The following is a 72,089-nucleotide window of genomic DNA, read 5'->3' on the forward strand; positions in this document are numbered from 1 at the left end:
ATCCAGTCCTACCAATCTAGATTGATGAGCAGTCGAAGGCTAGCTCTAGGACAGAGGGAATGCTGGTGGACCCCATCCTGGAGTCCCTGGGTGCTCATCAGCACGCAGTGGAGCCAATTACCACCGTTGGTGGACTTGGTGGCGGCGAACAGCTACTGTCGATGATGAATGAGTCCGCGACTATACCCTCGACGATGGGAGGCACCGCCGTGTCCTCTAGAGTAGAAACTATAGCTACTAGCATCATGCTAGAACCTAGAGCAGAGAATCTTGCAGTGTTGAAGGATCAGACGGTGCTCCCCGGGTCATTGGAGGGCATAGTCAAACCTGCTATCTGGCCACCGAGCCCCTAGGTGGTGCCGCTGGCTGCAGCGGAGGAGGACGAGGTGGAGGAGATCGAGCGTGAGGAACCTCGACCCCAAGCTGTCCGAATCCTCCAAAAGCGCAGCGATGACATAGTCATTGTCGAAGAGGAGGATACCACCAGGGAGTTTAGGAGACTAGAAACTACCCTTGCCGAGGTGACGAAGCAAATCAAGGTTAGTACTACGTCTGAAATGCTCATCTTTGACTTTTGTAACCGGATTTCGACATTGTCATTATGCATTTGCAGGAGATAACACGGACTGCCGAGCAACGCCGCTAGCTGATAAAGAGGATGGAGCCCCTCACCGAGGAGAACGAAAAACTCAAAGAGGTAGTGAACATCTCAGAGAGAAACATCCAGAGGGCCTAGCGTGAATAAGACCTTGCAGAGTCCAACGTGTGGGACTTAGAATACCAGAAGGAGGTCCTATCCGAGCGGCTGGCGGCTGTGTCTGAGCAGCTGCAGAGCTAATCCGAGCAGTCGACTACTGTCTCTGGACAACTAAGGAGTGTCTTTGAGTAGCTGGAATAGAAATCCGAAGAGCACAGGAGTGTATCTGAGCAGAAAGCAGGTAGAGTATATCGGCGAATGCACTTGGTATTGCTGAACAGCCATATTTTTTGTGCTAACTATTTGCGCTTGTAGAGCAAGATGCGAAGCTCGGCCAACTACGCCAGGCCGTCGAACAACTTCGTCAGAAGAAGGCGAAGGAGTCTGAGCGAGCAGACAAACTGGCTGAGGAGCTGAAAGGTGAATACCTCCTGGTCAAAATTACTATCGAAGTAGTTTCCTTGTATGATGGAACATTGTAACGCTTGCAGGCTACCATCATAAAGCCAAGGCATAGTTTGATGTGCTGGTGCAGGAGGCCAGGACCCAAAGGGACAACTTCGACGTTGTAGTCACCGCAGTTAAACCGGTGCTTGACTGCGTCGACCCAGAACTGGGTATTTAGCTCGACGGCAGGCGGCAATGTTCGGACACCATCATCTAGAGGTGCAAAGCAGCGTGGGAGAACTTCAAGAGCTTCAACCACGATGCTGTTGTGTCCATCGCTACTTATGCCCTTGCAGTGGTTTAGTCCCATTACCCAACCATCGACCTTCAGGCGATAGGGGGTGGGTTCGCCGAAGGACTTAGCGATGTGGAGACCCAGCAGTTGGAGGATTAGGTGGAGGACGCAGCGAAAAAGCTGGCCGGTGATATAGACCTATTCAGTGAGATGGATGGTGATGGTGGAGCTCGGTGATCTATTCAGACATTAGCATCTGTAATATCTTGACAATGTAGTTAGAACACGCGAAAGCGCAAAAAATAATTATGTATGTGAGGAATGTTACAAGGTGCATGCGTATGTAGTTTGCTTGTAGTTTCAGCGAAAGAAAATCCTCATAGTGTTGACCATGATGTATTTATATGGAGTAAAAGTAGAGTCCAAGCAGTTAGTTCAATACTGACTCCTATGGCCTCAGCTAGCCCATAGTCCATAACGTCGAGCGTGGAGCTCGTGCACGTGTAGGAGGAACAAGCGTGACCAAGGAACCATAGCCGACCACCCATAACGCAAAGCGCGAAGCCCGTAGCATGTGTAGGGAGAGATAAAAGACTGGGTCTTCTCCATAGAGAACAGAGCGAAACATGTGCTGCTCGGTGATTGTTGAAATAACTTGGAGATATGGGTAGTATAAGCGGCATCCAAGCAATTAGTTCTATGCTGAACTCTCGGCCTTGGCTAGCCCAAAGTCCATAACATCGAGCGCGAAGCCCGTGGATGTGTAGGATGAACAGACATGACCAAGCAACCACAGCCGACCACCCATAACGTAGAGCGTAGAGCCCATGGCACGTGTAGGGAGAGATCAGAGACTGGGCTTCTCTAAAGAGAACAGAAAAGAATGTTTACTACTCGCTATTCGGCGAAATATCATGGAGATTTGGAGCAAAGTGTTCGGTGATTTGGAGAAGACTTATTTGGTGATTTTTGGCAAAAATGTGTTGGAGTTTTGGAGAAATCATTCGGCGACATTGGAGAGAACCGTTCGGCGATATTGGAGAGAACCGTTCGACGATATTGGAGAGAACCGTTCGGCGATAACATTGGAGATTTGGAGAAACGTGATCGGTGCAATTATGTCTATTTCGTATTGGAGATCGTTATGGAGTAGCATAGAGCTCGGCGCCCATCAGTGGGGGTTAAACCACAAAGCAGAAAAAGTGGAGACAGGTTATGGAGACCAAAACTTTATTCAGCATAAAGTGGAGAGTACATATCTGGAGCGTTTCAAGGATAGAAACATATAAGGTGCTTGATGTGCCATGAATTGGGAACATCAATTCCATCTACGTTACATAGGCGATAAGACCTTGGTCGGGTGACCTCTTTGACGATGTAAGGCCCTTCCCAAGGGGAAGAGAGCTTGTGCATCTCTTCGGTTTTTTGTTTTCTACGGAGAACGAGGTTGCCAATAGCAAATGAACAACGACCTTTGATGTTGCGGTTGTTGTACCTCTGCAAGCCTTCTAGATATTTGGCTATACAGACGTAGGTGATTAGGCATTCCTCCTCGGCCCTATCGACGTCCTCTGTCCGAACAGCTGCAGCCTGCTCTTCGTCAAAGTTTTCCACCCTAGGTGCTCGAAAGGCAATGTTTGTTGGTAGAATGGCTTCTGAGTCGTAGACCAAGAAGTATGGAGACACATCGGTGCTGTGACTAGCTTGAGTATGCAGTCCCAGACTATAGCTGGTAGCTCCTTGAGCCAACTGCCCGGGCGGTTTTCTTCTTTCTTATATAGTCTCTTTTTGAGGGCATCAAGGATCATGTTGTTCGCCCGTTTGACCTGTCCGTTGGCTATAGGATGAGCAGCGGATACGTATTTGATGAAGATGCAATGGTCTTTGTAGAAGTCCCAAAAGTGATGGTCAGTAAATGTAGTTCCGAGGTCGGTGATGATGCTGTTCGGGAGACCAAATCTATGGATGATGTCTTCGAAGAGCTCGACTGCTTTCTTTGCAGTAGCCAAGACGAGCGGTTTATACTCAATCCACTTGGAGAACTTATCAATGGCGACATATACGTACCGAAAGCCACCTGGCGCTGGCTTGAAAGGCCCAATCATATCCAGTCTCCAGCATGCAAAGGGCTAGGAAGCTGGGATGGTTTGCAGCTCTTGTGCCAGCACGTGTATTTGCTTGGTAAAAAATTGACATCCTTCACAATGTCGTACAAGGTCTTCTGCATCAGAGATGGCTATGGGCCAGTAGAAACTCGCTTGGAAAGCCTTGCCGACCAGTGTTCTCAAGGCAGCGTGATTGCCACAGGAACCAGAGTGAATTTCAAGAAGTAGCTTCACTCCCTCTTCTTAGGTGATGCATTTCTACAGGATCCCTTCCTTGGCACTTTTCCTCATCAAGTTGTCGTCTACCAGCACGTAATGCTTGATTCATCGAATTAGGCATTCGGTTTCAGTCTTGTTGGTGGGTACTTCAGTGCTGGTGAGGTACTTCCTGGCAATGATTCCACACCGATGCCATTACAACACCGGTACACTTCCTTTCAGGTCCAACCTCTTTCTCCCTTTTAGATCTAGTGACGACATAGTCAAGAAGATCAATGTCGACAAAATATCGTCGGCAGTCCTCCGAGGGGTATCCCACGAAGGTAGATTGATCGGCAGAGGAGCGTGAGATCAAGAACAAGAAGGCAACAGAGACACACGAGTTAGACAAGTTTAGGCCATCAGTGTGACATAATACCCTACTCCTATGGTCTATTGGTTTGTATTAGCTATCGTCTGATATTATGTGTGTTTGGAGAGGGTCCCTGCCCGCCTTATATAGTCTAGGGAGTAGGCTTACAAGTCGGTTAGATCTGAGAGATAACCAGAAAGTAATAACTGATTACAGGAATCTTGGGATCATACATATCCTAACAGATCTCATAGTATCTTTGGGATATCTTCTAGATGTCTTGCGGAAGGCGCTGACTAGAGTCGTGCCCCACAAGGCTTCGTCTTGTGGGCTGGGCCGCCCCTGAGGGCGCAGCCCATGTGGTCTGCTGTGGGTATCTAGGGTCATACCCCCCACAGCTAGTCCCCAAGCACCTTGTACTCGTTGTGCAATGCCGTCTTGAGCTTGTCTGAGCAGGTGCGAACAAAGTCGAGCAATCGAACTCATGGTCCGACCACTGTGATGAGTTGCTGGCAGTTGCCAAGCAGTGTGTACTATTTCCGAGCAGCACGAACCATAGCTGAGCAGCATGAACCATAGCCGAGCAGCATAATCCAAGCATGGCTTGCCATAAGGGTGTAAGAAGCTCAAGTTCAGAATCGAAAATTTCTTTGTAGTGGATGAAGTGTGCCCACATAGAGTATGTCCACGAGAAAAGGAGATAATCTTCCTCATCTTCGAGAAGCATGGAGTCTTCTAGAATAAAGCAAGCTCATTTGCCGCAAGGTGAAGTGTTCCCACTTAGTCCCCGAGCCTGATAGTAGATGACGTAGTCATATGGTGCCAGGGTCCAAAGTAGAAGAATAGCAAAAGATAGGCCGAGCAAGCATCCAATCCTCGAGCGCAGCCCTAAAATGAGAGAGAGCACATTCACCGCAAGGTGAAGTGTGCCCACTTAGTCCCCGAGCCTGACAGTAGATGACACAGTCACGTGGTGCCAGGGTTAGAAATAGAAAAAGACTGACCGAGCAGGCAGTCAGTCCCTGAGTCATGTACGGAGATATCTAAAATACTCTACCATGGAGAAAAAACTGGAGTAATGGTTGTACAGTAACTGGTACTGAGCCTTAATAAAGGGCAGAGAAGGCGGCGATTATTCGGCAAGCAATAACCAACAGCGGCGATAAATGAACTACATGGGCTGCAGTTACGCGAAAGCCCTGGCTGCGGCCCATTAATCCGCGTCAAAGAAATCGGAGGGGCACAAATTGTGGGCATGGTTTCATAAAAACCCTCAAATGCAAGACGGTGGGGAAAGTGCTTTATAACTGTGCCGCCGCATCCCACATTCACAGCTTTACCACTCTGCCATTCTGTCTTCATCCTCAATCCTCGCATTTCTAGATTCGCTTCCACATTTGCTTCTTCCGCCAAACCCCAATACTTCGTAGAGATGGCGCCGAAGAAAGGAGCTGCCAAATCGAAGAAAACAAGCCCCAAGAAGGCAAGCGCCGGCACCCGGTGGGATGAAGAGTGGGTGTCGTCGTGAACGGGAGAGGCGGAGCTTAACAGATTGGTGGAGGCTAGCGTTCTTCCTGACCGTGCTACCGTCGGATGGCGGCCAGCCCTCGATGAGTCCTTCCCAACACCTCATACCGATGAAGTGGTGGTATTCAAGGATTATTTCTGGCGTGGGTTGGGATTTCCTATTCATCCATTCCTGAGGGATCTGTTGAAGCTTTGGGTAGTTAGTCTGTGCAACCTCCATCCCAATACCATTCTTCACATCTCAATCTTCATCCATTTCTATGAGGCATATCTCAGAATCCTCCCCCATTTCAATCTCTTCCGTTACCTGTTCTGGCTGAAAAAGAGAGGCGGCGGTGGTTCCAAAGTGGTCGGTGGGGTGTACCTTCAGCTACGCGATGGAATGGCAGGCGAGTACCTTACTGTGCCACTAAACACATCATTGAAGGGGTGGAACGTCATGTGGTTCTACATAAAATAGAGCCATCCAACCATCCACTGCGACGCCGACCACATCCCGGAGAGTCGGAGGAGCTGGTCGGATACGCCGAACAGCGCTGACATGGAGCAAGTGAAGGCGCTTCTTGCCTTAATAAGGGGCGTGAGAACTAACTGTGGATTGGTAGTGGCAACCTTTATAGTACGCCGCGTGCAGCCCTATAAAGAGAGGGCGCATCCAGCCTTTGAGTTCAAGTGGGAGACCGACAGTACCCGGGAGAGGCCGAAGATGCTGTCGAGGAACGTTTGTGAAGAGTGGGCTGCAGAGCTATTTGCTCCGTTTTCCTCTTTCAACATGTCAGGGTATACGAGGCCCTTCAACTACAAAATCTACCTCCTTAGGTAAATATCTCACTTGTGTATTCCTAATGCTTTGTATCCTTCTTCATTGCTGAGCAGTAGACTGATTTACATATGCGAAGATCCATTCACAGGATAGGGCGATGTACTTTTCAAGTGTGCCAAAGGGCAATTGGCCACCAGTTGTGGATGCACGACCACCAACTCAACCTGAAGGAAGTGCCATCGGCGTCTCGTCAGACTCTGGAGGCACGAATGTTGGTCAGACGGAAAGTTCTCCCCTGGTGTCGGAGAAAGCCTAGGGGAAGAGGGCAGCGGCAGATGAGCCGGCCCAGAAGAGGAGGAAGACAGCAAGTTCTGCTTCCATCAAACCAGGTGGCATATCGCTTAGTGATGATCAGACCAGTCGAACATGATGGACCGCTGTGTTCGACTAGTCGGATGATGACAAAGTTCTGAAGGATCCTCCACAGAGCACGAAAGAGCCTCCATGCAGCACTCCCATGGGGAATCAATCAAGGAGAGGCGAAGAAGTCCCTGAGCCATAGACGAGGGAAGCCCCCGAGCAACGAGCGAGGGAAGTTCCCGCATAGCAGACGACGGGAGTCCCTACGGGGCAAACGATGGGAGTCCCCGAGCAACAAGCGGAGGGAAAACCGGAGCAGCAGGCGGAGAGGGCCCCAGAGCATCAGGCAGAATAGAGATCGACTATGGTGGAGCCAAGACCTCCTCCGTAGAGTATGGGAGTCAACCCCACAGCCATGCCTGGGGGCTCGGGTAGGCACCGTCGATTCAAGAAATTGAACCAGCAGACCAAACCGTAAGTATCCTTGCCTTGGAGTTAATTTGCTGTAGGTTCTTAACTTTTGTGATGACTGATGAGCTAACTTGATGCAGAGCAAGGCGTACGACGGATCCAGTCCTACCAATCTAGATTGATGAGCAGTCGAAGGCTAGCTCTAGGACAGAGGGAATGCTGGTGGACCCCATCCTGGAGTCCCTGGGTGCTCATCAGCACGCAGTGGAGCCAATTACCACCGTTGGTGGACTTGGTGGCGGCGAACAGCTACTGTCGATGATGAATGAGTCCGCGACTATACCCTCGACGATGGGAGGCACCGCCGTGTCCTCTAGAGTAGAAACTATAGCTACTAGCATCATGCTAGAACCTAGAGCAGAGAATCTTGCAGTGTTGAAGGATCAGACGGTGCTCCCCGGGTCATTGGAGGGCATAGTCAAACCTGCTATCTGGCCACCGAGCCCCTAGGTGGTGCCGCTGGCTGCAGCGGAGGAGGACGAGGTGGAGGAGATCGAGCGTGAGGAACCTCGACCCCAAGCTGTCCGAATCCTCCAAAAGCGCAGCGATGACATAGTCATTGTCGAAGAGGAGGATACCACCAGGGAGTTTAGGAGACTAGAAACTACCCTTGCCGAGGTGACGAAGCAAATCAAGGTTAGTACTACGTCTGAAATGCTCATCTTTGACTTTTGTAACCGGATTTCGACATTGTCATTATGCATTTGCAGGAGATAACACGGACTGCCGAGCAACGCCGCTAGCTGATAAAGAGGATGGAGCCCCTCACCGAGGAGAACGAAAAACTCAAAGAGGTAGTGAACATCTCAGAGAGAAACATCCAGAGGGCCTAGCGTGAATAAGACCTTGCAGAGTCCAACGTGTGGGACTTAGAATACCAGAAGGAGGTCCTATCCGAGCGGCTGGCGGCTGTGTCTGAGCAGCTGCAGAGCTAATCCGAGCAGTCGACTACTGTCTCTGGACAACTAAGGAGTGTCTTTGAGTAGCTGGAATAGAAATCCGAAGAGCACAGGAGTGTATCTGAGCAGAAAGCAGGTAGAGTATATCGGCGAATGCACTTGGTATTGCTGAACAGCCATATTTTTTGTGCTAACTATTTGCGCTTGTAGAGCAAGATGCGAAGCTCGGCCAACTACGCCAGGCCGTCGAACAACTTCGTCAGAAGAAGGCGAAGGAGTCTGAGCGAGCAGACAAACTGGCTGAGGAGCTGAAAGGTGAATACCTCCTGGTCAAAATTACTATCGAAGTAGTTTCCTTGTATGATGGAACATTGTAACGCTTGCAGGCTACCATCATAAAGCCAAGGCATAGTTTGATGTGCTGGTGCAGGAGGCCAGGACCCAAAGGGACAACTTCGACGTTGTAGTCACCGCAGTTAAACCGGTGCTTGACTGCGTCGACCCAGAACTGGGTATTTAGCTCGACGGCAGGCGGCAATGTTCGGACACCATCATCTAGAGGTGCAAAGCAGCGTGGGAGAACTTCAAGAGCTTCAACCACGATGCTGTTGTGTCCATCGCTACTTATGCCCTTGCAGTGGTTTAGTCCCATTACCCAACCATCGACCTTCAGGCGATAGGGGGTGGGTTCGCCGAAGGACTTAGCGATGTGGAGACCCAGCAGTTGGAGGATTAGGTGGAGGACGCAGCGAAAAAGCTGGCCGGTGATATAGACCTATTCAGTGAGATGGATGGTGATGGTGGAGCTCGGTGATCTATTCAGACATTAGCATCTGTAATATCTTGACAATGTAGTTAGAACACGCGAAAGCGCAAAAAATAATTATGTATGTGAGGAATGTTACAAGGTGCATGCGTATGTAGTTTGCTTGTAGTTTCAGCGAAAGAAAATCCTCATAGTGTTGACCATGATGTATTTATATGGAGTAAAAGTAGAGTCCAAGCAGTTAGTTCAATACTGACTCCTATGGCCTCAGCTAGCCCATAGTCCATAACGTCGAGCGTGGAGCTCGTGCACGTGTAGGAGGAACAAGCGTGACCAAGGAACCATAGCCGACCACCCATAACGCAAAGCGCGAAGCCCGTAGCATGTGTAGGGAGAGATAAAAGACTGGGTCTTCTCCATAGAGAACAGAGCGAAACATGTGCTGCTCGGTGATTGTTGAAATAACTTGGAGATATGGGTAGTATAAGCGGCATCCAAGCAATTAGTTCTATGCTGAACTCTCGGCCTTGGCTAGCCCAAAGTCCATAACATCGAGCGCGAAGCCCGTGGATGTGTAGGATGAACAGACATGACCAAGCAACCACAGCCGACCACCCATAACGTAGAGCGTAGAGCCCATGGCACGTGTAGGGAGAGATCAGAGACTGGGCTTCTCTAAAGAGAACAGAAAAGAATGTTTACTACTCGCTATTCGGCGAAATATCATGGAGATTTGGAGCAAAGTGTTCGGTGATTTGGAGAAGACTTATTTGGTGATTTTTGGCAAAAATGTGTTGGAGTTTTGGAGAAATCATTCGGCGACATTGGAGAGAACCGTTCGGCGATATTGGAGAGAACCGTTCGACGATATTGGAGAGAACCGTTCGGCGATAACATTGGAGATTTGGAGAAACGTGATCGGTGCAATTATGTCTATTTCGTATTGGAGATCGTTATGGAGTAGCATAGAGCTCGGCGCCCATCAGTGGGGGTTAAACCACAAAGCAGAAAAAGTGGAGACAGGTTATGGAGACCAAAACTTTATTCAGCATAAAGTGGAGAGTACATATCTGGAGCGTTTCAAGGATAGAAACATATAAGGTGCTTGATGTGCCATGAATTGGGAACATCAATTCCATCTACGTTACATAGGCGATAAGACCTTGGTCGGGTGACCTCTTTGACGATGTAAGGCCCTTCCCAAGGGGAAGAGAGCTTGTGCATCTCTTCGGTTTTTTGTTTTCTACGGAGAACGAGGTTGCCAATAGCAAATGAACAACGACCTTTGATGTTGCGGTTGTTGTACCTCTGCAAGCCTTCTAGATATTTGGCTATACAGACGTAGGTGATTAGGCATTCCTCCTCGGCCCTATCGACGTCCTCTGTCCGAACAGCTGCAGCCTGCTCTTCGTCAAAGTTTTCCACCCTAGGTGCTCGAAAGGCAATGTTTGTTGGTAGAATGGCTTCTGAGTCGTAGACCAAGAAGTATGGAGACACATCGGTGCTGTGACTAGCTTGAGTATGCAGTCCCAGACTATAGCTGGTAGCTCCTTGAGCCAACTGCCCGGGCGGTTTTCTTCTTTCTTATATAGTCTCTTTTTGAGGGCATCAAGGATCATGTTGTTCGCCCGTTTGACCTGTCCGTTGGCTATAGGATGAGCAGCGGATACGTATTTGATGAAGATGCAATGGTCTTTGTAGAAGTCCCAAAAGTGATGGTCAGTAAATGTAGTTCCGAGGTCGGTGATGATGCTGTTCGGGAGACCAAATCTATGGATGATGTCTTCGAAGAGCTCGACTGCTTTCTTTGCAGTAGCCAAGACGAGCGGTTTATACTCAATCCACTTGGAGAACTTATCAATGGCGACATATACGTACCGAAAGCCACCTGGCGCTGGCTTGAAAGGCCCAATCATATCCAGTCTCCAGCATGCAAAGGGCTAGGAAGCTGGGATGGTTTGCAGCTCTTGTGCCAGCACGTGTATTTGCTTGGTAAAAAATTGACATCCTTCACAATGTCGTACAAGGTCTTCTGCATCAGAGATGGCTATGGGCCAGTAGAAACTCGCTTGGAAAGCCTTGCCGACCAGTGTTCTCAAGGCAGCGTGATTGCCACAGGAACCAGAGTGAATTTCAAGAAGTAGCTTCACTCCCTCTTCTTAGGTGATGCATTTCTACAGGATCCCTTCCTTGGCACTTTTCCTCATCAAGTTGTCGTCTACCAGCACGTAATGCTTGATTCATCGAATTAGGCATTCGGTTTCAGTCTTGTTGGTGGGTACTTCAGTGCTGGTGAGGTACTTGATGAATTGTTCCTTCTAATCGGTGGCCAGCAAAGGTACCGATAGTACCAGTTGCTCGGCGGGGGGAACTTCCTGTACTTCCTTATCTTCCTTAATGGATGGCGCCAGGAGATCTTGAATGAAGACCCCTAGTGGACTCGCGGCGTGAGAAGAGCCCAACTTGGATAAATGGTCGGCGAGCTGATTTTGGTCGCGTACCACGTGGTGGTATTCGATGCCATAGAATTTTCCTTCAAATATTCCTGACTTCGGCGCAATATGCATCCATCTTCTCGCTGGAGCAAGACCAGTCCTTGTTAAGCTGGTTGATGACCAGCGTGGAGTCCCCGTATACCATGAGGCGTTTGACGCCGAGCTCAATGGCTATACGGAGTCTGTGGAGACATGCTTCATATTCGGTGGCGTTGTTGGAGGCTGAAAAGTGTATCCGGAGAACGTATCGGAGCTTATCCTTTGTGGGCATAATGAATAGAATGCTTCATATTCGGTGGCGTTTGTCGAAGTACATCACCCCGTGCTTGGGGCAAGTGGCGGCGATGGGCTCTTGGATCTTGGTCCACTCAGAGATGAAATCAGCGAGCGCTTGAGACTTGATCGTAGGCCTGCTTCTGAATTCAATGGAGTAAGTGTCAAGCTCAACAACCCACTTGATGATATGGCCATTGGCCTCTTTGTTACGGAGGATGTCCCCTAGAGGGAACTCGGAGACCATGGTGACCTTGAAATATTCGAAGTAGTGATGGAGCTTACACGATGTAATCAAGATGGCGTATAGCAGCTTTTGGACCTGAGGATAATGAGCTTTGGGCTCATTAAGGACCTCGCTGATGAAGTATACCAGATGTTGCACCTTATAGGTGTGCCCGGCCTCCTCGCATTCGACCACGATGGCTGTGCTGACAATGCGGGAAGTAGCGGCGATGTAGATCAGGAGAGTTTTGTCTGGCCATGGCGCCGTCATGATCGGAGGCTTTGTTAGGAACACCTTGAGCTGCTCAAAAGCTATATCTACCTTGTTCGACCAGTAAAAGCGCTTGGAGGTCTTGAGGAGTTTGAAGAACGGAAGCCCTTTTTCGCCGAGGCGGGATATGAAGCGGCTTAAAGCAGCCATGCAGCCTGTAAGTTTCTATATATCCTTAACGCATGTTGGTCGTTTCATGTTGGTGATGGCGGAGACCTTGTTAGGGTTGGGTTCGATGCCACGAGCGCTAACAATGTAGCCCAGCAGTATACCGGATGGAACTCCAAAGATGCACTTTGAAGGGTTCAACTTCCATCGGTACGTTTTCAGATTAGCGAACGTTTCTTCGAGGTCGGCAATAAGATTGTCGGCGGTCCTAGACTTGATGACCACATCGCCGATGTAAGCCTCGATGTTGTGGCTGATCTATTGATCGAGGCACATCTGAATGGCCCTTTGATAGGTCGCCCCAGTGTTCTTAAGTTCAAAGGACATGGTGGTGTAGCAGTATGCACCAAAGGGCGTGATGAACGATGTCTTGATCTTGTCTTCTTCCTTGAGAGAGATCTGGTGATAGCCAGAGTAATAGTCAACGAAGGAGAGCAGTTCATAGCCGGTGGTGGAGTCAACAACCTCGTCTATTCGAGGCAAACCAAAGGGGTCTTTAGGGCAGTGTTTGTTAAGGTCAGTGTAATCAACGCACATTCTCCATTCCTTATTCTTTTTTTAAACGAGAACAGGGTTTGCTAACCACTTAGGATGATACACTTCTTTTATAAATCCGGCAGCTAAGAGCTGTTTATTTCTACCCTAATAGCCTCCTTCTTGTCTGGTGCGAATCGGCTGAGTTTCTGCTTGATCGGTTTGGCGGTCGGCGAGACATTTAAGGAGTGCTCGATCTTCTCCTATGGTACTCCCGGCATGTCTGTAGGTTTCCAAGCAAACACGTCGGTGTTCCTATTTGGGTCAAGGTGAGCCCCAATCTTCATGGTCTTGGAAGGGTCATCGAGGTCGAGGCCGACCTCCTTCATTTCCTTGGACTTGGCCGAGGCACGAGGAGGCTCTAGCTCTGGGATCTCCATGTCATCGGTGGGCAACATCTTGGCTTCAGTGACCACGCTGGCCATCTAGATGGAGAGGTCGGTGGCTTCGGCGAGAGTGAGACTCTCTGTCTCATAGGTGTAGGCGATGGAGAGGTTGGCCCGCAGGGCTAGAACTCCTACAGGCGAAGGCATCTTCAGCACCAGATAAGCGTAGTGCGGTACAACCATGAACTTGGCCAGAGCTGGCCGACCAAGTATGGCGTGGTAGGCGATGTTGAAGTCGGCGACGTAGAAGTTGATGTGTTCGACGCGGTAGTTGCTTGCCGTGCCGAAGTGTACTGGTAGGATGATCTCCCCAAGTGGTTTGGAGGGCCTGCCAGGTACCACGCCCCAAAACGAGGAGTCAGAAGGTGTGAGGTCTAATAACCCAAGGCCTAGCTCCTTTAGGGCTCCGGTGAAGAGGAGATTCAGGGCGCTCCCACCGTCCATGAGCACCTTTCTGAAAAGCACCTTCTAGACGGTTGCATCGAGGACTAGGGGGAAACACCTTGTGTAGGGGATGTCCGCCCACTGGTCGGCCCTGCTGAAGGTGATGGGTACCTCAGACCATGGGCGGTAATTGGGGTTGACGGTGTCGTCTTCCGTAGTGACGGAGAGCACCCGACATGCAGCGAGCTTCCATTCTCTTCTGCTTTCGGTAATGGCGAGGTCCCCAAAGATGGTGGCGACCACCTTGTCGTGGTCCTGGAAAGCATTGTTGTTACCCCTAGGTGGTCGGCGGGCTCCAGCTCCATCGTTAGCATCATCTTCTAGCTTTTTGTCCTAAAATTCCTTAGCCAAGCCGAGGCAGTTCTTCATCTTATGTTTGGCATTCTTGTGAAGAGGGCATGGGTCGTCGAGGATCTTTTGGTATTGCTTGTCATAGTTGCGCTTGGCGCGAGGATGATTGACGGCGGTGACAATGTGGTCTGGACGGTGGTGGTGATTTTGGCCAAGCTTGGATCCTTCTATTCGATCACGGCCGCTGTCACGATGGTAACTGCGGTCATCGAAGCGGCGGTTGTTGTGGCATCGGTCGTCAGGGCGGTCATCATGGCAGCGAGGTTGGCGATGGGTGCCCGCATCCTCATTGAAGCGTACCTCAGCCTCCTCGGCGTTGGCGTACTGGTTGGTGGTAGTGATCATCTCGCCAATGCCTGTGGGCGGCTTGCGGTTGAACTTGGAGCGAAGCTCACGATGGTGGAGTCCTCGGGTGAAGGCGGTGATGACCTCAGCTTCTGTGATGTTGGGAATAGAATTCCTCATCTCAGAAAAGCATCGAATGTAGCTGCGGAGGAGCTCGGATGGCTTCTGGTTGATGCGGTTTAGATCATGCTTGGTGCCTAGTCGAGTACACATAGCCATATAATTGTCGGTGAAGACTTTTTAGCTCTTCCCAGGATCCGATGGATTCCGAGGCAAGGCTAGTAAACTAGCTCATGGCAGGTGGCGTAAGCATGATGGGGAGATAATTTGCCATGACACTGGTATCTCCTCCGATGGCACGGACAACGGTGGCATAAGCCTGTAGCCACTGTGTTGGGTTCATCCTTCACTCATAGGGCTCGACCCCAGTGATTTTGAAACCATGGGGCCGTTGGAGTGTTCGAAGTGCCCTCGTAAACACTAGAGGCCCTTCGGGGTTTTGGTCAGTGTTGGCTACAGCATTGCCGGTGTTGATCTGCTTGAGAGCTGAGTTTGGGTTTCCGTACTCCTACTCGTACTCCTAGCGGTGGCACACTTCGTCTTCATGGCAACCGAAGCGACGTTGCTCAATATGTCATCGTGCATCCTAGAGGTTGCTGAGGTGCACTCGAGCGTCCTGTTCGACCTCCTGGTCGTGTTGGCGATGGTGTTCGGCGTGATGGCCCCCAGCTCCCCCTATAGAGGCAGTGATTGGTCGGCGAAACAGCTTTGACTAGGGCGGCGATTGGATCTCGGCACAGCTGATCGGTGAATCGTGCTTGTGGAGCATGAAGGTCTCTGATCCTCACGAATCTCATTAACCTAACAGTGTGCCACTTTAAGCATGGCGACGACCTTGGCGAGCTTGGGCGTCTGCGGGAGGCGGGCGAGCTCGTTGGCAGCCACTACCAGATTGGCGCTTGGAGTCTTGAAGAGGCCGTGGCCATCAATGTGGAGAAACTCTTTGTCGAGGTCACGGTGGAGCAGAAGTGGCCTTCCTTGTGAGTCGAGCAGATTATTTTGAGCAGCCTCGGCCCGCGCAATAGCTGCCTCGTTTTCTCGGCGCTGCACGCGGTTGATGTTCTGGTTCTCTTGAGCAATGTGTTCCTCCTCAGTTTTGCTATTCCAAGGAGGGATGTCGACACTGATGTTGAAGATCACGCCACCCCGAAAGGGTGGGAGAAGGAGCTGCCCAGTGAAGGTTTCAGCGACGGTCTCCGTAGAGCCCTGAGACTCAGAGCTTGGATTTTCCTCTAGGATGGTCTGGAGGGATGCTCCGGGGCACCGGCCTATGTGTAGCATGTTAACAGCTGACGGAGGCTGAATGACGAGCTGGTCGGCGAGTGGATGGGCATCTTTCACCTGGTCGGTGAATTTCCCCCTCATGGTGTCTTGGTAAGTAACAGCGACATTGGTGAGCCTGAAGGGCAGAGCCGCAACTCCTGGAGTTTTCTGAGTGGCCTCTAATAGATTTGGATCGGAGGGTGGTCGGTGCTGAACCAAGGAATCTAGGGCCAATTCGGCGACGGAGAGGCCATCGGCGAGCTTCAGACCGACCCGATCGATTGATTCGATCAGATCATCATTGTTTATCTATGTCCTCTAGTAGCGAGGAAGTGGGCGGTGGGTCATTGATGAAGGCGACCTTAGAAGTGGTTCCAAGATCGGATCTACAGTTGTAGGCGCGGGGGTGGTCAGCGCAAAAATGATCTGTACTGGCTCGAGGAGCTCTCCAACTCCGTCAGCGTTGATGACCCATGAGATGGATCCGACCATGAAGATCTGGCCGGGCTGCGGAAGGAACGAAGAGCCTGCGGAAAAAGCCATCTTGTTCGACAAGGAAATAGCACGCACAACCCCTACCTGGCGAGCCAACTATCGACAGAATATCGTCGGCAGTCCTCCGAGGGGTATCCCACGAAGGTAGATTGATCGGCAGAGGAGCATGAGATCAAGAACAAGAAGGCAATAGAGACACACAAGTTAGACAGGTTCAGGCCATCAGTGTGACGTAATACCCTACTCCTATGGTTTGTTGGTTTGTATTAGCTATCGTCTGATATTGTGTGTGTTTGGAGGGGGTCCCTGCCCGCCTTATATAGTCCAAGGAGCAGGGTTACAAGTCGGTTAGATCTGAGAGATAACCGGAAAGTAATAACTGATTACAGGAATCTTGGGATCATACATATCCTAACAGATCTCGTAGTATCTTTGGGATATCTTTCAGATGTCTTGCGGAAGGCACTGACCAGAGTCGTGCCCCACAAGGCTTTGTCTTGTGGGCTGGGCCACCCCTGAGGGCGCAGCCCATGTGGTCTACCGTGGGTATCCGGGGTCATACCCCCCAAAATCAAGTAGCACCAAATTTGGTGGTTGTGGCTGCAAACTACAAAAGATACCTAGGCAAGTCAACCTTCTTTCTTCCTCCCCTTCTTTATTTCTCTGTCACTCCTTGATTGGAGGCATGGTGGTTTGGGGTTTAAGAAGAAGTTAGATCTTGCGATGTAAAGTTGAAGAAGCGGCACAAGACTTAGGGCTCTTCGATCGGAGTTAAAGAAGAAATGAAGCCCTAAATTTAAGGTTGGAGGGTTTGGGGGTTTGAGATTGCAGTCTTAAGTTTTAGAAGGACATTGATCTTAAAGAGGATGGCTGGAGTCGGGGCGGGTAGCTAGGCTATGTGACGACAACGTCTTGTGACTTACAATGGAGAATGTTTGGTGCGGAAGGTCAACAATGGTAGTGAGCAATTGCCTCAGTCAGTAGAGAGGGAGGTCACAAAAAGTAAAAGGAAGTTCATGTGTATCAATCTATGGTACACACAAGTAGCTCTTCTATTCTTGTGAAGGCTAAATCCATACTAATTCTTGTGTACAACACGTATTAGTGCGGTAAGCACACAACTGTAAAGCAGTTAGCCTACTAAATAACAAGTAGTTATTATAATAAATTAGTGATGTATGACAACCAAGAGGTAAGCATGATGGCAAGTGGCACTTCCTGCTAGAAGTTGAGAATAAAAATCAAGGGAAAGTAAGGGGAACTACCATCACTCACCTAAAAGCTAGCATGGGAAGAGCCAGCGATGGGCCTTCTTTGCCTTGTCCTTCTGTGCCTTCTTGGCCTTCTTCGCCCTGTCCTTCTCTACCTTCTTGGCCATCGTTGTCTTAGCAGCGAGGAGGCCTTTCCCTTCCTCGTCTGCCATGCCATTCACTACAAGGAGAAGTCTAGACCTTGCACCCGCGTAAACATAATCAAAGATGATAGTGGACAGTCAATATTTGTGATTAAATGGATCATGATTTTAGTAGGTTGTGATGCAATTTGGCCACTCGAGAGTTTGAGAAACCAATATGAGTGGCATAGGCACAAACATTGCACATCCAATTGATCTTGGAGCTCCTAATTCCCATGGTAAAAAAGGCTTATGGAGTAATTTTCTTTTGTCTACAAAGATAGAGAATAGATCAAGTGTAGAAGTAAGGGGAAAGGAAGCGCAATAAATATGGAGAGCATAGTGAAGGTAACAATGTGTAAAAATGAAATAAAGGAGAATGGGAAATTAATGGTGAGCCAATCCCTTGGAACATATTCTATAGAAGTCATACATATGCAGCAATCGAGATCTCAAGCATGAAATTGGTATTTTAGGTAGGGCGCGCAAGCGGCCGATTGTACTTGGAATCAGACCAACAACCATAGCCCTCCCAAACCTTGAGGAAAGGCATCATCGTCAGAGATAGATAGATAGATAGATAGAGAGAGAGAGAGAGAGAGAGAGAGAGAGAGAGAGAGAGAGAGAGAGAGAGAGAGAGAGAGGCCATGAAAGCCAAAGGGAAGTTCACGTGTGTGGTACACACAAGTAGCCCTTTTTGTTCTCGGAAGGCTAAATCCATATTAATTATGAGTACACCATAGGCTTAAGTGTTCGTAGGCACACAAGTATAAAGGTAGCATACCTAATTAGTTGATCGGCCAAAAGAGGGTACAAAAGGATTACCTGACTATCAGCCCCATGGAATATCTTGTTTTCAAAGTTGGCAGCAGCCCTTCTGAGGTCCTCAGTAGAGAGACGTCCATGGTAAATATGGATTAAATTGAACACGTTCAATTAGGTTAAGAAAGGGATTGGACGTGAGACATCAAAGAAGCATGCTGAACAAAATATCTGTTTGGAATATTGAAGTATACTTAACGCCCCAGCTAGTCATACTGAGAAAACAAATCTACCTAGATAGCTTAGTTGCTAAAAGTGAAATATTGTATCGGGTCTACAAAGCAACAATTCTAGATGTGAAAAAAATATGAGCATATCAAACACAAACATTTTTTTTAGGCACAAGACACTAACAACAACAGAGTGAATCGATTGAGTGTATCTTCCAATCTGAAATCAGATCATAACGCAGATAAAATGATAAAGAAAAATCGGGGTACATGACACTAGAAGATCCTGATTTTAGGAAATCACCGCAATATGTTCCAAACAAAAGGCCTCATCAACACATCAGTACACTAACCTAGTATGCCTGATAAAGTAGTTAGCAGCCTGAATAAAACTGGGTCTGGGTGGACTGAGACGCATCAATTCGAGACACTAATCGATGGCTGCAACATATACAAGGAAACTTCTGTTTGGAATATATAGAAGGAAACATAACAGCTAAGCAATCCTCTTAACACTCCAGTTAGCCATACTGAGTAAACACTCCTAGCTAGTTAGCTTATTGAAAAAATCATTTCATAAGATCCACACACAAAGAATTCTAGAAAGAAAGAAAGCATGAGCACATCGAACCCAAGTAATTTTTTATAAGCATAAGATTCGACTACGAACAAAGTGTTCCGATCGAGTGTATCTACCAATATGAATTTGGAGCCCCCAGCACCATGAGAAAACAAAAAACTGAGTTGGTAAGGTGAATTTAACTTGCTATATACCATATCCACAAACAAAGTAGCCTATATACCAGATCTTAGTTGTGTTTCTTTTTCCAAAAAAAAACTGAGTTATAGCATGCTCTAGTCCTGAATCCTTGGAGCTTTTCCACACTTTGTTGCTGCCATTACCTGTGTTGAGTCTGAACTCTGAACTCTGAACTTTGGTAAGGCAAATGTAACTGGCTAGTATGGTGGAGGAGGGGGCTGTGGTGTCGGATCGAGGAAGCGAGGAGGGGGAGGCGACGAGAGATGGAAGTGGTTGTGGCATCGGAGGAAGGGAGGAGAGGGGATGAGGGACAGTGGGTGTGGAGGCAGACTCGGACTTGAGTTGTAAAGTCCATAGGGATTAAATGATTTTTTTGGGTCCGTGACTCAACTTCAGCATCTAGCTAAAGGGAAGTTCATGTGTATGGCACACAAAGTAGCCCTTTTGTTCTTGTGATGGCTAAATCCATATTACTTTGTGTGTACAACACAAGCAAATGTGTGGTAGGAACACAAGTGTAAAGTTAGCCTACCTAATAACCAGCAATTCTATAACTAAACTACCTATGTCTAACAGCAATAGGTAAGCATGGTGGTACGCGACACTTGTTGCTTGATGTTAAGAGAGTGGAAACCACGGGAGGGAGAGGGGAAGGCGAGCAACCATCACTCATGTAGATGCTGCTAGGACGGGAGGAGCGGGACTTGGGGCCTTCTTTGCCTTGTCCTTTTCCTTCTTGACCACCATTATCTTTACAGCAAGGCAGGCGTTTGCTACTTGCCCGCCATGTCCTTCACTCCATGGTAAACTCTAGTTTGCACCTGTGATAACCCAACCAAAAAAAATGACAGTAGGTAGGTAATATTCAGGCTAAATGGACCATGATTTTAGTGGATTGTGTCGCCATTTGTCCACTTGTGAGTTTGAGAAACCAATAAGAGTGGCATGCACACAAACACTGCAATACCAAGGGATCTTGTAGCTTGAAATCCCCATGGCAAAACAAAACGAACTCTAGAGACATTGTATTTTGCCTGGAAAGGTATAGAGAGTAGATATAGTTTAGCAAAAAGGAAAAAGAAAGAAAAATAAATATTGAGAGAGAATAATGAAGGTTGCATTAATTGTGTAAAAATGAAAGAAAAGAGAGTGCAAAATTAATCGTGGACCAATCATAGGGAACGGTTCCATAGAATAGTAGTCAAACATGAGCACCAGGCCGACGGCCTTGGCTGTCCAAGCCTTGAGACAAGGGGTCATCAGAGAGAGAGAGAGAAGTCACAAAAGCTAAAAGGAAGTTCATGTGTACCAGTGTATGACACCGGCATGCCCTTTTGTTCTCGCAAAGGCTAAATCCATATTAATTCATGTGTACAACACAGGTAGTGCAGTAAGCACACAAGTGTAAAGGTAGCCTACCTAATAACATGCAGTGTTATAGATAAATTAGCGATGTATAACAACGACAGATATGCATGGTGGCAAGTGGCCCTTGCTGCTCGGTGTTGAGAGAGAGAAAAGCAACGGAAACAACCATCACTCTTGTAGATGCTAGCACAGGAGGAGCCGGAGATGGGCCTTCTTCACCTTGTCCTACTCCACCTTATTGTTCGTCGTCGTCTTCATAGGGAGGATGTCTTTTCCTTCCTTGCCTGCCATGTCATTCAATATATGGAAAAGTCTAGAGCTTGCGCCAACGGAAACATAATCAATATGACAGCAACACCAAGGGATCTTAGTAGCTCATATGGATCAGGATTTTAGTAGGTTGTGCTGCAATTTGGCCACTTGAGAGTTTGAGAAACCAATATGAGTGGCATACAAACAAACATTGCACCACCAAGGGATCTTGGAGCTCCCGGTCCCCATGGCAAAAAAAGGTTGTGAAGTCATTTTCTTTTGTCTAGAAAGATAGAGAATAGATCTAGTGTAGAAGTAAGGGGAAAGGATGCAACATAAATATGGAGAGAATAGTGAAATGGGAATTTCGTGCTGCCCTGCTTCGCACGTGCCACCTCAATCGAGCTGCACATCTCACGCCTGCGGTTCAAGCTGACACCCACTGGCAGCTTCACCTCACTCGAGCAGCTGACCCTCTTCGGTGCTAGATTCATCGACCTCGGTGTTCTCCTCCCCTGTTGCCCGCGCCCGCACTCACTCATGATGGATAACAACTGCCCCAGCTGAGGCGTCAAGGTGCTCACCGTCGAATTCAGCTCGCTCGACCAGCTCATCTGGCACCTGCTCTGCATCAAACAGCCGGTGGATGTCCATGTCGTGGCCCCCAATCTCAAGAATTTTGTGTTATCATCTTTCTCGAGGAAGCTCACCATGTCACTGTCGGCACCCAAGCTGGAGGGGTTGTACTTAGAGTGCTATCTTGAAGATTCTATAGTTGGGTGCGCCGAGAACGAGAGATGGCGCCTCTATGAGTTGAAGTTGGAAATGGGTCCGGGCATAGGGATGGAGAGCGATAGACACGACTGGCAGCACATCCTGTCCCTCTACATAGACAATGTCATGGTTCGTGTGTATATGGCCCACACAAGTAGCCCTTTTTTTCTTGCGAAGACTAAATCCATACTAATCTATGAGTACACATCATGGGCATAAGTGTAGGCATAGAAGTGTAAAGCTAGCCTACCTAATTACAAGTAGTTATAAATACATTACCAATGTCTAACAGTGACAGGTAAGCATGGTGGCAAACATCACTTGTTGCATGTGTTGAGAGAGAGAGAGAGAGAGAGAGAGAATATCAAGGGAAAGGAAGGGTAGCAGCCATCACTCACCTAGATGCAAGCACGGGAGGAGCCAGAGATGAGGCCTTCTTTGCCTTGTCCTTCTTTTCTGTTGTCGTCTTTGCAGCAAGGAGGCCTTTGCCTTCCTTGCTTGCTATGTCCTTCACTCCATCAGAAAGTCCAGAGCTTGCACCTGTGGCAACATAAGACAATAGGCAGTTAATATTCGTGCCTAACTGGACCATGATTTTAGTGGGTCGCGCTGCCATTTGGTCACTTGAGTGTTTGACAAACCAATAGGAGTGACATACACAAACATTGCACCACCAAGGGATCTTAGAGCTCCCGACCCATGGCATAGAAAAGGGCTATAGAGCCATTTTATTTTGTCTACAAAGATAGAGAATAGATCTAGTGTAAAAGGAAGGAGAAAGGAAGTGAAAAAATATGGAGAAAAAAGTGAAGGTTACAATTTGTAAAAATGAAAGAAAAGAGAGTGGGAAATTACGGGCGAGGCACACTACGCCAGATTTGCACATCACTGCCGGCCTCATCACTGCCGGATTTGTGAGAACCGGCAGTGACGTACTTTCACTGCCGGTTATGAGCTTGAAAATGAAAAAATGATTGGGGCTGGGCTAAAACCGGCAGTGAAGGATCATATCACTGCCGGTTTGTGGCTTGAACCGGCAATGTTTTGGCGGGCACTCATTACTGCCGGTTTAAACCAAGAGCCGACAGTGATTGGGCACTATCACTGTCGGTTCTAGCCAAGAGCCGATGGTGATAAGCCTACAACACAAAAAGGTTGCAGCCGTCCTCTTCTTCCTCCCCTCTTCCATCCCGAGAACAGAGGCGCGCTTTTGGGCCCTTCCCTCCATTGTTGCGGCTGCTCTTCACCATGAAGCTAGTGCTTGGATTTTGAAGAATGGCTTGATCTTTTTGCTTTAAGGTTAGTAACAAACATCCACTCCTTTTATTTTGTTGCTTAATTAGCTTCGTTTTGATGGCTACATTGCTTGATTCTCATTCTAGTTCTTTCTCCATTCTAGAGAGCACTTTTCCAATTGGACATTTGTGCAATGCTCAAATTGTGGTGAATCCATCATCCAAAAGGTTGGTGTCTATGAACACATTTAAATTCCTAGCTAATTATTCCATGGTGGTCAAGATCATCATTGTTAGTATGTGATGCTATATTTAGTTCTTAGAAGTAGAGTAGAATAGTTGTTCTTCAATATTGTGCAATAATTGTTTTTTACTACAATTTTCAATTTACAGGGCCGGGGCTACCAATTTCAATTTTTCAATAATTAGTGTACAATAATGTTTTCCAAAAATGGTACTTTCGAGCTACAATTGTTGTTCATGAAGCTCGATTTCTTATTAATTCTTTGTAATTACTGTCTCAGTATTTTTTTATGCAGAGATGGATCGAGAGTGGATGCATCTGTCCCGAACGGACAAGCGGTACATGCATGGCGTCAGCCAGTTTATCACCGATGCCAAAGCCCATGCTGAGAATGGGAACCCTGTCTTTTGCCCATGCAAAGATTGCAAGAATCATAGGAACTTTCATCAAATTGAGTCTATACGATCACACTTGATTACTAGGGGGTTCATGCCAAACTATATGATATGGACTATGCATGGCGAGGTTGGTGTGAATGTTCTGCGGGAAAACGATGATGATGTGGACATGCCTGACATAGCCATCCACGATGCTGACGAGGAACCCGGTGTCAACACGGAACCTATGGCCATAGTTAATAATGTGTTTAGGAACATGCTAGCTGACGACACCGAGGATAACGATGGCATTTCTCAGCTGCTACGTAATGTAGAGACCGGATGTCTTAGTGAAAGACAGCTAAGAAAGCTAGAGAAAATAAGACAAGATGGCAAAACACCATTGTATAGGATTGTCCAATAAGCAAACTAGAAGCCGACATCATGCTGTTAGAGTTCAAATCGACAAACGGATTGAGCGATAAAGGCTTCGATCAGTTGTTAGCTATAATAAGGAAAATGCTCCCAGAAAAAAATGAGTTGCCAGAAAGGACATACTTGGCCAAGCAAATGATCTACCCCATCGGCCTTGAGGTTGAAAAAAATCCACGCGTGTTCCAATGATTGCATATTGTACCGTGGAGAAAAATACAAAGGCTTGGACAAGTGCCCCAAGTGTGAAACTCCATGGTATAAGGAAGGGCCGTTAGATGAGGGTACCAAGACCAGAGGAGGTCCCGTAAAGGTCGTTTGGTATTTCCCTATAGCTCCTCGGGTGCATAGGCTGTTTGCATGTGCAAAGTCAGCCAAGCTGTTGCGCTGGCATGGCGAAGAGCGTAAGAAAGATACAATGATGAGGCACCCCGCTGATGGGCATGACTGGAGGACTGTCAATACTATGTTCTATAAGGACATCGGTGGAGAGGTAAGGCACCTTTGGTTTGCTTTGAGCACAGATGGGATGAATCCTTTCGACTAGGTTAGAAGCAATCATAGCACCTGGCCAGTGACGCTCTGTATATACAACCTTCCACCTTGGGTCTGTATGAAGCGGTCGTACATCTAGATGCCACTACTGATCCAAGGGCCAAGACAGCCTAGGAATGACATCGATGTGTTTCTGGAACCAGTGATCGATGAACTAGTGGAGATGTTTAAAAAGGGTGTGCCAGATGTTTGGGATGAGTACAAAAAGGAACATGTCACGATCAAGGGAGTACTTATCGCTACAATCACTGACCTACCAGGTCGAGGTTCGTTGTCCAGAGAGAAGACAAAAGGCTATACTGGATGTGTCGAGTGCTTGGACAACACCGATGCGGTAAATCTGCCAAATAACTCAAAGATAGTTTATATGGGACACCGTAGGTTCCTATCTAAGGATCACCCTTACCTCAGGAACAGAAAAGATTTCAACGGTACTATTGTGAAACGCTTAGCTCCAAAATATCGAGACGGGCCTGCGATACTTTGAGAACTCAACAAACTGGAGGTTGTCCTTGGGAAGGGGGACAATGCAGTAGCAGCGCCTGATGGGAGCGTTTGGAAGAAAAAATCAATTTTCTAGAAACTACCTTACTGGCCATTTCTGAGTGTACGCCACTGTCTTGATCCCATGCACATCACTAAAAGCATGTGCGCTAACACTCTTAACACCTTGATGGACACCAGGGGGACATCGAAGGATTCACTAGCCACACGTCTGGACATGCAACACATGGAAATCAGGAAGGAGCTGCATCCCGTGGAGCTAGAGAATGGCCAGTTCGAACTTCCGGTTGCGTCATGGACATTGAAGAAGGAAGAAAAGCGTGCGCTTATTTCTTTCTTCAATGAACTCAAAGTCCCGACAGGCTACTGTGCGAACCCGAAGAGGCTAGTGAACATGAGAGAACTCAAGTTCAACTATGGCCCTATGAAGCCCATGACTGTCATGTCATTATGTCTCAGCTGATCCCTATTGCCTTGCATGGTATCCTCCCCCCAAAGGTCCGCGCCCCAATCATAAAGCTTTGCTCGTTCTTCAACGCGATCTCAAAAAAGGTCATTGATGTGTCCACGCTAGAGCAGCTGCAGCGGGACATAGCCGAAACTCTCGTTAGGCTTGAGATGCATTTCTCGCCGACTTACTTTGATATCTCATTACATCTGCTCATTCATCTTGTTGACCAAATTAGAGCCCTTGGCCCAATGTACCTGCATTAGATGTTCCCTTTCAAAAGATTGATGAAAGTTTTCAGGAGGTATGTTAGGAACAGATTCAGGCCAGAAGGGGGCATGGTTGAAGGATGGTCAATGGAGGAGGCCATTGAGTTCTACACATATTATCTGGACATCAAAAGGGTCGGAGTTCTAGAATCTCGTCACGAGGGAAGACTACGTGGCAAAGGAACGGTCGGGGAGAAATCTGTTACATTAGATGACTTTGTTTCTTTCAGACAGACACAGTTTGCTGTTCTCCAGCAAGCCGAGGGTGTGATGCCATACATTGACGAGCACAGGCAATCGCTGCAAACTCTGTATCCGAGCAAGTCACAGGCTTGGCTGGATAAAAAACATAAGGAGGAATTTGTCAGCTGGTTGCGACGTCGCTTGCTTGGAATAAAGTTGGGTAATCAACTGGATGCCCTAGCCAAGGGACCTTCGAGTACATGTTTTAAGTACCAAGGGTATGAGATCAATGGATTCACATTTTACACAAAAAAACAAGATGGAAAGAGCACATACCAAAATTGTGTTCGTTTTGATGCTCACGACGAAAACGGCAACGTGCAGGCGACATACTATGGTTTCATAGAGGAGATATGGGAGCTAGCCTATGGCTCGTTGAAGGCAGCTCTTTTTCGCTGCCAGTGGGTTCGGCTCGAGGAAATCAACACTGACAGCGAAGGGTTTACTACCGTTGATCTCACTAAGACTGCATACAGAGACGACCCGTTCGTCCTTGCAAGAGATGTTATGCAAGTCTTCTATGCAAGGGACAACAAGACAAAAAGAAGGCTAAAAGTAGTCCTAGAAGGGAAAAGGAAGATTGTCGGTGTCGATGGAGTGACGGACGAAGAAGACTACAGGGGCTATCAGGAAATGCCTGCATTCGGGGCGAACGTACCCCTACCTATCCTTCAAGAGGGTGACGAACCTGCTTACGTATGAATTGATCACAATGAGGCCCTCATTGTTGATGCACCTAAAGATAGTTAGATTATTGTTAACTATGTAATCATTATGCAGATGTTGTATCAGTAATTCGCACTAAATATTTAATTTATATTTTATGCGCATCTCTACAATTTAATTATTGACTATGTAATCAAATATTAAGATGATGTTCACAAACACTATTATTTGATAATTATAGACCATTAATTCATTATCATAGAATTAAATAATCAAGACACAAATTTTTGTGTTATTTTAGAATATAAACTAACTGCATTATTTCTATTAATAAATAAACAAAGAAAAGTAAACTAAGTGAACTCCCTATTCTAGCTCAGCGGTTAAGGCCGCGCGCTCTGTACTCTGAGACCCGCGCTCGAATCCTAGGCGGGCCAAACTTTTTTATATTTTTTACAAAAGGCTGCGATGGCAGGCTCCAAACCGACACTGTTTTTTTATATTTTTTTTACCTAAAGTTGGCCGCAGGGCCCTTCACTGCCGGTTTTGGGTTCAAAACCGGCAGTGATATCTTATATCACAGTCGGTTGCTCAAACCGACACTGAAGGCCCAATTCACTGTCGGTTTTTAAACTAAAACCGATAGTGATGTGTAGATGCTCCTCACATGCCAATAGTGCTCCCATGACCACAACCGTTGGAACACTACTCCCACCTACCCCAACAACTTTAGTTCAGAAATAAAAATGTACCACGACTACTAGCCCCTATAAAATGGCCCTCGGCCAGGAGCTAGCCTCTCCATGCATGTTGGTTTCAGCCAGGCCTTATCAGCCATGATATAATATTTTCCTCTCACAACAAACCACAGATATCATTATGCATCGTAGTCCACCAAAATGGTGCACACATGAGGTACTAGAAGAATGCTACTGAAGATAGAGCAACACCGAAGATTAGAGATGCCACGAGGTTCATAGAGTCATCAGCTGTGGTGTGCTCTGGACTGTATGTCTAGAGAGACCTGGTGTGCTCTGGGCAATTTCCCATCCCGGAGCGACACTGGTTCATCGGTGAGGTGACGAGCTGAATCCGATGTGCTCTGGACTGTACCGAGAAAAAGGCCATGTACAGCAGAGGCATGGATTCATCGATGCCACCTTGTCATCTCCAACCGGTATAGCTCGTCGACCACCTCGGTGCTGTTGTTCGACCCTAGTTGGTGCTAGAAGAATGCTACTGAGGTGGTTAAATTATAATGTGTTGATACACATTGATGGTAACATTGACCTATACACAAATAGGTCTTTGTTATCGTATATGGAATTTTAGTGTAAGGTCTTTGTTATCGTATATGTAACTTTTTTTTGTAATTTTTTATGTATTTCATTACTATCTAAATAAATATATCGTTGTTGTTAAAACTTTCCCACTGTAGTATCTAAATAAATATATACGTTACTTATATGCACATTCACTGTCGGTTCTATTTAAAAACCGGGAGTGATAGTCACCTTCACTGTCGGTTCTATTTAAAAACTGGTAGTGATATACACCTTCACTTTCGGTTCTATTTAAAAACCGGCAGTGATGTCCATGCCCCCCTATATAAAACAAACTGTCGGCCACATACATCGATCCCACCCACCCACGAACTCTCTGTCTCATTTCTCATGTTTCACTCTCACTTCTCAAGACATCCACTCTCTCTCTCTACGTGATTTGGTCATGGCTCCTGCATTTTTCAATGGTATTGATATGTTGTCTTCTCCAATATTCTATCTATATTCATTTGATCTATATTTATATTCATGTTTCTTTGCATTCTACATTTATATATATTCTTATTCCTTGCATTCGACCTATATTTAATTATGTTGCCACAGTTTACTTGGAAGAATTTTTTGTGCATATATTTTAAGTTCATATTTTTTGCATTTTATCGATCAGGTGGTATGAACAATGGACCTCCCCCACCACAAGAACCAGGTTTCCACCCTAGCGATGAGCCATTTGCTCCTAACGTGGCCATTCCACGGTTCCCTGTTCTAGCTATTGTATGAAATATTTTCCAACATCTTTTGTTTTTTTATGCTAATAAATAACTATAATTAGTTTAATATCATTGTTGCATGCATATATATGTCGCAGACTATATCCTCAATAGATTGGCTGTGAACAGCACTTAGCTGGTTCTTTATCTCGGACATCGTCGAGAACACGACATCTAATGCAAGTGGCCGGCTATGGACGTGTGAACTCAGTTTTCCATCCCTGTGAGGGGTTCAAATCATCGGAACCATATCCATGGGACCGGAATACCGAGCTCGGACATGATAAGCACCCAATTAACTGCCATGCATATTTGTTTAGAGGCACTTCGATGTATTTGCTATGATGTGCCTAATTTCTCGCACTTCAAGGCACTTGCTTTGAATGCTGGTGATATCCCCGTCCCGCAAGCAAGCGATTGGTTTGCGAGCTACAACCATGCGGATGTGGTAAAATGGTCACTTATACCTGAGTCGTGGTTATTTGTTGTTTAATATTGTAATAACATTCTCTATTTTTTTTTCTTTTTCTCCATATGCAGATTGCGCTACAGGACCTTACCTATGCTGCATGTGGCTTGTGGGCCGTTCTAGACCAAGCTACGGAGCAACTCGGGTACAATTGGGAGTTCTGCAATGGAAACCTCGGCTAGCTCACTACAAAAGGACGCCAGTACTGCATAAGGATTACTAATAGGGGCAGTGGTCGTTCAGTAGGTTATATCTATAGCCGACCATTCTTTCGGTATTGTGAGGCACGAGAGAGTGCACTCATACGGGCATTGGACTTCATCGATACAAGCGGATACATAATCCGTGACATCAATTACCATATATGGCTACAGAGGCATGTTAGTGTGCGTGACCCGATCGATCCCGGCAGTGATTCTGATGGTAATAAATGTTTATTTAGTAGGTTTTCAAGGTCATAGTTTAATTGGATTCTAATTTTAATATGTATGGCTTTGTGTATTTAATTATTGTTATACATGTAATTCGTGTAACATTTGTTGGGCAACTAGAAATATATATTCCGGTGTCGTATTTGTCTCAAAATTTTTCTCAGGCTTGCACGTGCCACGTGTGAAGTAAACACCAAGTTTGGGATTTTCCGGAGATGGTTTGCTACTTTCTGAGGTTTAATTGAATTTCCGCGCGACGAGACTGTTTAATTATAGGTTGAACTGAGTCTACCTACGAAAAAATCCGGAATGGTGCCAAACTTTTACACATTCTCTAATGTGCCCTAGGGATAACAATTTTGTGGAGGTGGATGAAAAAATCTATTGGGTCCAAGATGAAATTCACCCTCTTTTGTCTCATTGGGCACAGAGAAAATATAATAAATAAAAAATAATCAGAAAAACCTAAGATCCTGTGTGGGGTCTTAATTTGGGTGTACAAGCTTGCCAAAAAAATTTCAAGCCATTTCAATATAGGCGGTGTATACATGCTTCACGGAGGTACATGTGCCCTTTTATCGAACCATGACTATACACATAGGTTATCAAGGTTTATGTGGTTCATATGCATTCCGGTGTCGTATTGGTCTCAAACTTTTTCTCAGGCTTGCACGTGCCACGTGTGAAGGAAACACCAAGTTTTAGATTTTCCGGAGATGATCTGCTACTTTCTGAGGTTTAATTGAATTTCCGCGCGATGAGACCGTTTAATTATAGGTTGAATTGAGTCTACCCACGAAAAGATCCGGAATGGTGCCAAACTTTTACACAAGCTCTAATGTGCCCTAGGGATAAGAATTTTGTGGAGGTGGATGAAAAAATCTATTGGGTCCAAGATGAAATTCACCATCTTTTATCTCATTGGGCACAGAGAAAAATATAATAAATAAAAAAATGATCAGAAAAACCTAAGATCCTGTGTGGGGTCTTAATTTGGGTGTACAAGCTTGCCAAAAAAATTTCAAGCCATTTCGACATAGGTGGTGTATACATGCTTCACGGAGATACATGTGCCCTTTCATCGAACCATGACTATACACATAGGTTATCAAGGTTTCTGTGGTTCATATGAATTCCGGTGGTGAAGTAAACACCAAGTTTGGGATTTTCCAGAGATGGTTTGCTACTTTCTGAGGTTTAATTGAATTTCCGCGCGACGAGACCGTTTAATTATAGGTTGAATTGAGTCTACCCACGAAAAAATCCGGAATGGTGCCAAACTTTTACACAATCTCTAATGTGCCCTAAGGATAAGAATTTTGTGGGGTGGATGAAAAAAACTATTGGGTCCAAGATGAAATTCACCCTCTTTTGTCTCATTGGGCACAGAGAAAAATATAATAAATAAAAAAATGATCAGAAAAACCTAAGATCCTGTGTGGGGTCTTAATTTGGGTGTACAAGCTTGCCAAAAAAAATTCAAGCCATTTCGACATAGGCGGTGTATACATGCTTCACGGAGGTATATGTGCCCTTTCATTGAACCATGACTATACACATAGGTTATCAAGGTTTCTGTGGTTCATATGCATTCCGGTGTTGTATTGGTCTCAAACTTTTTCTTAGGCTTGCACGTGCCACGTGTGAAGGAAACACCAAGTTTTGGATTTTCCGGAAATGGTTTGCTACTTTCTGAGGTTTAATTGAATTTCCGCGCGATGAGACCATTTAATTATAGGTTGAACGAAGTCTACCCACGAAAAGATTCAGAATGGTGCCAAACTTTTACACATGCTCTAATGTGCCCTAGGGATAAGAATTTTGTAGGGGTGGATGAAAAAATCTATTGGGTTCAAGATGAAATTCGCCCTCTTTTGTCTCATTGGGCACAGAGAAAAATATAATAAATAAAAAATGATCATAAAAACCTAAGATCTTGTGTGGGGTCTTAATTTGGGTGTACAAGCTTGCCAAAAAAATTTCAAGCCATTTTGACATAGGAATACATATGCTTCTATTTATTCAGTATGTAAAATATTTTTTTAATATATATAAACATCACTGTTGGTTTCAATAAACTGGCAGTGATGAGAAAAAACCGATAGTGATGCTTGTTATCACTGTCGGTTGATTTTGAAAACCGGCAGTGATATATAAAAAATTTAAAAATAATTGTGCCAGCCCTCGGGTTTGAGCTCGGGTCTCGGACTACAGAGTTCAGACACTTAACCGCTGCGATAGTATAGGATGTGTGTCTCGTTTATTTATTTTGTCTTTTTGACCTTTACACCGCTTAATAAATAATAAAATTATACCCAAAAAATTAGGGTGCCCAGGATTCGAACACGGGTATCGGGGGCTAAGTTGTGGGGTCTTAACCGTTGTGCCAGTAGGAGGTATTCCAAAGGAGATGAAAAGATAATTTACTTATGCTGTAATCGCTACACTAAAATCACTGTCGGTTTAAAGAATGGCCCGGCAGTGATTTACCCCCATCACTGCCAGAACACAAACATGCTGCAACACGGTATTTCTCAGCACCAAGGTGAAGATGATCAAATAAAGGATTCGACGACATAGATTAATAACTAGTAAATTTTTTAGCACCAGTAAATTATTACATTGTCCTAAGACATATATTAATCACTAGTGCTACTAATTATTGCTGGTGCTGCCTGCGTCGTCGTCCCCCTGCTGCCGGTGCTCCAGCTCTTCGCGCTTCTTTCGCTCAGCCCTGCGCCGGCGTCGTTCCGCATCCATCGCGAGACGTCGCTCGGTCTCCTGCTCCTGGCGGCGGCGACGCTCCTCCTCCTCCTGGCGGCAACGCTCCTCTTCCTCACGGCGGCGCTCCTCCTCCTTGGAGATCTCGACGACGCACTTCAGGATGCAGTCATCGGTCTCCTTCTGTGTGATGGCGTGGAGGTGCCGGTCCTCCTCCTCCTTCCGAGCCGTCTCCAACGAGTTGAAGACGACCTCCTCCACCGGAAGAGGTTTCGGTTCCTCCTCCGATGCGGTCTCACGGTCTGGATCGTCCTCGAGGTTCGCCTCGAGGTCCAATTCGGACAACGGCATCGATCGAGGCGTCGGGGGGCGACGTGAGGACGACGGGTTCAGCATCGCCCATGTTGTCTTCAAGCGGCGAGGCATTGTGGCGGCGGGTGGTCGTCGAGGGCTGGAGCGAGGTGTGCGTGGGAAGGGTGTGCTTCGCTTTCTTGACGCGCGGTGGTGCAATGGCGGCCGACTACGTGCATGGTGGCTTGGCTTATATAGGCGTGTCTGTGGGTGGAACTGATCACAGTGCAATAACTCCCACCCCTCAGAAGACGGAGCGCACCTGCGTTGGGAACACCATTGAACCGCCATTGCGCATGCGTTGGGAAGACGGAGCGCGCGCGCCTGTGTTTGGGAACCGGCGCGAGCAGCGTGGCCGGGGAGTAAACACGGCGTCTCTTCGTGGGGAACTGAAGGGCCACGACCAGTCCAAGGACGGCGTCTCTTTGTGGGGACTCCTCGGTAAACAGCGGCTCTTCAATCTTCATGGGAACCGCGCGACTAGTGTGGCCGGGAAGTTGAAGAGCCTACGCGCAAAGCAGGGACAGATAATCACTCAAAGGAATAAATTCCTTCAAACTCTTCGAAATCAGGTAATAGCTCAATGGTTTGTCTGCTGCTCTGGAACTTGTAGGCTTCGGTTCGAATCAGGGATGCAACACAATTTTTTTGCATTTTCTTTCAATTTATATTCTTGCATCACTGCTGGTTTAAAGAATGGCCCGGCAGTGATGTACCCATAACACTGTCGGTGCCTAGTTAGAACCGGCAGTGATGAGATCTGGTATAAAAGGCCGCCACGGGTTGAAATTATCCAAATTTCAACCTCGCGCCATCCGTTCCCCGAGCTCCTCTTCTTCGACGCCGACGCTCGTGCACCGCCCCACGCCGGAGCACCTGTCCACCGCCCCCCACGCCGCCGTTCCTAGCCCCGCACTCCTCTTCTTCGACGCCGAGGCCCGTGCACCGCCCCACGCCGGAGCAACCGTCCACCGCTCCCCACGCCACCGTTCCCAGCCCCGCGCTCCTCTTCTTCGACACCGACGCCCGTGCACCGCCCCACGCCAGAGCACTCCCCACGCCGTCACCGCCCGACGCCGGAGCACTGCCAAGGCCTTCAGGAGCGCCCGCGGACAGCTGCTTTACCACCCAGACGGTGAGTGCGTGGCTCACTGCTGGCTAAGTGTTAGATGAAATGCCCGCTAAGTATTCTGTTTGTGTAAGAGTTAGATAAGAATTTCTGGCTGATTTGTCCCACAACTGCTTACTTGAATCAGTAGTGGCTGTTCATTTACCAAGTACTACAACTTATTGTTTGATATGATAATTTACTTGCCATAATTTATGTTACTACTACTTTATTGCAATGATAGCATACAGTTTGATCATGAATGTCTAGTCTGTAGTGCCACCGATGCTCAATGTTTTTGGATGTGAGGATGTAGTATATATATTTTAGACCTATAGAACAAATTTTTTTAAATAGTTTTAAAGATGAAGAATGTATGCAACTCTAATATTTTGATAGGGTCCTACTTTATTTGACTGGTCAGGTTGGTTAATTACAATGACTTGCCTATTTCCTTTCTGTTGTAGATGTTTTGCTTTGACCTTTCATCTAATATTTTCTTATATATACTACAAGAAATTATTTATTTCTTGTATAAGTTTTAGTATATTTTAAAAATAATGCTATTTTCAGAGACCTGTTGTCACAGTCCTAGACCGCCAAATTACACTATAGCAATATTTGATTGTTTGGGGATTCAATCTTAGGGGGAATGTATAGCATGCTTAAAAAAGGCATCTATAGATGTTTGTTCTAGAAAAAAAGTTAAAAACAACTTTTAAAATTGGCTCGGCAGCAGTAGCAAGTATGATTACTAAACCACATTGATCTCCGAATAATAAACAGTCCAATTATTGAGGTGATTTTTTATCATGTCAAGGATAAAGAACATTAAATAGAATTAGTTTGGCCATATAACTTGAATAATAACTCTTGTTCAGTGAGTTACCATTACCACTTACCGCATGCCTAATTTACTTAAATGTATAGGCAACCATGGCATGGTATGTAGTGCATGTTGGTCACATGCCTGGGATTTATCAAACCTGGAAAGATTGCTATGCTCAAGTCAATCGCTACCCTGGTAATTTGCACAAAAAATACAACATAGAAGCTGAAGCTTTAAGGGCCTACTATAGTCATCCAGCCTACCTTGCAAACCATGGGCAACCGGCCTACTATGGTCCAATGAATGCAAACCATGGCCATCCACTGGCACTGGATATCGAAGAGAAGCCACCCGCCGGAGGTGTGAAGATTAGGAGAATTGCTCATTGGTCTTGGAAAGATGTCATGCTTTTATTTATGGCTATGGTCATCGCTTTTCTTATTTGGAAGTTGATGTAGGCTTAGTTTCATAGAAGAGTAGGTGGACTTTGTTGTATGTGGTCAATCAAACAATGAATTTGTTCTAGGTGAACATATGCTATTATTTGACTTTGTTGTATGTGGACTTATTATTAGACTTTGCATTAAACATATTATATATATATGAACATATGTTATTAGTAGTTGTCCGCGGCCAAAACTAACCACGATCGTGTCACAGCCATGACTCATCGTCGCCTGTTACCCCATCGCCGAAGAACTGATCGGCAACAAGAAGCGGTAGATATCGCTGGGACGGGAGAGCCGCATGATCCGACAAACAGTGACGGTGTCAATCAGGTTGGTGAGAACGAGCAGCCATGGACCCCGTCCGGCCTGCTCGATCTGGGTCAAAATGACCAAGATGGCCAGGTAACTTTGGTATCATGTCACTATGTAGCCACACACGCTAATCAATTGAGAGGGTCATAGCTTACTTGGTGTCTCTAGTAGGAGCCTCCACCGGCCGAGGAGCCAGAGGGTTCGGGTAGCAGGAAGGCTAGATCCAAGCGAGGCGTGTCAAAGGTTCCTGTTGGTAGGAATGCACACTGGCACATTACTGAGTTCGATGAATTCAGGGATCTACTCTCACCGCCTATAGCTTTGACCAAATACAAGACCATCCTCGGGTTACTTGTTAGGGACTTCATCCCGATTAAGTACAGGAAGTGGATTGGGAAAGATGATGACCGGTGGAGGGTTCCCGAAAGCGAGAAGGATTACATATGGGATGTCAAGATCCCAGAGTATTTCACTTTCCCAGCTGAGTATGACAGGGAGTTAGTCAAGAAAAAAGCAAAAGAAATCATGGGAACATGCTTCAAGAATTTCAAGGGGACAATGTACAAGAATTTTGTCCTCCAAAATAAAGAGCCAGATTTCGATGGTGGACAGTTTAGCAAGTAGAAGGACTTCTGGCAGGCTTTCAAGGAATACAGGTTATCCAAGGAATACTTAGAACTGAGCAGGAAGAATAAGGAGAATTCGCAGAAAGCGACGAATCCTCATCATCTCGGCTCTCGTGGCTACGCCAAAAAGATGCCAGAATTTGAAGCAGAACTTCAAAAGATGAATCGCCTTGCTGAGGAAGGCGTTCAGGTTGAGACCGTCGATTGGGAGCCCAGATCGGTAATATACTGTATGGGAGGAATGTACGGCACGCCAAGGACGGGAGCTTTAGCTCCTCAAATGTACCCATGAGCAAACTCATCCAGAGGATCTCCCAGGTAATTGAGGAGGTGAGGCAAGGGACTCGCACTTCTAATAGGGAGAAAGACGTGCTCACCCAAGCACTCGGAACCAAGGAGCACCCTGGTCGCACTAGAGGAACCGGTGTTGTTCCTTGGAAACTAGCATTCCCCCAAGAATCTAACACTTACCGGAGCCGCTCGAGGGGTAGAGAGGAACATGAGGCAGAGTATTTGAGGAGACTAAAAGAGATGGAAGACAGAATGGAAGCACAGATTGAGGCGACCATTGAAGCGCGAGTCGAGCAAATTTTACTGTCCAAGGGGTCAGCAGTACCACAAAACCCTACTCCTATTGCCTTTAGCCCATAGTTTAGGGGTCGCAGCAGCTGCGGATCGACCCCGCTCGATGAAGAAGAGGTGAATATGCCTCATCCGGTGGACGACATCACTGAACCCATCAATGTTAGGTTGTACATTCGTCAGGAATGGACAAAGGACAAGGTGGCGCTTGGCCAGGCTTGGCCTATGGGAGACGGGACAATTAATGGCCACCCAATTCCACTGGGGTACGCTCGCGTCACCATTGACAGAATACTTGATAAGAAGTATAACAAGATACCCATTGAGTACCCCATAGCGGAAGACACGTCGAAACTTGGTCATAACAAGGGCTCTCAAGTGGCCTGGCACAAGTGCTTCATTAAGCTTGACCACCAATTGTCCTCTGATGATGAGTATGACTACGAGTCTTCGCCCACCTGCGATGATAACTCACCATCTCCCAACAGAGATCACTCCCCTCCTCATCCGGAGCCATCACCCCCAAGAAGACAGAGGTCTCCTTCTATTCCTCCTCGTCCGACTCCATCTTCATCAGCCCCGAGAAAAGAGACTCCTCCTCCTCCTCCTCGTCTGACTCCATCTTCATCAGCCCCGAGAAAAGAGACTCCTCCTCCTCCTCCTCCTCGTCCGACTCCATCTTCATCAGCGCTGGGAAAACAGAATTCCCGTCGTCGCCCTCCTCCTCCACCTCAGCCCAAAACAAGATCAAGGACATCCTCGCAATCGCTGAAAAGGTCCTTGGATTCGGTCGCTAATGCTCCCAAAGTGGACCAACAGAAAAGAAAAAGGTCGTTCAGTGGTAGCGTTACCTCCTTGATGGAAGAAAAAATTACAGCACACGTCAAGAAGGAAGATTGTATTAGTTTCTTCAATCTCTGTGCTTCATTGCCTTTGTTTATGTTGAAGTCTGAATTCGAAAGGCAAACACAGAATAAATACGCTACAACAAGAGACGAAGAAATACACAATAAAGATTTAAGGAACATACATAAGTACGTCAAAGACAACCCAGGATTAACCATGAAAGAGGCCGTGACCATCTATTATGATGTACAAGGGACGGCAACACCAGCAATGAAGTATGTAAGGGGCAATTTTTTGGTTCACGATCATGAGTATAAAAATATGGCAACATATATGCGCCATTTACATGAATATTACATGGCTCAAGCAATAGAGACGGACAACTTTGGTTGAGGTTATTATCCGTTCGCCACATGTTTTCAATTATCCTGAAGAAGAGAAGTTCGATGTCGAGTGGGAGTGCTTGTTCCAGCTATACCAGAAACGTAATCTCGATGTTCAACTGTTGACGTTGTGGACTATGTAAGTACCCTACACGCATGATATTACAATTAACTACTCTCTCGATACACAAATTGTTAACTTTTGAGCACTTCCCATGATTTTATGTAGGTGTATAGCAAAATTTTGCATTCTAAAAAGCAAATGGGATTACATAGGCTTCTTGGACCCCATGCGAGTCAATGAGAGGACATGTCTAGGCCTCTATGGATGTGATGTGGAAGACCTAAAATAGAGATTGATTGTTGTTTTCGACGAATTCACAATGAAGAAGAAAACCCACATACTTCTAGCCTACAACTGTGTAGCCTACAACTGTGAGTATGTGTTCTTGGCTTTTAATTTTATGCTTCTTTTTTCGTTAAGATTATTCGATAATTAGGATTCTATGATTGCAGCAACCATTTCATCTTCATTTGTGTTAATCTTGCCAAAAATCTGCTCGAGGTGTGGGACTCGAAGAAAAAACCATTTCATCATCTAGATGCACTGGTGTCAGTGCTGAATTAGTAAGCGATCCTAATAACATATTATTTTCTAATCACACATACCCGCTTTCTAATATTTCTCCTTTTAATGTTGCTCAGTGTCCGAAGAAGCCATATCGGTGGGAAGCCGGTCCCATTCAAGGTTGTCGAAATGGAGGGGAAGTACCTATCACAGTCGGCGGGAAACAATGAATGCGGGTTTTATGTAATGTGGGCAATGCTTCGCTACATCGGTGGAAAATCGGAAGAAGCCGATAAGTTGGTGTGTATAATCCCCATTTTATTTATGTCTGTTAATAATTCAACAAAATGATTTACTGTTCCTCTTTGGATATCATCTTTTTTGAACGATAGGGCAAGAAATTTAAGCACGAAAGGCTGCTAGAGATGGAGATCGTCGCACTACAATCGGAGCTGTCAAAATTCATCTTAGCCGAGGTATTGGAAAAAGATGGACTATTTTCCATTGCACAATCCGTGAAGTACAAGGACCAGTATGGCCCAGAGCGGCTCGCTAGATTATTGTAAGAAGTCTGAGAACATTTCTTTTTTGTTTTGAGGGATCGAGGTCTAGATATAACATTTGAACTGTAACTATAACATTTGTAATGTTTAATATTTATGGACATATCGTCTACGTAGCGTATATAAAGCGAAACTCGATCCCATGAAAAAATATAAATTAAAATAAATTATAAAACAATAAAATGCGAATGGGCCATCACCGCCGGTTAGCAACAAAACGGCAGTGTTGTCGTAACCATCACTGCCAGTTAGAGCCATGAACCAACAGTGTTGGACTGCTCAACACTGCCAGCTTGAGCCATGAACCGACAGTGTTCTCTTGCTCCACACTGCCGGTTTGAGCCATGAACCGACAGTGTTGTCTTGATTAACACTGCCTACTTCAGCCATCAACCGACAGTGTTGGTTGGTCCAACACTGTCGGCTTGGGTCAAGAACCAACAGTGTTATCTTGATCAACACTGCCAGCTTGAGCCATAATCCGACAGTGTTGGCTTGATCTACACTGCCGGTTTGGGCAAGAACCGACACCCTTGAAGCAAACGTCACTGTCGGTGGGGACTACAAACCGGCAGTGTTATTCAACTAGACACTGTCGGGTGGAGCCACGAACCGACACTATTGTCTGTAGATCAGTGTCGGTTTATAAGAATCGACAGTGATGTCAACCTCACATCACTGCCGGTATGCCACTATCGGTTCAAAATTCGGCAGTGAAGGGGGTTTTTGAACCGGCAGTGATGTACAGATCTGGGGTAGTGGCAGTCCCGAGGAGTGGCGTCATAGAAATCATGTGTGAGACAATCGAGATCTCAAACATGAAACAAAAATCTAGCTAGGGCATGAAGTAACCAATGGTGCTTGATAGCAGAGACAACCTTGCTCCTCTCAAAACTTGAGGCAAGCAGACAGAGAAAGAGAGTGAGTTAAAGGGAAGTTTGTGTGTATGGCACACACAAGTATCTATTTTGTTCTTGCAAAGGCCCCACATCGACTAGTCGAGCCAGACCCATGTTGGCATCTATATTTAATGACTTAACCTACAGGGACATTCCTTGTACAAAACTTAACATCACAAAGAACAAGATATCATGCACATTGCATCATTGAACACATCAAAGTCAGGATACAGATGAAGTCAGCTCTTGTTCCCTTGGTGCGTGTTTCTTTGGTATATATTCCATAGGTGCGCTACTATTTCGAGTTCATATATAATCAGATTTCCTCTCAGCTAGCAATGAATTGGTTTACTACCATATCTTTCAATTCACAACTAGGAATGGATTGGTCTACTACTATTTCAAGGGATACAAATCTACCATAATCCTTATTCCTATATACCACATCTTCAGCCTTAGCTAGCCATTCCCTCGGTTCTTTCTTGCCATTCATTTATTGCTCCATGCCAAGGGATCACCATCCATTTTCTACCTGCATAGTGAGCCACCAAACCTTCCCCCATGAGAAAAACCCCTGATCAAAAGAAAGGTAGCGGCCTCTCACCCATGACTAGGAAGAAAAAGAAGGACTCCGATATCGCGTGACCCGGCTCCACGTCTTCTTCGTCCCCGCCTTCTCCACCCCAACGCGCCTCCCCTATCTTCTCTGCCCCAACACACCTCCCCTATCTTCTCCCTCCTTATGCCCCACCTATGCCGCCCCTCCCCTGCCCTCCACCACTAGCGGCTCCCGCCGCCTCACCACGCCGCCCACCTTCCGCCTCCGCCCATCGACCCCGCCCCCACCACCACCGACAGCCGGCAGCTCCCACCTTCTCATCATGCCACCCACCGCCTACCCCCGCCCCTCGACGTACCCCACCCACCCTAATCCTAGCGCAATCGGCTGGAGGCCATGGTTCTGATTTCCCTAGCACTCCCTGCTAGGCTGCAACTAGCATCGCCGTGGCTTACCTCTCCTTTGGGCGGAGCAGCATGCACTATGGCACTACCTAAACATTAATAGACACGGTCACAAAATCTAACCACCTTGTAAAATCCTCATAAAATATCTAAGGATTTTCAGAGGCGGGCATTTTTATTTACGGAGACGGTCACATTTAACCATCTTGTAAAATGCATTTACGGAGACAGTCATGATTGTCCGTCTTGTAAAATTGATTTATGGAGACGGTCAAAATTGCTCGTCTCATAAAATCGATTTACGGAGACGGTCAAAAATGCCCATCTCGATTAAAAGGTCCCTCTCGGTTAAAAGGCCCAAGGTTGATCAACAGCCCACTCTAAACCGTAACTATAAAAGGCAACCTCTCTCTCCACTTCTCCACCTCTCAATCGCTGCACGGACTCTCATCTCTCTCTTGCACTCGCGACGCCTTCCCATTCTTCCCTACACTTGCGACTCCTTCCCCTTCTCCCCAGTGCTCTTGACTCTCAGAGCAGAGCAACAGCCGCTGCTCCCTCTCCACGCCTCTCTGAGTCCTTCCTCTCTATGTGCTATGCCTCTCAACACCACTCAGAGCAGTCACCGCTCCCTCTCCACTCCACTCCGAGCCCTGACTCTCTACACAGGATGCACGGGCCCCTCCTCTAGCGTAGGTGGCGATGCTCGGGCCCTCCTCCAGCGTGTGTGGTCGAGCGCCCAGGCGGCGGGTGGCCGCAGCGGGGCCCGCATGTCCTGTAGGCTTGCTTCTTGCAACACCCTAAAATTTGTTTTTCTTCAAAAAGAGTTACATTCATCTAATTAGGTATTTATGTGTACATTTAAACCTAGGGAAAATAAATTTTTTCATTGAAATTAAAATTCATCATAAGTCTAGAATCATGTTTGTGCATTCATGCTCATGCATATTTATTTCTGTGATGCTTGGGTTTGATCAAAATTTCAAAAGGGTTTAAATTTGAATTGAATTTGGTTTCAAAATGTGTTTAAGAAATTAAAAAGGAATTTCTTCTCTTTCCCTCTCCTTTCTAGACTTTTGGCCCAGTTGGCCAGGTGGCCAAGCCCGCGCGGTCCGTTTCCCTCTTCCCCACGGCCCAGCAAGCCGGCCCTGCTAGGCTGTAGCCCAACAGACCAAGCCACGCAGCCGCCCGCGCTCTCCCTCTCTCGCTGTGACTGACGGAGTGGCCCTGCTTGTCAGGGCCATCTTCAACCCGAGTCATCCCCAACCGGGACTCTGTCCCGAGTTAGAACCGCCGCCTCATCCTGATTTCTTCAGGATTTCTTTCGTGAAGCGCACGCCAAGTCTCCCTATAAATCACGAGGACCTATCCACGCTACTAGTTTCCCACCTCCACGCCATTTTCGATCAATGCCGCTGCTGCTTTAACCCTAATCCACCACCGTCGTGTTGCTCTACCCCCTCTGCTTCTTCTCTACCGCTGGGACCTTTCTGCCGAACATCTACGTGTGGTAAGGAAGTCGTGAGTACCATCCCTGATCTCCCTCTCTTTCTTAGTTGCTCACATTGACTCGTAGGAGGAATCCAAGCAGCCAAACTTCACCCCACGCCTTACTCGTTCATCCTCCACCATGGCCGAGACCCCAGATGAGTTTGTCGTGCTGCCCTATCTCCTCCCATGCCCTTCCATTGAACATCCGTGGCTGGAGTCATCATCTGGGTGAACTCCGGTGAGGTCCAAGCTCCACCGGCCATGGCATCGCTGTAGGGAGCTCTGCTCCGGCGACCTCAAATCTCCCCTTCCCTCCCAGCCGTCCATGCTCAGATCTACGTCCCAGATTTGATTGGGTTAAAACCCGTATTGGTTCGGTCTACGGTGGACCAGTGGACCAATGGACTCGGTCCACTATCCCACACTAGCCGGTTCACCATGAACCCGCCTATGCCGATCCACCACGTGGCTCCATGCTGGTGATGACCCAGTCAACCCCGTCGGTGCCAATGGTTTTGCGAAAAGGCCCCTGGTTTTCTTTGAAATCAACCCACAGTCCACTCTCTTACAAGAATATTTCAAATTAAGTCCTTTTTCTTCTATTTTAAACCCTGTATTTTATAAAAATAGAACCCACCGTCTAAGGGGTAGTTTTATAGGATTGACCTCGTGTTTATAATCAAAATTATGTATAGGACCGTTTTAAAAACTACAAAACTATCACTGACTCTTGTTTTAAGCGTAGAATCTCCGTTTTAACTCTGATTTGAGTGATTCTCGCATCTGCGTGTTCGTAGCATCGCGTAGAACAGTTTTAAAACATTTTTAACTTCTATTTCTACTATTTGGTGTATTGTTCTAATTAGTTTATATTTGTTTGCTATGTATGTGTGTATGGATGCTTATGTGGTGCTGCTTGATCTCGAGTAGACAGTGAGTTTTGTGTTGGTGCTCTGGAGCAACTCTTTGAAAATCAAGACCAGCAGTGATACATTGAATTAAGGCAAGTATAATATGAGGCTCCTTGTTACCTATTCACTTTAATGCAATCTCAATTCATATGCATATGTTAATGAACCGCTTGGAGTTTATTTACCTTGATATTGATTATCCTGTCCTTGATTTACCAAAGGGTTTTGCATGTGGGTAGTGTGCTCAGTTTGCTCCAACTAATATTGATTAAAGAATACAATTAAAGATAAATGCAACATGGTATTAAAAGATGCTTTTTAGCAACATGGAACCAAGGGGGCTAGAGCATTGGGCCTTTTCTTATGGTGCTCTAGTTTTTCTCCATAAGGACTCATCTTTAAGTGGCAACCTAGGACTTACAGTACAACCATGAGGACCACATGGCTCTGGTCTTAGTCCAGTACCTTGCTCTTTGTAGTTTGTAGCAGTTTACCGAAAGGGCAAGAGGGGCATACCAGGCTGGGTATGGGCCTCATCCCTAGGGTGTGTACTATGCTGTGAGTATTAGTGCCATTCTTGGAGATGACTCCATAACACTTGGGAGATGGAATCCTTAGCGACTGCTCCTTATTAGAATGACTGGGGAAAAACTTCGTAGTGTACCCTGCCTGCTCACCTTGGAAATATTTTGGGAGTAATTAACCCGGGCATATAGACAACACGACTCATGGTGAAAGTGTACAACCTCTGCAGAGTGTAAACTAGACTGCATAGTGTAAACTGGTATATCAGTCGTGCACACAGACACGAGCGGCCTAGATCCTTACTGAATAGTTGGTTACTTGGAGGGTTTGGGTTATGATTAAAATTGTTGATATCTCTAATCATTCACATTCGGGAGCCTAAGCATAACTTAGCAACTTATGATTAAAAGCAAAATATGACCACCTAAAAGTGCTTACCGTAGTTCAGCCGTGTCAAGCCTTTGAGCTTGCATCCCCTCATGTTATGCTTGCTAAGCGGTAGAAGCTTACGCTTGTTTTATTTCAATACGTTGGCAAAATCCTGGATGGGTACCGGATGGAGGTTCTTCAGTGGAGTTTTCCAAGAGGTGTTAGGCTTGTGATCAACCAGTTGACGATTCCTGTGGTGTTGGAGGCTTCGCCAGAAGAATAGAGTTATAGTATACACTGTAAAGTAAGACTATGTCTTTTGTAACAAATATTTATGCGCTATGTAATAAAGGCATTGTCTTTGATATTACCCCTTTATTTGTAACTATATGTGTGATTTGAATTCCTTGGCACACATATGGTGTGTATCTGGTTTTGTCCTTAAAACCAGGTGCTACACTTCTCCGACAGTCGGCGTCCTGCGTCCTGCATGCTCGATCCGATGGAATCCGGTGGTGGGCGGCCATATCCGGTGGAAGGCGACCAGATCCGGTGGAAGGCGACAACGGCGGGGCAGGTACAATTCTCTCCATCTCCCTCTCTCTTTCCTCTCCCCCTTAGCAGATCCAAGGGCGGTGGGACCCTAGAGAATGTAGATCTGGGGGACGCCGTGACTTGTGCATGGCGGTAGGTGCCGTGCGTGGAGGATCCCGGCGACGGCGGCTCCAGAAGCTGCAACTGGATCTAGAACCTTGAGTGTTAATTTTTTTTGCAGGCGGGTGTTATAATGTGTCTGCCTCCAAAAATACCATTTTTGTAGGCGGGCTTTGTAATCCGTTTGCCCCTGAAAAGATATTTTCGAAGGTGGTCCTCTTGATCGTCTCAGTTAAAAGCAATTAACGGAGACCTTTGATTGCAGGCGGACTCTTGCTCGCCTAGGTAAAGCAATTTTGACTGCTTGCCAAAAAAAACACTGTAGTGGTGTCGTGCCGTGTGGCAAGTAGGGATGAAAACGGATCGGATACGGACGGATATTATCGATATTACATTTGTTTTCATATTTCTGTCCGGATTCGGATTCGAATACGGATAGTGTCAACTATGTCGGATAGGATATGATTGGATATCGACATCATAAATATGCGATTTGAGTATTCGGTTACGGATACGGTATCGGATGTTGGATATCCGAACTCGGATACGGACAAATCTCAACCCCTCTAAACGGATTCGATTTTGAATACGGTCGGAAAATATCAGTACCGTTTTCATCCCTGGTGGCACAAGGCAGCGTGGTGTGGCGCACGAGAAAGGAGTGCTCCTTCATTCCTCCGTACAGCTGAAGTTTTGGTTCTTGAGTTCGTCATTGCCTAGAAAGTAGAAACGCTGAAATGTACTCGTCATTGTTTGAAATCTAATCATTTACTCCCTCCGTCCCTAAATAACTATCGTTTTCGCTTCCCGAGAAATAACTTTAACTAATTTTATATAAATAATTATTAATATTTATGGTATATAATTAATATTATTAGATAGATCATTGTATCTGTTTTCATAATAAATTTATTTCAAGATATAAATGTTGCACATATTTTCCAAAAAAATATAATCAAACTTACGGTAAGAAAAAAAAACAACAGTTATTTAGAAATAGAGGGGGTATATGGTTTGTTCTGTGTTGCCTGAGCCTAGCAGTTGAGCAGCCAGTCGCAGAACAACGGTGCAGACGCAGGTACGTATCCGCTAGGCAGGCTGGCAATAGCAGCAATTAGGTGGAAGCAAGAGACAGTTCAGTACTCTAGCAAAGACAATTTAATGCCTAGCAGAATCACTGCAGTACCAAGGTATTTTGATTGCCCTTTTTTATTTGGTCCCATGCTCCCTTTAATTTTACTGGAGGATTGTTGTGGCCTACTAGCTGATGTCTGCTGCCTCTTCATCGTCCAGAGCCTGCTGATTAGATCAAAGTCAGGATACGGATGAAGCCGGTTCTTGTTCCCTTGGAGCGCGTTTCTTTGGTATATTTTCCATAGAGTGCGTACGTATACTATTTCGAGTTCATATATAATCAGCTTTCTTCTCAGCGAGCAATGAATTGGTTTACTACCAAATCTTTCAATTCACAACAAGCAATGGATTGGTTTACTACTCTTTCAAGGGATACAAATCTACAAAAATCCTTATTCCTATATATCACATCTTCAGCCTCAGCCAGCCATGTCCTCAGTTCTTTCTTGCCGTCCATTCATTGCTCCATGCCAAGGGATCACCATCCATTTTGTGCCTGCATAGTGCACCGCCAAACCTTCCACCACGAAAAAAAAACGCCTAACCAAAAGAAAAAGGTAGTGGCCTGGCCCGCGACTAGGGGAAAAAAGAAGGACCCTCGCGCAACCGGTTGCGTGTTACCCGGTTCCGCGTCTTCTTTCACCCTGTCTTCTCCGCTGTGACACGCCTCCCCCGTCTTCTCCCTCCCCGCGCCCCTCCTCCTCCACCCCCGCCGCGGCCCTCCACCGCTGGCAGCCGTCGGCTCCCACTGCCTCACCGCGCTGCCCACCTTCCATCCTAGCCCGTCGATCCCGCCCTCCCATAACCTCCACCATGACGTGCCTCTGTCGTCCTTGTCCTCATCCTCGACCCCTGCCCCTACCGCTGGTGGCTGGCGGCTCCCGCTGCCTCACCGCGCCACCCACATCCCGCCTCCGCCCTTTGACCCCGCCGACCCTAATCCCAGGGCAAGTCACCGGCGAGCTCGGCTGCGACGCCCCCGTCGCCTGCCGCACCCAATCGCCGTCTCCCGCCGCCGTGTCGCCCGCCTCCACCGCTGTGTCGCGGCAGCTCCCCCCCCCCCCCCCCCCAAAATTCTTCTAAATATTCTCCGATCTTCGTATATCGCCATAATGTTTCTCCGAGCTGGTTTCTCCATATTTGCTCTCTAAACGATTTTCCGAACCTCCGAATAGTCATGTTGATGCTCGGACACCTTCAGAGACGGCCCTATCTCTGGCTCCTCCCTACACGTGCTACGGGCTCCGCGCTCTGCGTTATGGGTGGTCGGCTGCGGTTCCTTGGTCACGCCTGTTCCTTCTACACGTGCACGGTTCCTTGGCGGCTGCGATATATGAAGATCGGAGAATATTGAAGAATTATATTAGGTTCTCCTCTATGATTGCCTTCGCAATTGGTGTGTGTTTCCCAACTTATTACTTTATTAATCTGCATCCCAACTTAATTTATTTAATCTGCATCCCATCTTAGTTTATTTAATCTGCATTGAAGGTCCTTCTGTGATTATTATTCTTCAATTGTACCACATGTGGTACAGCCTATCATATTTTGGTGATTGGTTTCTTAAATGCACATAGAATAGTTATTCATGAATGAAATTATTTAGGAAGAGAATGATGTAATAGAACAGAAGTATTGTTGCCCCGTGGTAGTCCTGTAGCCTTACTCTTGAATGAAATTATTTAGGTATATATTTAGTTTTTTTCCACATCTCTCAATTTATAGATTGATCTTTCCTATGAGCAGACCATGTCAGGCTTCATCGAAAGCTGTTGCCAGCTTATCAAAGGCTTATAGTGCTCATAGCTAGCTCCAGCCTCTTGGCATCATCGTCAGGAAATTCTTCTACCATGTATGCTTCATGCTTCTGATTTCACAAGGGCAGGAAATACAGCAGCTTAGCGAGAGTTTACCTATTTTGGTTATGTTATTTATATTAACAGCACTATGTTCGGCCAAGTACCTTTCTGCAGATACTTTATTTAGTGCTTGCTGTGCAAGAGGACATATACACACATTTGTACTGGCTTATATGTTACTCCATCCATTCTAAATTATAAGTGATTCCAACATTTTTGGAGAGTCAAAACATCTCAAGTTTAACCAAAATTATAGAGAGAATTACAAAGATTTATGACATCAAATAGGTATACTAGGAAAATATAATTAATGAAGAATCTAATGAATATTATTATTTTATATATAAATTTGGTCTTGAGATGTTTTGACTCTACAAGAAAGTTGGAATGATTTGTACGAGGGAATATTAGGCAATAAAGGGACTACTTATTTCTTTTGCATTTCTAGCCCGTGCAACACGCTGGGGTTCCTACTAGTTTGTAATGGATTATGAAACCATATTTGCAGTTTTGCTGAAGATTGGTCCTTCCTTTATAATGGCAGGGGAAATACTAACGAAGCTATTGGCATTACTTAAGAGTCTGATCCGGAGAGGACCATGTAATCTCTAGATTCATCAAAAAATAGTTTATCCATGTGATCTTGCTTCTTTATGATTGTATAAATATAAATAATCGTGTCAAGCACATGACTTCCTACAAGGGAATTTCAAGAAGACAAGACAAATAATTAAGATGCAGTATGTTCAAGCAATATTATTTTTACTCAAGTGAATCTCCACTGTTGATGTATTTGTTGCTTATTCATAGCTTGTTGGTTTTGTTGTTCTTTCCTTTGGGTTCACCTGTGTGTCACATGCTAGAAAGACAATGTTTTGTGCACAAGTTAGTTCCTCTACGTCAAAAGCACAGTCTAGGCATACACATACGGCCCCTCCATGTTACATGAACATCTATCATAATCAAACTAGAAAACTGGCACACAATGTATTTCCATTTGAGATAATTAAATCTTTGAATTGTAGCAATTGTACCTAGTTTAATTGCCAGGTTAATATGTATGGATTCTGTTATATGTAGTATGGAAACAAAGACTGCTTTCTTATGTAAAAAATGGTTTTGTTTTTCTTCATGCTGACTTCTGTCAATGTGTATCTATTATTGTGTCCCTTTTCAATCTTATTAAATATCTTTACACAATGAAGGCTGCTCTTATGTTGGGTCAATTGTTACATATGAGTTGTTGTCAAATTATTTGAATGCCCTCATGATTTAAAATTACAAGTGCACTATACATTATGAATTGTTATCACATTATCTTATGTTGGGTCAATTATAATTACATAGAGCCGATAAGGCTCTACGCGCATGGGCGTGTTCAAATCACTAGTAGTCTATGAGAACCGAACCATCCTATCTCCAAAGCTAAGTCATATGGTTTTGGAGATGAACTCCAATGGAAAAATGAATTTCACCATCACATAGGTCTCAACACGATATAAACACACAATTTGGACACCAGACGAGAGAGTTATGACCATTTGAAGCTTCCATGCTAGTGAAACCCAGGGCATCTAGTTTTACAAACTAGGACGTAGTAGTCGTTGCCACCCCAAGGGGGAATCAATTTTTATTGGACAAAACATATTTGAGTCAGTTTTAAGCACAAAATCATGCTACATTGGACTCTACTAAGGGGAAGATTAAAATATAAAGGGAACAACCCATTGAGGATTCACCAATAAATCAAATACACCTATGTTTTATCTTTTTACTATTTTTTGCTTTCGTTCTAATACCCTATTTTTCTGGGGCCCATGTGTGGTTCTTCTCTCGTGTCCATGGCATGAGAAGGCGCCCCTACTAGCTTGTGGTGCTAGGGAGACTCAAGGTGCACTTGCTCTGACTTGGTCCCTCACGAGCAATTGTAGGGGACCATGACGCCTAGAGAGGGTTGAATTAGGCAACTGAGAAACTACTTGGTCTCTATTTCCTACTTAACAAAACCTATGCAAGATATCCAAATGCACACTATAGTTTTACTAAGTGTTGTTATCTCTACTACAAAAGAGTTTTCCACCCTAGGTTTGAAGGACTAAAACGGTGACCAGGTGGGGGAGAGTTATTGGGAGTCAATCAAAATTCTTTTCAAGAATCACTAGTAGAGAACAGACCTTTGATCCTCGGCCAAAATGGGCTCTAGTCCCGGAATTTTTTGCCCCCGGGACTAGAAATACCTTTAGTCCCGGTTGGTGGCTCCAACCGGGACTAAAGGTCCCTGCCCAACGGCTACTGCGCCAGACAGAGGTGGCAGGGACCTTTAGTCCCGGTTGGAGCCACCAACCGGGACTAAAGGTATACTTTTACTCCCGGTTGGTGGCTCCAACCGGGAGTAAAGGTCTACTCCCGGGCCGTGGCTGCGCCCGGGGTTGGAAAGTTACCTTTAGTCCCGGTTGGATCTATCAACCGGGACTAAATGTTCTCCCTTTATAAATCGGCCGTCTCCTCCTTCCTCCCCGAGCCCGAGCTCAGCACATTTTGAAGCTCACTGCAGTAGTGTTCTTGCTTCCTCCCTCCCTCCATTGTTCCTCCATCCATTCTTCGATTCCTCCGTCGATTCTTCAGTTGTAAAGGTTACCAATCTCATACTCTCATTTTTTACCATTTTCTTATGCCATTTTATTCACTATATATATTTATGGTTCTTTATTGTGGTTTTTTTTCATTTGTAAGCAATTTGAGCTCAAAATCACTTTAAGCTTGCATATTTACATGAAAGAAGGTTAAAGTATATATAAATATAAAGTTAGAAAATAGTTAGAAAATTATAGCAAATCCTTACTAGTTGAACTTGCGGACCGTGTTCAGGTCGGCGAGGATGTTCTCTGTCGAGCGGTAACGGACGTCAAGGAGGAGCTTTGATTCTACGAGGGAGAGCGATAACGGTCGTGGAAGACCGTGTTCCCTTCCTCGTAGAATCGGAGCTCTTCCTTGACCAAGTACGGTGCCGTCCGGTGGAGAAATCCTCGCCGAGCTGATCACGTAAGCAAGGTCAACTAGTACGGATGGTTATTTATTCACATGTCCCGATATCATCGTAGTAGTCTGTCAATCACCGTACCTAAACGTAGTATATATAAATAAAAACTTAGAAAATAGTTAGAAAATTATAGAAAATCCGTACTAGTTGAACTTGCGGACCGTGTTCAGCTCGGCAAGCATGTTCTCTGTCGAGCGGTAACGGACATCAAGGAGGAGCTTTGATTCTACGAGGGAGAGCGACAACGGTCGTGGGAGACCGTGTTCCCTTCCTCATAGAATCGGAGCTCTTCCTTGACCAAGTACGGTGCTGTCCGGTGGAGAAATGCTCGCCGAGATGATCACGTAAGCAAGGTCAACTAGTACGGATGGTTATTTATTCACACGTCTCGATATCGTCGTAGTAGTCTGTTATGTGTGTACATTCTCATTCTTCTGTTAATTTGCGGAAATATCATATGAATTACTTACCTGCCGCAGTAAAAGACGAGAACACAATGACCATTAAAAATATCATTGTTTAGAGATCTAGATAATTTTATAGTTTGTTAATTTTATTTGTTTATAAAAGAAGAAATTTATAGTGTATTAAAAAATGAGTATAGAGAGTAGATGGCAACTGCTTCCGGGTCCTCGGCCTCTCATGGGTTTCCAAAGCGACTTAGGCCGGGCCTTCCTCTCATTCCATGCGGCAAGTGTCGTGATGAGACGAAGATTGTGATGGAGTACCGAGTGAAGAAGGAGGGTCCCAACAAGGATCGTATCTTCTACAAGTGTCCGGATCGCAATGTGAGTTATTTTATCGTATTTAATGATTATGGTTAGTTTATACCTATTTTCATGATGGTTGTGATTAAAGTTCTAATTTTTTGTTTTAATTTCAGTGGGATGGCAGTGGACGATGTTCAGGCTTCTACTGGGAGGAAGAGTATGTTGAACTCGTGCAAAAATATCTTGCACAACAGGTAGATACGGCGGCTAATGAGGCAGTGATCCAGCCGAAGAAGCCCAAAGATGTTGTACAATCGGAGGATCTGTCTGTTTTAGTTGAGATTGGTCGCGAAATCCTTGTGCTCCTGAAATATATTTTAGCTTTAGTTCTTTTAGTGGTAGTTGGGATTGTCTACATTGTAGCGATGCTTTCATAAATTTGTATCTTTTGTGGTGGCACGCATGTTGTATAAATAATTAATTATGATCTAGGTTTTAATATGATATTTATGTCATGTAATGCAGATGAGCCGTCATTGGATGTATAATGCTGATCGCCGCTCACAAGAGTTCATTGACGGCGTGCATTCTTTATTACGTGCGGCCGAGACAAACAAACGCGACGGTTTCATGTGCTGCCCATGTGCCATATGTAAGAATACGGTGGAATATCCTTGCTCAAGGACTCTTCATTCACACTTGTTCAAGTCGGGTTTCATGCCAAACTATATTTGTTGGACAAAGCACGGAGAAACCGGTGTTGTAATGGAAGAAGATGAAGAAGAACAATGGGACGACAATGATATTATTCCTGATGGTGCGTGCTTCAATGATACTGCAATGGGAGAAGCTGAAGAAGAGGTAGCCGCAGAAGATGAGCCGGCTGATGATCTTTGTCAGGTCATTCGTGATGCACAAAGAGAATGTGAAAGTGAAAAGGAGAAGATCAAGTTCGAGCGGATGCTAGAAGATCACAAGAAATTGTTGTACCCAACTTGTGATGCAGGGCAGAAAAAGTTGGGAACCACACTAGAATTGCTACAATGGAAGGCAAAGAATGGTGTATCTGACAAGGGATTTGGAGAGTTACTAAAAATCCAAAAGAAGATGCTTCCGAAGTACAATGAATTGCCCGCCACTACCTACGAAGCAAAACAAGTTGTCTGTCCTATGGGGCTAGAAATAGAGAAGATACATGCATGTCCTAATGACTGCATCCTATACCGTGGCAAAGAGTACGAGAAATTGGATGCATGCTCGGTATGCCATGCGTCGCGGTATAAGATCAGGCGAGATGACCCTGGTGATGTTGAGGCCGAACGTCCACGTAAGAAAATCCCTGCCAAGGTTATGTGGTATGCTCCTATAATACCACGCTTGAAACGTCTGTTCAGAAACAAAGAACATGCAAAATTGTTACGATGGCACAAAGAAGACCGTAAGGTAGACAATATGTTGAGACACCCTGTTGATGGGTCCCAGTGGAGAGCAATCGACAGAGAATTCCCGGAGTTTGCAAATGATGCAAGAAACTTAAGGTTTGCTTTAAGTACAGATGGTATCAATCCTTTTGGAGAGCAGAACAGTAGTCATAGCACTTGGCCTGTTACTCTAAGTATCTACAACATTCCTCCTTGGTTATGCATGAAGCGGAAGTTCATTATGATGCCTGTGCTCATCCAAGGCCCGAAGCAACCTGGCAATGACATCGATGTGTACCTGAGACCACTTATTGATGAACTTCTCATTTTGTGGAATAAAGAAGGTGTACGTGTGTGGGATGAGTACAAACAGGAACACTTTGATCTGCGAGCATTGTTGTTCGTAACAATCAATGATTGGCCTGCTCTAAGTAATCTTTCAGGACAGTCAAACAAGGGATATAATGCATGCACACACTGCTTCGGTGATATTAGAGGTGTATTCTTGAAAAAATGTCGAAAGGTCGTGTACCTTGGCCATCGTCGATTTCTTCCTGTAAATCACCCCGTAAGAAAGAAAGGTAAGCATTTTAAAGGGAAAGCAGACCACCTGACCAAGCCTCGCAACCGAACCGGTGAGGATGTACTCGATATGGTCAATGATGTGAAAGTCGTCTTTGGAAAAGGACATGGAAGCCAACCTATTCCGAAAGACGCTAACGGTCATGCACCCATGTGGAAGAAAAAGTCCATATTTTGGGACCTACCCTATTGGCAAGTCCTGGAGGTCCGTAGCTCGATCGACGTGATGCACCTGACGAAGAATCTTTGTGTGAACCTGCTAGGCTTTATGGGTGTGTATGGAAAGCCTAAGGACACATTTGAAGCACGACAGGACCTGCGTTGTTTGAGAGAAAGAGACAACCTGCATCCAGAGAAGACAGATGATGGACGCCATTACTTACGTCCTGCTAGCTACACTCTAAGCAAAGAGGAGAAGGAAATCATGTTTGAATGCTTAAACAACATCAAGGTACCATCTGGATTCTCCTTGAATATAAAGGGTATTATAAATATGCCAGAGAAGAAATTCTGTAACTTAAAGTCCCATGACTATCACGTTCTCATGACGCAATTACTTCCAGTTGCATTAAGAGGAATTCTACCTCCAAATGTACGTCTAGCCACCGTAAAGCTATGTGCATTCCTCAATGCAATTTCTCAGAAGGCAATTGATCCAACTGATCTAGCTAAACTACAGAATGATGTGGTTCAATGTCTCGTCAGCTTTGAGTTAGTGTTCCCTCCTTCCTTCTTTGATATTATGACACACCTCCTAGTTCACCTAGTCAAGGAGATTTTCACTCTCGGTCCTATGTTCCTACACAACATGTTCCCCTTAGAGAGATTCATGGGAGTCCTAAAGAAATATGTTCACAACCGTGCTCGCCCAGAAGGAAGCATCGCCAAGGGCTATGGAACAGAAGAGGTCATTGAGTTCTGTGTTGACTTTATTCCCGACCTTGACTCGATTGGTGTTCCTGAATCGAGACATGAGGGGAGACTAAGCGGAAAGGGGACACTAGGGAGGAAAACATATATTGGTACGGATGATGATTATTTCAATAAAGCGCACTACACAGTTCTACAGAACTCCTCTTTGGTAGATCCGTATATTGAGACACACAAGGATCTCTTACGATCCGAGTTTCCAGGGAAGACTGAAGCTTGGATTATGCATAAGCACATGGAAACTTTCGGCGGTTGGTTGCGAAAAAAATGTCAAGGTGATGAGAGCATCCATGAGCAACTGTATTTATTGGCTATGCAACCATCATGGCATATCGTCACATACAAAGGGTACGAGATAAATGGGAACATATTCTACACAGTAGCCCAAGATAAAAGGAGTACCAACCAAAACAGTGGTGTCCGCATAGATGCCACAGACCCGAATGGGAATAAGCAGACATATTATGGACGCATAGATGAAATATGGGAACTAGAATATGCACCTACTTTGAAGATCCCATTGTTCAAGTGCCAATGGGTCAAGGTGACCGGAGGCGGGGTAACAGTAGACAACGAGTATGGAATGACAACAGTAGACCTTAGTAATATTGGGTACAAAGACGAACCATTCGTCCTTGCCAAGGATGTGAATCAGGTGTTCTATGTCAATGATATGTCTACCAAACCAAAAAGAGGGAAAAAACGATAATGACTCAACCAAAGAGCCAAAGCGTCACATAGTTCTTTCAGGGAAAAGAGTCATCGTGGGAATTGAGGACAAGTCGGACATGTCAGAAGAATATGAAAAGGATGACCGAATTCCGCCCTTCAAAGTAAACAAAGACCCTAGCATCTTGGTAAATGATGAGGACACTCCATGGTTACGAAGCGATCATAACCAAGGGACATACGTAAAGAAGAAGTTCACTGCTGTGCCCACTTGATGATATAGTGATTTAATATAGTGTGTGTTTGAGATATTATGTAATAATTGTGAATTCAGATGTTTATTATGTCATGTTTCAAATTAAATCAATGTTTGATTTGGTGGGATTTCTCTCTCAAAAAGGTAAATTAGGATACTGAGTGATGAAAAATTAAAATATTAACGTTAAAATGATGTGAAAACAAATTTCCGGTCCAAAACCAATAATTTTAATAATTTTAATTAAACACTACATTTTTGCATTAACGAAATAATAAATATTAGTTACATTATGTTTTATAATTCTAACAAAAAATAAAAAAAGTTAGGTTATCAATTTTTCCTATGTGCAATAAACAAAAATAAAATTCATATTTTTAACAAAATAATTTTATGCCTTTTATTTAATTTACTATGTATTTAATAAAAACTATTGCGTTTCTATTGTATTTAACAAGACTATTGCTTAAAACAGGCGGGAAACGAAACTGCAGGCCACCTTTACTCCCGGGTGGGAAGCCCACCCGGGAGTAAAGGTGGGCTGCAGTTTCGTGGCCCGCCAAAAAAAAGCCTTTACTCCCGGTGCGTGTTACCAACCGGGAGTAAAGGTATACCTTTACTCCCGGTTGGTAACACGCACCGGGAGTAAAGGCACCTTTACTCCCGGTTGGTAATACGCACCGGGAGTAAAGGGTTTTTACTCCCGGTTGGTGGCTGGCACCGGGAGTAATTCTCCTCTGCTATATAACCTCCAGCGCCTGGTAGATCGATCCGCTCGTCTTCTTCCTCGTCGAACACCGCCGCCCTCTTCTTCCTCGCGCCGCGTCCGTTCGCCTTCCGTGACACCGGCGCCGCCGTCTTCTTCCTCGTGCGGCCTCCACCGCGCGCGCCCGTGCCCCTCCTCCGCGCTTGCCCGTGGCCCTCCACCGCGCCCTCCTCCGTGCCCGAGGCCCTCCACCGCGCGTTGCCCCACCGCGCCGGCCCGAGGCCCTCCAGTACGTACACTGCCGAGCTTCGAGGTGATATATTCGTCGATCTCTTTGTACATTCGTCCGAGCCCTCCACTGCCGAGTTATAGATCACGTCGAAAACTACAACTTTGGTGTAAGCCATGTCAACGGTCGAGGTCGATTGAAAATTCCAAATTTTGAATCACAAAATCTAGAAACTAAAAATGAATATTTGGAACTCTAAATGATTTTAAATAAAAACATATCTTAAGGCAAGTTTTGAATATTTGGAACTCTAAATGACAAGTATAATTAAGGATCACCAATGAAATTACTTTAGAAATTAATTAGATCGATGTAAATCCATGGCTTGTATAATAAACACGCTATATATTATTTGGAAACAACGCTACGAACCATCCGCTAATGATCCAGCCCATCAACCGCCATACATTCATCACTATATGATATGCCATTATTTCAAGATGCAGTTTCAATAGAAGAATTTTTTCTATCTTCATAGATCAATGTTTGTTAACGAAATTTTATCCAAATATATTCATGTAGGGTCTTTTTTTTTGAAGGATTTGTTGTAGGATATATAATGGTCAAATAGGAACTCAATTTTGATACCCAGTTTGTAAACTAAGCGTTTTTTAGTTTATCAAAAATATCACATGTTTCTTCATTTGTGAACTTTGAATATACAGATATAATATATTAATGTTGCTAAAGTAATATGAGCATTACATATTTTTTTCCGGGAAGACTATCTTCAAACTTTATATCATAGCATCAGAGATCGCCTGTAGAAGAAGAAAATAAATTCTTATCATTTTGGAAATAGTAATGGTTATATGAGCAATAAGACACATATACTTACATTTCATAATGACTTATACTTATATTATTAACATAGAATTTTCTCATATGATGAATGACTACATGGTTGATCACATGGTACATAGGATCACAACATCACGCACCGACACCGCCCCGGCCCGCCTCACGTCGTCGTCGTCGTCAGCACGCCGGCCCGCCTCACGTCATCGTCGTCAGCACACCGGCCACCGCGCCGACACGTATATATACGTCATTTGTATTCATATGCATTTCGTCCATGCATTTCTATGTATACGGCGGAGCACCGCCGCCCTCGTTCACCCATGTGTACAGACATATATACGGCAGAGTGGAGCACCGCCACTCTTGTCACACCGCCCTTTCTCGTGCCCTAATTCGCCCTAGTACCGACGTAGTTCGTCCTAGTGTGGCGAATTGCGTCCGTGATCGAGGGGCAAGATTTAATAATGCATATTGTTTGTAGATTTTACGCATGTAATAAGCAAAGATTTGACGTACTATATATTGGTTTTGTTTTTTGAAGCTAGATGGCCGACCCGAGAAATATGGATGAGGAGGAGTTGATGATGAATTTGATCAACACTGGCACTCAAGTTGCCGGCGATGATGGTGCTAAAAATAACGTGCAAGAGGATGTAGATGACGGGAGTCAGTACTTAGCTCTTGAACAAAATGAGCAACAACATATTGGCCAAGTATATATTTTTTATTATTAGCTATATATATATATTATCATATGTCTTATGTGTGCTCATGACATTAAAAATAATGTTTATGTTTTGTAGCCCTCTGGATCGACATCAACAACTACAACGAAGAGTAAAAATGTTCGAGGTCCCAAAAAGCCATTGGAGGGTCGCTTCATCATCTCGGAGTTCAATGTGGATACAGGAGAACCGGGGGGCCAAATAAAATGAAATTTGTGCACCACTGTGGTTACCTTGTATGGGACCGGCTCCCGATTAGTACCCGTGAATGGAAGAAGAAGACCAATGCTCCTCATATCAGTTTTGTCTCCGATCGTGACAAGGCGTTAATTTGGAATGATGTCTTGGTACATTTCACACTCCAAACAGATGATTATGATGATATAATAGATGGTGATGAATTGAAGGAGCGAGTTAGGGATTGGGCAATGAAGAAGATGGCCACCCAGTTTCAGACTTGGAAGAAACACCTATACACGACGTATGTCAAGAAGAACATAGCACCAGATTTTACTGTCCCAGGCCCGATCTCAAAGCAGAGGCCCTATTGGGATGAGTTTGTACAGTACAAGACTTCGGAAGAGGGTGTGAGTCGGGTGATAAAGAACCAACGTAATGCCCAACAGAAGACATACCACCATACCTTGGGATCAGGTGGCTACCCGACTGCCATTAAGAAGTGGAACAAAATGGAAGCAGACCTTCTTACCAAGGGTATCAGACCAGAATCACTCAAGTGGGGAGAACGTGCAAAGAATTAGTTTTTCGCTCATGGGGGAACACTAGACCAGGAGACAGGGAAGTGCGTTTATGGCGCAAGACTGCAAGAAGCAGCAGAAAGATTGTTTTATGCTCAGAGAGCTACTGCTAGTGGTGCGTTCAGGCCCAACAGAGAGAAGGATGAGCTGACATACGCCATCGGGACTATTGAACATGGTGGCCGAACTAGAGGCAAAGGAAGTGTCTCGTGGGAGCATGGATTCCCTCAGGACAGACCTTCCTACAGAAGTCGCCAGAGAAAGAAGGAAGAAGAGGCACACCGGCTCCAGAGGTTGGAGGAAGCGGTGCGTGAAGCACAGGAGCGGGAAAAAAACCTTGAAGCGAGAATGCAGGAGGAAATCAAAAGGCAAGTGCAAATAGCAGTGAGTGCAAGCAAGCAGGCATCAGAGCCAGGAATCAACATTAGCCAATCTGTTCAGTTGAAAAGCAGCTGCGCTTCCACGGAGATACCAAATCAAGGGGACACAGGACTGCGCTTCCCTGTGGATGACGTCACTGAACCTTGTACAACGTGTGAGCTACACATTCCGAAGGAGAATTCCACAATCAAGGTGGCTATCGGTCTTGTTAATCCTATCGACTGAACCAAGACACCAAGGATTCATGGGAATATAATCCAAGAAGGATATGCCACCATCTCGGTAGATAAAGCTGAAAAAGGTTTTAGTGATTTGCCTCTTGACATTCCTGGAGGTGATGGCGAGAAGACTCTAGGAGAAGCGGAGAAGACATTCATTCTATGGCGCAAGCGCTACATCATCATTCCAGGGATGTCGGCTCCACCTCCTCCTGAACTACCTCACCATAGGTACGTGCGGATGAAAACACTACATCATTAATTTGTATTGGCTTAAATAATTAACAATCTGCTCATAATAATATGTCATTCCTTTTTTTGTAGCAGATCCTCCCCCAACCTAAATCCAATTGTTCAATCGCCAGATCATCATAGTGCTCTGTACGATGACATTGTGTTGGAAGACGAGGCTGCATCCACACCCTCTCCAAGGAGGTCTCCAACGCCGCAGCCGACACCTCCAAGGAGGTCTCCAACGCCGCTGCCAACACCTCCAAGGAGGTCTCCAACGCCTCCCCCGCCCCCGCCTACCAAGAAGCCTAGCAAGAGGCCAGCCCCTCAAACGAAGAACCAGTCCCCGCCTGCAAAGAAAGCCACCGTGAAACCAAGGGCTATTCCCAAAATAATATCTGAAGAGAAGGAAGAAGGAACTGATGCATATAAAAAAGACATGTCTAGATTCTATGACAAACTTAAAATGAATCAAGAAGCAAGGAGAAACCCAGAGAAACCGTACTTCTTCGTAGCTCCGGATATTTTAAGAAAAAAGGTGACTTCTTACCAGCATCAACAGCGGGAATCTCGTAAGCCGTCCAAATCAACGTTATCAGACTATGACCGCACTCTCACCAAGTCAATTGAGGCGGCACAGAAAAAGAAGCGGGCAGGGAAAGGAGTTGCCCAACTCGGACAACAAGCGCACCAATCAATCCCCCCGCTAGTTGTTGGTAATGAATATGGTTCGAATTTAGGATTAATGCATCAGGCAAACATACCTCCGGATGTCGATTTGGATCACCTTGGTGAATTTCTTGATAAGACTGGTCTCGACCTTTACCAGATGTTTGGTGATGGAAACATTGAGAGTGCGGCGGAGGTTGATATTTGGAAGAAAAAATTTGTACTAGGCCAGAGTCTATACAACCCTCAAGCCTTATCTGATCTGGGGACGCAAATGTACCTGCTAAACAAGTGGTACATGCAGGCGTCTACCAGTGGAGACTTCTGCGTTGGTGTCAGAATTAGAGACGAACATTGGTTCCGTGGCGATGATGTTATGTATGTTGACTTTGCAGAATTTCATCAACTATGCCACCTGACCTCTCTGGACAAAGTTATCATTAGCTGCTATTGCCTGTAAGTAATAATTCTTTCGATCTATTATTAAACTCATCATATGTGTGTATATGCATATAAATTATCCTAACAAGTACTATATATATGCAGATTTACAATGACAGAGCTCAGAAAGGAAGGCTGCAATGAAATTGGTTTTGTTGATCCCCATATAGTATTCAAAGACCCAATTACTCCAATGACTAATTGGAAGTCTGAGTCAGAGAGTAACCTCATGAACTTCTTAGTGAACCAACGCCACAAGAAGGATATACTCTTTCCCTATAACTTCAAGTGAGTGTTAATCATGTCGATCATAGCCTTAATGGCTCATATGTTGATTCTAGTTAATTAATGAGTGTTATGCGTTATATCCTATAAACACATGCAGCAATCACTGGATATTGATGGACATCGATCTGATAAAAAGTCACTTGATAATCTATGACTCGATGAGAAAACCACAACAAGACTACCAAGATATGATAGATATTATCCAGAGGTAATTTCGGGATCTCTAGCAACTATATATACACACAAACATGATGATTAACTATATCTGATGACGTGGCAAATTTTTTATTGGGCAGTGTTTGGAAAACCTTTATTGAGAAGCAACACATGGAAAAATGCAAAGCGCCACTGAATGTAATCCCATTGAAAGTAAGTCCCCTGAATCGCATCATCTTTATTAATTAAACATATAGCTTTCACCGGATCACCAGATTGGATGACAAATCTTTTTCTCGTAAAGTGGTGTCTGAGGCAGGAACAGGGGAACAACTATTGTGGTTACTATGTTTGCAAGTTTATCAAGGTGCTCTCCCAAAGAACTCCTACAGAGAGACTCAAAGTACGTTAAAAATACACTATATATTCATTTAATTATTATTATTGATTGTGTTACTATGTCTTTATATATATATATATGTACATATATTAATTTATTTTCCTTTAATTCAAACCTGTAGACTCGATGGTTGGAGGAAAAGGTCATACGGCAAGACCAAATCAAAGCAATTCAAGAGTCTATAGCCGGATTTTTTAATGAGCAGGTCATCGATTCCAAGGGCGAGTTCTACTTCGACCCAACACTGCCATTGAAGCCAAGCTAGAGGATGAGAAGAAACTTGTTATGTCACAACAACTATAATGCAATCTTTTGTAATATATGCACATGAAATAATATAATGTAAAATACACATATGCATGCATGCATGTAAATATATATATATATATATATATATATATATATATATATATATATATATATATATTTCTATGCTTGAATTGTGTGATTTAATACGTTCATTGTGCTTGAACCGAAACATACTATATGCGCGTATAAATGTATAATTAGCAGCGTACAATACGACTTCGAAAACCTATTTTGAAAAGAAAACAAAAAAATGAAAAGAAAAGAAAAAAGAAAAAAACCTTTAGTCCCGGTTCGTATTACCAACCGGGACTAAAGGTGCCGGCCATCGTGGCATGTCAGGAGGCACCTTTAGTCCCGGTTGGTGTTACCCACCGGGACTAAAGGTCCTCCTTTAGTCCCGGTTCCTGACCCGGGACTAAAGGACCCCCCCTTTAGTCCCGGATGCTTGCTCCCGGGTGGGGAACCGGGACTAGAGGGGGTTCCCCACCGGGAGTAAAGCTCGGTTCTCTACTAGTGAATTGACCTATAACCCAAAATCTTCTACAAACCTAGATCACTCAGATCAACACATGACAAAATGATCTAAGAGAGGATCATAAAAGGAGTGGCGAACACCATGGAACCACAATAGAAGAAAATCTAGAAATTGTCGAGGAGAACCTTAGACTGTGGAAGTTACATGTATTTACGCGAAGGTCCTGGGTCGTGGAGGTTCCACATGACAGCCCAAAGTTCCATGTTGTCTGTGAAACAACAGGATGAAGCAGTGAGAAAAATTCCAAATCTCAATCAAATGAAGTCCAATCGGCACTAAAATTTTGTATACTTCTTACCTAGAACATAGTAAAGATACTCCCAAAAGCTCAAAGATCGTCCAACAATATCTTGAATTTCATCTCTCAAATTGGGGGTTTCACAATTTTGTTTTGAAGGAGGTTTCAAGCTAGGGTGCTCATGAAAATTTAGATGAAAAAAGCTTGAGCATGTTTCTCAGAACCACATAGCACCTAAGAAGCAACAAATAAAAGCACAAGTGGGTCTCCCAGATAGCATCTCCCAAACCGCTCCCCGTCGTTTCTTGCCAAAATGTTGGGGGCCTCGTTTCCTCTGGTACAAGCTAGGCAGTCACACCACAAACATAGTTGGCATGATCTCACAAGATTACCAGTCCTTATTGTATAACAATGGTTCATGCAAGCAATCAGTGGCAAACCTTACTAAACACTAAGCCTAAGCCTAGAGCAGAGCACCAATATGGTGGTCTAACGAGCCTGAGCACTACACTAGTCACCTAATATTTCCTTAAGCACATTTAGTGGCTAGAACTAGAGATGAGCTTTAACTCACTAGCAACAATCCTCAGCTCTAACAACTTAAATGGCCAGCCAAAGAGTTTTTTACATTTTGACTGTGCCCTCAGGCAATGCTCACCAAAAAGCTCTGGTAAAGCCACTAGAGTTTTTTTATGCTTGTCAGCTAAGCTAGCCATTATGACTAGCTGTTGCTGTCCATTAGAGGGTCCTTTCTCTGGTGCTGCATCTCCGGTGACCACTTGAGGATTCCTGTGAGTTTTAAAACCTTTTGGTTTCTCTTTAGAGTGCACTAGAAACTAACGTTGCTCCTCACTGGAGCTTTCTGGTGCCTCTGTCTTCGCCGCACTGAGCCTCCAACCTTCTTTGGACCTTTCCTCTGGTGCCTAATCTCTAGGAACGATCGGAAGGTAAGGTGCTCTTTTCAGCCCATGAATCGTGCACACCTATTTCTCTGGTGCCTGATCTCCACTTCTCATCGACATTTTCCGGTGAGTACTGATGATCTAACTATTGCCTCTATGTAGGCATAGCCTAACCTCTAGTGCCTATCACTAGGGCATTCTGGTGGTAGTCTGTAGTGTTGTTTTGCTCCATTTCTTCGTGTCTTCTCATTCGAGCTTCTTCTATTTGATGTCTTCTAGAGTCTTCATAGTAGCTCCTTGATCTTTCTTGAGGTGATGATCACTTTCACATTGTCTTTTGTCCAAGTCCATCCTTGCACCCATTGAACTAAATACCTTGTATAGTAGCAAACATCGTTAGTCCAAATGATCATATTGTCAATCAACCACTAACATTACAGATGGCCGTTGCTAGATGCCATTCTCCTTACACCATAGACGAAGCTGCAAGGTTTGCATAAGCAGGTTGCATGTGATTGCTATGTGACAACACATTTTAGCATATACACACATTTTTGGACTCCACTTTAGGTGAATGTGTTTCGATTTTGAAAGCCAAATTCCAACCTTTGGTGAACCGTCCAATTTTACCATACCTTAAGTATACTCACCCATTTGAGACTAAGAACACTAGTGACCAAGCCAAATTCAGTAGTATGTCATGTCCACCCCGAGGGAGAATTCAAAACATCAATGTTTTCACACATCTAGAACCATCATCCAACAAGTGAGTAAAATTTACAACATTCTTAAACATCGTTCATACATCAAAGTTCTCACAATAAGGTTATTACAAAACATGGTCGTAGACGAAGTTAAATAGTTTTTCACAAAATAGTATAGAGGTTGGTTGGCAAAATACATGTTTGCCTCAGTACCCGACAAGTTCATATCATAGATGCAATTACATTAAAATATTGAAATAAACTACGAACGAAGTGATAAAAGGGTCTAAAGGGGTCCTCATTGAGTTTGTATGACTCAACTTGAACATCCAGCTAAAGGGAAGTTCATGTGTATGCCATGCACAAGTAGCCCGTTTGTTCTTGTGAAGTCTAATAAATCCATATTAATTTGTGTTTGCAACACACATGCATATGTGTGGTGGGAAGCACAGTGGTAATATGCCGGAAGCGGCAACCATACCAGTTGTAATATGCCGGGACATGAACAAAGAGAATCACACATACCGGACGTGGTGCATCATCGACGACCATGCGCCTCGCGGCAAAGTGCATGCAGAACCTGGTGGCGAACGTGTGCCTGACGCGCTCCCACTCCGGCGTCGTTACATCGGCACACTTCCTTCAGATCTAGTGACGACAAGGTCAAGAAGATCAAGGCACCAACTTTTGTGGCAGTGGCTGCAGACTACATTAGATACCCAGGCAAGTCAACCTTCTTTCTTCCTCCCCTTCTTTATTTCCCTCTCACTCCTAGATTGGTGGCATGGTGGTTTGGGTTGAAGAAGAAGTTAGATCTTGCGATGTAAAGTTGAAGAAACAGCACTAGACTTAAGGTTGGAGGGTTTGGGGGTTGGAGATTGCAGTCTTAAGTTTTAGAAGGACATTGATCTTAAAGAGGATGGCTGGAGTCGGGGTGGGTAGCTAGGCTAGGTGACGACAACGTCTTGTAACTTACGATGGAGAATGTTTGACAGGGAAGGTCAACAATGGTAGTGAGCAATTGCCTCGGTCAGTAGAGATGGAGTACATAAAAAGTAAAAGGAAGTTCATGTGTATCAATGTATGGCACACACAAGTAGCTCTTCTGTTCTTGTGAAGACTAAATCCATACTAATTCATGTGTACAACACCTATTAGTGCGGTAAGCACACAAATGTAAAGCAGTTAGCCTACCAAATAACAAGCAGTTATTTTAAATAAATTAGTGATGTATGACAACCGAGAGGTAAGCATGATGGCAAGTGGCACTTCCTGCTTGATGTTGAGAGAGAAAATCAAGGGAAAGTAAGGGGAGCTACCATCACTCACCTAGATGCTAGCATGGGAAGATCCGGAGATGGGCCTTCTTTGCCTTTTCCTTCGGTGCCTTCTTCGCCTACTTCGCCTTGTCCTTCGCTGCCTTCTTGGCCGTCATTGTCTTCGCAGAGAGGAGGCCTTTGCCTTCCTCACCTACCATGTCATTCACTCCAAGGAGAAGTATAGAACTTGCACCCGCGTAAACATAATCAAATATGACAGTGGACAGTTAATATTTGTGCTTAAATGGATCATGATTTTAGTAGGTTGTGATGCAATTTGGCCACTCGAGAGTTTGAGAAACCAAAATGAGTGGCATAGGCACAACCAATTTATCTTGGAGCTCCTAATCCCCATGGTAAAAAAGGCTTATGGACTAATTTTCTTTTGTCTACAAAGATAGATAATAGATCAAGTGTAGAAGTAAGGGGAAAGGAAGCACAAAAAATATGGAGAGCATAGTGAAGGTAACTTTGTGTAAAAAATGACATAAAGGAGAATGGGAAATTAATGGTGAGCCAATCCCATGGAACATATTCTATAGAAGTCATACATCCGCAACAATCGAGATCTCAAGCATGAAATTGGAATTTTAGGTTGGGCACGCAAGCAGCCGATTGTACTTGGAATCAGACCAACGACCATAGCCCTCCCAAACCTTGAGGAAAGGCATCATCATCAGATATATATATAAGAGTATATTCAATAGCCAGCTACAAAATAAGTTATTCTGTAGCCACCTCCATTTACGATAATTTTATATACTAATTTACGATAATTTTATATACTAATTTACGATAATTTCAATACATATTTACGATAGTTGGGTTACTATAACACATGGGGATATTTACCATAACGTTATAATAAACCACTTAGTAAAGAGTTACTATAATATCATAAATTAACATAGTAATTATCGTAACTCAAAGTGGCTACAGAATAAGTTATTTTGTAGCCAGCTATAGGGTAGTAGTTCTATATATATATATATATATATATATATATATATATATGAGTTAAATGTATGAGAGGCCCTTAAACTTGTCACGGGGTGTCAGTTAGGTCCATGAACTTGAAAAAATGCATTTTTGTATACCTAAACTTGTTAAATGATACACCGCAGGTCCATACATGCCACGTAGACATTTTATCTGACGTGGCATTGCCATGTGGCGGAAAATATGCAGGGAACCCCCTGAAACCCCATCCCCTCAACATGCAGTCCTACACCCTTGCTCTGCCCGTCCTCTCTCCTTGTCGGTGTCCGTCGCGGAGTCACAGGGCGGCTGCGCGCCATCAACGGCCAGTGGTGGGGAAGCTGACTTACGTGTGGTGGCAGATGAGGGAGTAGAGGGTGGCGTAGGCGAGCGTGTGCGTGTTGTAGGCGCACGCGCGGTGTCACGGTGTCACGGTGTGCGCGGTGGCAGGGATGGCCACGGCGAGCGCAGCATGCGACATGGACCGGGTGTACGAGCCCCTCCGTGCGCGGACACGGCCGCAGCCACACGTGGAGTTGGGCAGATCTGGCGCGGTGGTGGTGGCATGCGGCGGCTACTGGCCTCATCTATTTCTTCTTCCTCCGTCTCCCCACGGTGGTGGCCTGCGCGCCTCATCGACTCCGCCTCCCCACCGGAGCACGCCGTCACCGTCAAACCATCATGTCGTGGCCGCCTCCACGTGGGGCCACAACGCCTTCGTGTCCCGCGAGCCACACGTTGGCCATGGGCGCGGATGGCAGGCCGCCGCCACCGCCTTGGCCTGCGCCCTGCCTCTTCGTGTGTGCGCGCCGCCGCCGTGTGGCCCTGCACGTAGGGAAGACTGACCACCTGATCGCGGAGCCCGGCCTCCGCGTCGTCGGCTGTTGCAACGAGCTCAACGCCGGGTACGCTGCCAACAGGTACGCGCGCGCCCGCGGCGTGGGCGCCTGCGCCATCACCTTCACCGTGGGCGGGCTCAGCGTGCTCCACGCCATCGCCGGCGCCTACAGCGAGAACCTGCTCGTGGTGTGCGTGGTGGGCGGGCCCAACTCCAACGACTATGGCACCAACTGCATCCTCCACCACACCATCGGCCTCCCGGACTTCTCATAGGAGTTCTGGTGCTTCCAGGCCATCACCTGCCACCAGGCCGTCGTCAACAACCTGGAGGACGCGCACGAGCAGATCGACAGGGCCATCTCCACGGCGCTCAGGGAGAGCAAGCCCGTGTACATCAGCGTCAGCTGCAACCTGCCGGGACTGCCGCACCCGACGTTCGTGACAGACCCAGTGCCATACCTCCTGGCGCCAAGGTCGGTCGGTCGTTGTTAATTGCATTGCGTTAACTGCAGCACCTTCTGGTTGACCACCCGGAAGCCGTGGTGGCCCGGCTCCATGCTGCCGTCCGATCGCTGCGCCTTGTGGAACGGGAGCAGCACCAGCACCGTCATCGCGTCCTCCGCGCAGATGCACATGTCGCTGTGCATGTCCGGGAATGACGACAGAGCCAACAGCCGCCGCACCTTCACCTTGGCGCAGCCGCTGCACTCCGACTGGTACGCGTCCAGCGCCTCGCCGATGAGCTTCCACATCTCCGACACCTCCTCGTCCACCACGGTCACGCCGTTGAATCTGCCGCCCTTCACGATGGCCGCCGCCGTCTGGTCCGTCATCTGCACCATGTCCACGGCGTACAAAGGCGAGCTCGCCTCCTCCTCCCGCGCCACCGCCCCACCGCAGCGCCTCCATGATGTAGGACAGCATCGGCACGTCCTGCGGGCCGTGCAGCCCCACCACGAGGCGCAGCTCCTTGGACGGGTCGTGGTGTTGCAGCCCCATGAGCCGTCACTGCACGCTCATGGGCGCAGTAGAGGTGGAAGTACCCCTTCATGTTGAGCAGCATCCCCAGCGCCAGCGCCTCCAGCATCCCCAGACCTCGGAGGAGTCCCGCCGCCGCGCACCTGGTGAGCTTCCCGAGCGTCCCCATGATGGTGATGAAGAAGACCCTGAACCCTCCATGAGCTCGCCGCGCCACTCTCTGCGCTGGCTGTGCACGCTCGCGGTCGCAGCACGCCAGGGCCGCGAACACTGCAGGCCGGTTCATCTACAACGTCCTACCGTTGGCCACAAGGAGTAATGTCCTACGTCCTGTGTTAAGACTTCCATGTTGTCAGAATCTAGAGCCTCCTTTGCAGATGTAAGCACCAGCTTGGGCCATTTGCTTTTGTTCATTAAATATGCCCCATCTAACCCATGCAGATGTAAGCACCAGCTTGGGCCATCCTCGTCGTGCTCTGGGAACATGGCGAGCTCGTTCGCCCGCGCCGGTGCCATTGCCGTCGTTGGGAGCTCCGTGTACCGGAACGGGCCGTGGAACGGGCTGCAGTTCAGCGGCGAGCTGGAGATAGAGACCAACAACAGCAACTTCCAGTTCGAGTTCGTCACCGTCACCAACGCAGTTCCAGTTCAAGTTCGTCACCAACAGCAACGAATGGGCTGCAGTTCGTCGGCAACGGCGGCGGCAGCATGTCACGATTTGTGCTGAACCAGTCGAGCGCACTGTAGCGCCTTCGGCGTCTGCAACACCAGCAGCGGCTCGCCGGCGTGCGCCTGCATGCTTGGGTTCAATTCACACCAGCGTCGCCGCGGGACTGGGGGCTCAGGGACAGCGTCACCGGGTGCATGTGCGTGACGCGGCTCAACTGCACTGGGAACGACTTCCTGTGGCTGCGCGGCGTGAAGTTGCCGAACACGACGAACGCGACGGAGGACGCGGCCATCACCGTCGACAAACGTCGCCGTCGTTCCACTGCTCCGATCGCCGCGTGCCCTAGGACCACGTTGTTCGTGCTGCTCCAGTGCGCTTGTTTGGCGGAGGGCTGCCGACGGTCATGCTAAAATTCTGACCCATGGTCTTATGGATTGGATTGGGTTTTGGGTGGCTGGATTGGGTGAATCACATAATCCATGCACAGGCCTAGAGTGAGGGGTTAGATGAAAAAAAACCATGCCAGGTTGGCATGCCACCTAAGCAATAAAGCGCTGACAAAACATTATGGACCTACGGTGTGCCATTTAACAAGTTAGGTGACCTATAAATGCATTTTTCTAGTTCATGGACATAAGTGGTACACCATGACAAGTTCATAGACCCCTGGTGCATTTAACTCTATATATATAGAGAGAGAGAGAGGCCATGAAAGCCAAAGGGAAGTTCACGTGTCTGGTACACACAAGTAGCCTTTTTGTTCTCGGAAGGCTAAATCCATATTAATTATGAGTACACCATAGGCATAAGTGTCGTAGGCACACAAGTGTAAAAGTAGCATACCTAATTTGTTGATCGGTCAAAAGAGGGTAGAAAAGGATTACCTAACTACTAGCCCCATGGAATTTCTTGTTTTCAAAGTTGGCAGCAGCCCTTTTGAGGTCCTCAGTAGACAGCCATCCATGGTAAATATGGATTAAATTGAACACGTTCGATTAGGTAAAAAAAGGATTGGACGTGAGACATCAAAGAGGCATGCTGAACTTATGTATCTGACTGATGAGAAATACATTAGTGGATCCTCAAAGACAGAAATAAGCCAGCTGATAACCAAACTGCTCACCTTTATGGAGATAACACAATGAAGGAAATTTGGATCCACATTTTGGAAATCACTACAATATATTTCAAACCAAAATGCCTTATCCACACATCACTACACTAAGATAGTATCACTAATTATAGATGGCCAACGGGCCAGCCCGGCCCGGCACGCCGTGCCTCTCGGGCCATGCCTCACAGGGCCACGGGTCTGGCCTTCGGCCCAGGCACGGTCCTATGGGCCGATTTCCATGCCAGGTTGGGCCGAGAAGCACGACCATTTTCATAGGTCGTGCCAGCCTGAGGCCCACTGAGTCGCCAGGAGCAGGCAGCGTCGCCATCGCCAGGACATAGGGGTCTTGGAGGAGCGGCGGGGGCTCGAGGCCAGCCACCGCGCGGGGGCCTTAGGGGAGGAGGGCGGCTGCCAGAGTGCTCGAGGCCGAAGCGTGCGCTGTGGCCGCATGGGGAGGCGAGGAGGTGGCCTTGGGGGAGGAGGTGGCCGCCCACCCGCGCGCTCCTAGCCGCGCGCCGCCGAGGGAGAGTGAGGGAGGGAGGGAGGCAAGGATAGGGAGGAGGTGTCGTGCCAACATCGAGGCAAGGGTGGGGAGCAGGATCCGCGGTGGAGAAGACCCAGCGTGGCCAGATCTGGTGGTGGCAGGATCGAGGGAGGAGGCATCCTGGACTCCCGGTCCTGCGTCCGCTCTCGCTCGCCTCGCCCGACGTGAGGGAAGAAGAGGGGGCATCTACGGCGCCGGCTCTAGGGTTTGGGGTGATGGAGAGGGAGAGCCACCATGGGCATGAGGGAGGGGGAGGGGGCGGGCGTCCATGGCGCCGGCTCTAGGGTTCAGGGTGAGGGAGAGGGAGAGCCGCCGCGGGTGTGAGGGCGACGTCGGCTCTAGGGTTTAGGGTGAGGGAGAGGGAGAGCCACCGCGGGCGTGAGGGAAGGGGAGGGGGCGGGTGTCCACGGCACTGGCTCTAGGGTTTAGGGTGAGGGAGAGGGAGAGCTACCACGGGCGTGAGGGAAGGGGAGGGGGCGTCCGTCTGCGACACCGGCTCTGCTTATATATGAGGCGGGGAGGCAGGCTGGGGATGGCGGGGAGCGCGTGGGCCGCGCTGGGCCGTGGGGAGGGGAGGAGGAGTGAGGAGGGGGGTCGGCTGCTGTCGGGCCGCTCGTTGAAGGTCGGGCCATGCCGTGCCAGCCCATGGGCCTAAGCAGCGGCCCAGGCACGGCCTGCTCCCTCAGGTTGTGCCAGCCCGGGCCCGCTTACCACTGGGTCGGGCTGTGCTTGGGCCGGGCCAAAAAAACAGGCCTCATGCCAGGCTGATGGGCTCGGGCTGCATGGCCATATATATCACTAATAAAGTAGTAACATTATGAATGGTGGACCAAGATGAATCGAATTAAGAGTTTAAGACACTGATGACCGATCTATCTCTACAACATATACAAGGCACAAAATACTTGTTTCGAATATTGAAGTATATTGTAGATCTCGGCGAGTTCTTCAGCAAATAGGGCTGCATTGACTGATCGATCTCTAGCTTGCTTGTGAGTACCGTCATGACTTGTATTGTGCTTGTAAAGCTGCATCAGTTGATTGATCTTTTATGAGCCATAATATAAGTTAGTTATTGATCTATATCATAGTTTGTAAGGTTGCGGAAAGCTCTAGTTTGGTTTTGGTAAATTGATGAAACCCTAAGTGCTAACCTAGTTTATCAAAGTGATTATGAGATAGGTGGCACATTCCAAGTGGTGGAGCAAATGAAGATTATGACATGATGATGGTGATGCCATGGTGATGATCAAGTGCTTGGACTTGAAAAGAAGAAAGAGAAAAACAAAAGGCTCAAGGCAAAGGTATAAGTGGTAGGAGCCATTTTGTTTTAGTGATCGAGATAGTTAGAGAGTGTGATCACATTTAGGATCGATAGTCATACTAATAAGAGGGGTGAAACTCGTATTGAAATATAGTTATCAAAGTGTCACTAGATGCTCTAACTCATTGCATATGCATTTAGGATCGAGTGGAGTGCTAACACCCCTGAAAATGTTTGTGAAAATATGCTAACACACATGCACAA

The sequence above is a fragment of the Miscanthus floridulus genome, chromosome 4, assembly GCF_019320115.1.
Source record: "Miscanthus floridulus cultivar M001 chromosome 4, ASM1932011v1, whole genome shotgun sequence".
In the NCBI taxonomy this organism is placed as follows: domain Eukaryota; kingdom Viridiplantae; phylum Streptophyta; class Magnoliopsida; order Poales; family Poaceae; genus Miscanthus; species Miscanthus floridulus.